At 41.8% G+C, this 60,948-nt stretch overlaps 2 protein-coding genes and 1 long non-coding RNA gene across 7 annotated transcripts in view; all 3 read left to right on the plus strand.

Moving 5' to 3' along the window:
• LOC107131241 (zinc finger protein 75D) overlaps positions 1 to 8,952 on the plus strand; it is a 14,620-nt gene extending 5,668 nt beyond the window's left edge. For both annotated transcript variants that reach the window (XM_015461439.3, XM_024989293.2), the window contains exons 3-6: positions 1,110 to 1,299; positions 1,996 to 2,087; positions 2,417 to 2,543; positions 8,025 to 8,952. In XM_015461439.3, the coding sequence (XP_015316925.2) occupies positions 1,110 to 1,299; positions 1,996 to 2,087; positions 2,417 to 2,543; positions 8,025 to 8,734 (1,119 nt within the window). In that variant the 3' untranslated portion in view covers positions 8,735 to 8,952. The remainder of the gene's footprint in view (positions 1 to 1,109; positions 1,300 to 1,995; positions 2,088 to 2,416; positions 2,544 to 8,024) is intronic.
• Positions 8,953 to 18,855: 9,903 nt separating this feature from the next.
• On the plus strand, positions 18,856 to 24,492 carry LOC112445800 (uncharacterized). The gene is made up of 3 exons (XR_009493774.1): positions 18,856 to 21,498; positions 21,964 to 22,040; positions 24,475 to 24,492. It is a non-coding gene; the product is annotated as an uncharacterized lncRNA (long non-coding RNA).
• Positions 24,493 to 29,577: 5,085 nt separating this feature from the next.
• Positions 29,578 to 53,602, plus strand: ZNF449 (zinc finger protein 449). 4 transcript variants are annotated; one of them, XM_059884521.1, is made up of 6 exons: positions 29,578 to 29,607; positions 32,960 to 33,413; positions 35,028 to 35,232; positions 39,787 to 39,900; positions 40,093 to 40,713; positions 49,623 to 53,602. In XM_059884521.1, exons 2-6 carry the CDS (start codon positions 33,060 to 33,062, stop codon positions 49,670 to 49,672), a joined length of 1,344 nt encoding a protein of 447 aa, XP_059740504.1. In that variant the 5' UTR covers positions 29,578 to 29,607; positions 32,960 to 33,059; the 3' UTR covers positions 49,673 to 53,602. The 4 variants fall into 4 exon arrangements, with proteins under 4 accessions (XP_059740504.1, XP_005227580.1, XP_005227579.1 ...); XM_005227523.5 differs by lacking the exon at positions 49,623 to 53,602 and having other exon boundaries at positions 29,578 to 30,421; positions 40,093 to 43,529; XM_005227522.5 differs by lacking the exon at positions 49,623 to 53,602 and having other exon boundaries at positions 40,093 to 43,529.
• Positions 53,603 to 60,948: the final 7,346 nt, after the last annotated feature.

A 60,948-nucleotide genomic window follows, 5' to 3' on the forward strand; every position in this document is an offset into this window, starting at 1 on the left:
TGAGATGGATTAAGTCACTCTTCTGTTGTTCCTTTAGAATAACTAAGTGCAATCTGAAATCACAGGCTTGCAGTGACAGCTTCCAGGTTGGGGAGTTCCTGAGAGTCTTTTCCTGGCCTTAGAAAAAGAAATGCATTTTGCCCTCTTTAGGGCCAGGGTGAATTGAAGGTGGTGGGCCTGGCCTAGCATGGCCAAGGAGATAGGACCTAGCAGCCAAGAAATAAAAGGCAAGAAAATGCTAGGAAGGGAGAAAAAAACCTCCAAATGCAGGGTTTTAAAGGTCAAAGGCAGGAGAGGGTAGCAGCCAAAGTATAAATCAAACCTTTCTGGGGAGACTGCAAAGAAAGAGAGGAAATGGAAAGAGAAAAGGGAAACAAGGATCAGAAAGAAGAAAAAAGCTAACAGTAAAATGGAGAAAATCTGAATGCTGAGGGGTGGTGCTCTCTGGGCTGGGAACACACATCGCAGGGCCAGGAGAAAAGCGTCTCCGTGGCCTGCCTTCATTGCTTTGCCTTGGCCTTGCTGGTGAGTGGGTAACCAGGTCTGCCCTGGGGCGATGGCAGCCTACTTCTCCTTGAGAGCCCCGCCTTGAGGAGCACAAGTGTCTTATACACCTGAAGTATATGGCAGAAAGTTGAATCCAGCTCTTTCCCCATTTTTTCCTCCGCTGCATCCCCTTTCTCCATGAAATTGTTCCCTGGACGTGGGAGGATTGGAAAATCCACCTGACAGAAAACCCTCTTTTATTCATTTTCTTATTCTTTAGAGGAAACTAGAAAATCAAAGTCCACTAAAGCAAGGATCCAAGTCTAGAAAGCAAGAGATTGGAGGCAGTGAGAGAACAGACAGCCTACCCCTACCCTGCTCTTGGCCTGAGCTGTGACTGTCCAAGGAGGTGTGGAGGCAAGCAAGTCATAGCTTCTCTCATTTTAATCTGATTTTCCCAGATCATGTGTACAGTTCTTTGTGAGAAAATCGTGGCGCAATATCTCTTCATTTTTAAAAATTTCCTTACTGCTCCCCAAACCTGGACTCTACTCTTATTTGTTCTTCCATCACCACCCCAAAACCAAAAGCTCTTTTCTAATGAGGATGGGGGTTATTTTTAGGTCACAACCCATCAACTGGGAAATGACACAGCGCTCTTGGGAGGAACAGCAGTGGCCCCAGGCTTTAAGTGGAAGCCAGCAGAGCCCCAGCCAGTGGGTGTGTTCCAGGAAGCATGTTCGAATATATACCAAGTACTGCAGGATCCGGGCTGGAATACTCACAAAGAAAGCCAGCCTGTGGATGAAGGAGGTGAGGAGTTTCATCATCATTATATTCTCCTGGGAGCTGTGATAGTAATTGGTTCAGGGAGCATTGCATGGGAATTTTCCAGGTGCCCAGTCATGCTTTCAGTTAGGATGTGTTTCTAGTGAGAGTACAGTAGGTCTGTGGTGGGTGAAGGTGAAGGCCATTCTGGGGTACAGAAGCATCCAAACCACAGAACCCTGGTATTCACAATGTGGACCTTTCTCTATAGAAATTTGAGAGGGGAGAAGAAGGTAGAGCAGGGACAAGGCAGGGGGGTCATCTCACCATTAGAAGTTAGAGGAGAAATTGGGATCAGAAATGGGCTGTCAGTGGCAGAATGGGAAGAGAATTGTACACCAGGAAAAAAGTGATAAAAGAAATCTCCCATGTTTCCCACCAAGGTTTTAATTTTCAAACACCTCTAATGCTTGCCTAGCTCAGTGAACATTTTCTTTAATGAGAGGAAAAGCAGTGGATTTCCTTTCATTTAATGAAAACTGGGAACCAGTTCTATGGAGTGGTGGCTTTTTGGTTCTAATTTATGAGAAGGCCACTTGTGGTGCAGATGTGTGAGCTCGCGTGTGCACACACACACGTGAAGGTGAGCTGTCTTTACTGAGGGAGTCCTAAACTGTAGAAGTTGGTTTGGGGTATTCATAAACAGAAAATATATTTTTTTTTCTGGCTCCTTCCCCACAGCTGTGCCTGCTGAAGAGAGTCCAACCTTTTCTGAGGAGAAAAGCACCCCAAGCTGCAAGTTGGCATCTAAGCTCACCTTGCCTATGTCCCAGGTGAGCTGTACTTTACAAGCGTTTTCAGGCAGCCTGAATGTGGCCTTGTCTGCTTTTCTCTGCTGCCCATGATCCTGCCTTACACAGCAGATGCTCTGAGGCACATTAGCCCAGGGTGTTCCCTAGGCAACTAGGATTGGCGCTGTGGGATTGGGCACCTCCCAAGCTGTGTACTGATCTCTTGGGCACCTTTCCTGTCATCTCACTCCTTTTCCCTTGAATCTTCTCTTAACTTTTTTGGTAACTGGCCTCCCATGTAATTCAGAAATGAGTGATAGGACGGCTTCTGTTGTAGCGAGTACTGAACTACAACTTACTCTCTTCTCTAGAGTCCATTGACATTTGAAGATGTGGCCTTGTATTTTTCCGAGGAAGAATGGAAAATAATGACCCCTGATGAGAAGACCCTCTACCTTGATGTAATGCAGGAACTCTATGAGGATGTCGCCTCTGTAGGTAAAGAGTCTTCCTTTCCTTTGTACAGCAATTGAGCAATCTGTTACATCCTCAGTTCATGGAAAATGCACACCTGTGAGAGTGTCCCAGCAGTGGGTTGGTTCTCAGCTTGATGGTGTGAGGGGAGAGGGAAGGCAGATCCAGATCACCTGGAGAGCTTTTTACAAATACACCTCTTTCTCCTAAGTAGACTGCTTGATCTATCATACTCTTGCCCTACCCTGCAAGCCCACTCTTGCCAGATCTTTTCCATGTCAGTAGAAAGCACAGTTTACCCAGTTGTTCAGGCCCCAAAACTCTCAGTTATCCTTTTTTCCAGTCCTTTGGTTATCCCTACCCCCCAGCCAATCAGGGAGCAAGTACTCTTAACTCTGTCTTCAAAATAGCTCCTGAATACAACCATGTCTCAACCTCTTCTGCTCTTACCATCCTGGTCTCCGCCGCCTCATCTCTAACCAGGTCTGCTGGAATACCACAGGACTCCTGTCCCACGACGTTTCCATGTGTCCTTAGGGTTAGTTCCTAGCTTCCTCATTGTACATCCAGCCACAGCCACGGTAGAATATAAAGAAGATACTGAGTTTAAGATTCTGCCCATTTAAATGTTTGGAGTAAATAAAAGTATAGAGAGTTATTCGCTTTTTCTGAAAATAGTCTGGAATTTAGATGGCAGTCCATGACCTCCAAGTTTTATTCTCAGAGCGTTATCATTGCACCCTAAACTTAAAGTGATCTGTTTAGCACAAGGGCAAGAACCACAGACCCAACGTCCCTAAGAGTTCGAGGACATTCTTGGTGAGTCTCTTTGAGGTAAACGTACATATAGGAAGAGGAGAAAATTCCTTAATAGGAGCCTTTATAAAGGCTTAACAATTTTAAGATTTTGTTCCTCTATATTTTTTAAAAATTAACCTCTTTATTGACTGACTTGTAGATTCACATGCATATTTAAAATGTAACACAAAGAACCCGTATACGCTTTACCCATTTTCCTCAGTGATAACTTTTGCAAACGTACATGACGTCACAACCAGGATAATAAAGTGGGTACAGTCCACTGACCTTATTCATACTTTCATTTTCCTTGTATTCATTGGTGGGTGTGTATGTATTTAGTTATATAAGATTTGATCACGTGGAGGTTTGTATATTCACCACCCCAATGCAGATCCATTACCACAAGGATCCTTCCTGTTGCCCTTTTATCAATACAACAACACACCCTTCCCTCCCACACCCTACCTCGTCACCAACCTGTGCCAACCACTGATCTGCTTACAGTTTTTAAAAATTTTGTCCTTTCAAAAATACAGCTTTGGGAGATTAACTTTTCTCCTTCACAATAATTCCCTGGAAATTCATCTAAGTTATTGTGTTTATCAGTAGTTCATTCATTTTTACTGCTGAGAAGTGTTCTGTAATATTGATAAACCATTGAAAGATATTTTTGCTGTCTTCAGTCTGGGGCTATTGTGAATAAAGCTGCCATGAACATTCCTGTACAGAATTTTGTGTAGAGATGGTAAGTTTGCGTTTCTCTGGGATAGAGAGTGAAAGAGTGAAATTGCCGTTTCATATGGTAATCAGATGTTGAATGCTAAACTGGTTTTCAGAGTGGCTGCATCATTTGACCTTCCTAGCCAGCAATGGATGCGATCGTTTCTCCACATTCTTGCCATTGTTTAATAGTATTACCACTTAAATTTTTTTTTGGCTTTCTGTTAAGTATGTAATGTTATCTCATTGTGGCTTGGACTTGCATTTCGCTAATAGCTGATGATGATGTAGTTTTTCATGTGCTTATTTGCCATCTTTATATTATCTTCAGTGAAATGGCCTTTGCCATGGTTTTCATTTGGTTGTTTTTTAACTGTTGAATTTTGAGAGTTCTTGTATAGATTGTAGTGCTTTCTAGCGTATATGGTTTGCAAGTAGTTTCCCCAAGTCTGTATATTTTTCTTTTTATCCTCTTCCCATGGGTTTCCACAGAGTAAGTTTTTTATTTTGATGCCCAGTTTTTCACTTTTCTTTTTACCGATTGTATCTTTGCTATCAGGGCTAGCCATGGATCCCTAAAATTTTCTAAGTTTTTCCTAAAAGTTTTTTAAGTTTGCATTTAAGTCTGTGATTCATATTGAGTAGATTCTATATAAGATACGAAATTTAGATTGAAGCTCATTTGTGTTTTTGCCTTGTGTAGGTCCAGTTGCTTCAGCCTTGTTTATTGAAAAGGCTGGCCTTCCTCCATTGAATTGCTTTTCCACTTTGGTCAAAATCAGTTGGGCATACTTGTGTATCTGTTTTGTCCCATCGAGTTATGTGTGAGTCTTTCTTCCCACTTTATTTTGTCAGGATCAATTTTATTTTAAGCTATGCTAGGGCCTGTCCCTTTCCATGTAAAGTTTAGAATACGCTTATCTATAAGAAACTTTTTTGGAATTTTGCTAGAAATAACATTAAACTATATGTGAGTTTGAGGAGGAATGATCTCTTTACTGTGTTGATTTTTCCAAACAATGAACACAGTATGTTTTGCAAGTTTTTTTGATTTCTTTCATCATTTAAAAAATGTTATCTACTTATCTATTTTGGCTACACTGGGTCTTTACTGTGGTGTGCAGGCTTCCCTAGTTAGAGCTCGTGGGCTCTCTCTAGTTTCAGGGTGCTAGCTTCATTGCCTTGGGGAATGTGGGATTTTAGTTCCCCAACCAGGGATCAGACCTGAGTCCCCTGCATTGGAAGGTGGATTCTTAACCACTGGACCACCAGGGAAGTCCCATCACCAGCTTTTTGATAGAGAAAAAAATTTATTTTATCTATGTTTTTGTTGGAGTATAGTTGTTCATCTACTTTTTATAATTTTCAGTGTGCAGATCCTCTACATGTTTGCCAAGTATATGCAGGAGCATTTAATTTTCATTGGCATAACTGTAAATGGTATTATTTTAAATTTTTGTTAAAACAAATGTTCAGTGTTTTTACATAGGTCTGCCTATAATTTTATGTTTTCTTCTTTTATCCTGTGACCCTACTGAACTTGCTCATGAGTTCTAAGAAGGTTTTTTTTGGTAAATTTCTTGCGGTTTTTATACATAGTCACATGATCTACAGTGCTTTTTTATTTCTTTCTTTATTTGTTGCCTTGTTGCAGTAGGTCCAACTTCTGGTACAATGTTGAATACGAATGGTGAGAGCAAACATCCTGGCCTTCTTCCCAATTTTATCATGGAAACGTTATGTCTTTCACCTTTACATATGATGTTAGTGCAGGGTTTTTATTGATACTTTATCAGGTTGATAATAATTCCTAACTTTCCTAGGGTTTTATTTATTTATTTTTGGCTGTGCTGGGTCTTCATTGCAGCACTCGGGATCTCTTTAGTTGAAGTGTGTGAACACTTAGTTGTGGCATACAAATTCTTCGTTGCGTCCTTTCGGTATCTAGTTCCCTGACCAGGAATTGAACCTGGGCCGCTTGTATTGGGAATGTGGAGTCTTAGCCACTAGTCCACCAGGGAAGTCCCTCTTGAGTTTTTTTATCGTTAATGGATGTAGGGTTTGTCAAATACTTTTCTGTGTCAGTCAATGGGATTATGATCTTTCAAAGCTTGTTGATATATGGTGGGTTATGTTGGTTGATTTCAAATATGGAAATCCTACTTGATCACAGTATATAATGCTTACATACTGTTACATTCAGCTTGCCAATATTTTGTTGAGGATTTTCGTGTTGAAGTTCATGGGAGATGTTAGTCTGTAGTTTTCCTTCTGAGTACTGTCTTTGTGTGATTTTGTTATCAGGGTAATTACTGGCCTTATGAAATGATTTGGGTAATAGTTCTTGTTTTCTGGAAGAGATGATATAAAAGTGGTGTTAATTGTATAGATACTTTGTAGAATGCTCCAGTAACACTATATGAATCTGGAGATGTCTGTTTTGGCAGCTTTTTAATTATGAATTCAAGTTTTAATTTTCAGACTGCTGTTCAGATTATCTATTTCACACTGGTTGAATTCTGGTACTTTGTAGATTTTGAGAAATTTACCCATTTTCCCCTAACTTTTAACATTTGTGAACATAAGTTGCTGATAGTATTCCCTTATTATCTCTTTAATTGCTGCAGAACGTGTAGTGATAGACCCAGTTCCTTCCTGATATGGATGGTTTGCATCTTCTTTCATTTTTGCCTAAGTTAATACAGGTTTATCAGTTCCTTTAATTTTTTGAGGAGCAAGTTTTTTGTTTAATTTCTGCTGTGATCTTTATTATTCCTTCAATTTTTATTTTCCTTTTTTTCTAGTTTCTTGAGGTAGAAACGTAGATTATTTATTTGAGAGCTTTCCTCTTTTCTGTTGTGTGCCTTTAGGGCTATACATTTTCCTCTGAGCATTCCTATAGCTGCATTCCACATATTTTGATTATATTATATAATTTCATTTTCATTTAAGTATGTATTTTTAAATTTCCCTTGAGACTTTCTCTTTGAATCATGGATTATTTAGAAGTATATTTCCATTTGTTCCCATATATTTAAAATTTTTCTGTTGCCTTTCTGGTTTTGATTACCAATCTGATTCCATTTTCGTCAGATTGCCTTTTCACACTCAAGTTGTGTTTTTTTTGTTTTTTTTTTTTTTTTGGTTCTACGTGTGCCGTGTGATTTATTTTTTTGTATCCTGATCATTTTGTCTATTATGTTAGGAGAGTCTGAGTCCTATTTAAATATTTTAATGGGCAGTCACTCTGTTTTAGTTTAGCATGTAAGTTCTTTTCTACTTTGTGGAATATGTGTCTAGTGACAGCTTAATTTTCAGAGCCTTTATGGTATTATTTTGGTCTCCTCGATTTATGTGGTGCTGCTGGGATTCCCATGTGCTCCTGCTCATGCTGCCCGAGAGTGAGGAATGAGGAAAATCTTTACTTAGGCTAGAGTGTCTCTCAGTGGGAATCTCTGACCCGTAGGGATGAAGAGGCTTCCTGGGGCCGGCTGCTAGTGGCTGGTTAGCTAGGTCCATCTTGCTAGTTCTGCATGACAAATCTGATGTCTCCGATTGGAGTTCTGATGTTGTCAGACGGTTTCCCGTTTCCGATTGCGGATGGACTGAGCCTATTCAGGTAGCCTTCTGTTGCTCAGTTGAGATTTGGAAAACACGAGATCTGGGTTGCCTACATTTTTGGATGTGGGGATGTAAGATACCTACTGTGTTACTCTTCTAGTCCTGGAGTCCCAAACCATTTTGCCTTCCTCTTACCACTTTATAGAATTCTCTGTTCATTGTATCTTGCATTCTTGAACGGATTTGTAGTTGTGCCCAGAAAGGAAGACCAGGGAAAAATGGGTCTGTGCCATTTTGTCCAGATTGGACCAAAAATCCCTTGTTCTGTATTTTTAAAAAGCTGTCAGTATTGATTTTTCTTCCATGCCTACAGTTTTCTTGTTCTGGGAAACAGATGGTTGATTCTTCTGTTTATTCCAACAGGGTTAAAGCTCAAAAATGACACTGGAAATGACCCACCTGTATCTCTTCCTACATTAGAGATACAACCATCAGGATGCGAAGTATTAAGAAAGGCCACAATGAAAGATGCTGAGACAACAATGGGCGATGTAAATCATGGTGGTACATGCAGGGTATGGAAACGACCTCGTGCTTTTCCAGGAAGGAAAAGAAAGAAACTTAAAACTTGTAAACAAGAGCTTCCAAAACCTGTTGATGTTCATGGGAAAGGCTGTGAGGGAGAGAAACCTTTTAAATGTCAGGAATGTGGAAAAAGCTTCAGAGTTAGCTCTGACCTTATTAAACATCAGAGGGTTCATACCGAAGAGAGACCCTATAAATGTGAACAATGTGATAAGCAGTTTAGATGGAGTTCAGATCTTAATAAGCACTTAATGGCACACCAAGGAATTAAACCATATAGATGCTCATGGTGTGGAAAAAGCTTTAGTCATAACACAAATCTACACACACACCTAAGAATTCACACTGGAGAGAAGCCCTTTAAATGTTATGAATGTGGGAAAAGATTCATTCAGAACTCCCACCTTATTAAACACCAGAGAACCCACACAGGTGAGCAGCCTTATACCTGTAGCATATGCAACAGAAATTTTAGCAGGCGTTCAAGCCTTCTTAGACACCAGAAACTCCACAAGAGAAGGGAATCATGTCCAGTGTCTCCAGTCTGAGGAAAGTCACCATTTAGAGCTAGATCCTGGATGTGATGAGAGTGCATAATGTTGAGATGGCCAGTAATAGTGTTTTTAGGAGGGGCACATGGGATGTTTCACAAAAAGGAATCTAAACTCTCTGTTTTATGCTTGTATCTTTTAGCTTTGTATTTTCAGTGCCTACCAGCAATACCTGGAAAATTCTTTATAAATAAAAGAGTGGAATCATTCTTTTATATCTGAAGTTACCTGTTTGTATCTGTCTGCTTACTCAGCCTCCCCATCCTCCATGATCTAAATTCTTCAGGTATCAAATACTCAGTAAATATATGATGGTGAGGAATCCTACTCCTATTCTTTCTCATGAGAGATGGATCATAAGAGTATACAGTTTCTCTGAAGGGAGCTCAGAATGAATTACTAAGTTTGAGGCAGTATCTGTGGCTATCACCCTATCTACATGAACTACCTAAGCCCAGGGTTCAGAGAACTGTATCCTGAAACAGGAAGAGAAGTTTCAGTGTTTGCCTTGGGAGAAGTACCCCCATTCTAGTTGCCTCTCCCCTGAGCACCCACTACTGCAGTGTTTTCTGTCAAGGAATTCTAGCATTAAGCAAAGGCCTAGGGGCCTTGGAAGCACTTGGTACCTTTCTTCCTGCTGAGCCTTCGACACTTAGGTATTTAGACTGAAATGATGAAGGAGGCAGCCTGGGCTCTCATCTGAGTACTTATCTCTGTAGAAGGCATAGGGCATGTGAGTGGCCTTTTTTTTTTAAAACTTTCATTATATGGACTAGAAGACTTTCACGTTGATGCCACCCTGCTCCAGGACCTAACAGGAGGCCAACTTGTATGGCTGTTCAGGCATTGCTTCATATGTATGGATGCTTTGCAGGAAGATCTGGAGATTTTGCAAACTGATTTATTCAGAATGGTAAGGAGAGCCCTGTGGCCTCATGGTCTTGTAGACTCAGTGAACATTGGATGCTAGGAGGGAATGTGCAGTCAGAGCAGGGTAAGGCCTGTGACTTAAAAGTGAAAGCCAGGTCAGACAGAAACTGGTTTGTTCATGTTGGGATTTTAGTTCCCGGACCAGGGATCAAACCTGTGCCCCCTGCAGTAGAAGCATGGAGTCCTAACCACTGGACAGCCAGGAGAATCCATGTGTAGCATTTAGAAAGAACAGATGGACTCAAAAATTGAAGGAAGTATTGTGCAGATGGAGCCAGTAGTTATTGCCCATTCACCAAAGTTCCTGAGAACAGGTTGGCAAAGGGGCACTCCATCTTCCCAAAGCTGCTGTCCCCACTCACAACACTTGTAGCTTCAGAGTTCTGCAAGTTCTCATCTATACTGACATTCCCAGGAGAGGTTAAAAACAGGAAACATGGGTCTTCTTTTAGAGATTTTTTTTTTAATTGGAGGAAAATTGCTTTACAATGTTATATTGGTTTCAGCTGTACAACAATGCAAATCAGCCATACGTATACATATTTCACCTCCCTCTTGAGCTTCCATCCCCTCCCCAATCCCTCCCCTCTAGGTCATCACAGAGCACCCGCCTGTGATGCTATACAGCATCACGGATGCTATACAGAACAGCAACTTCTCACCTGCTATAGAGATCGAGTTTTTTTTTTTTTTTTTTAAGGCATAAATGGCAGGAAGACCTTTTAGATGTAAAGAGAAACAGGAAAAGTATTGGGAATGCCTGGTTCCAAGTTCAGATACTCCACTGCTCCGGGAAGAAAGGACATTCTTGTAGTGAAACAGAATGTAGAAGTTGGGTCTCCTGGCTGACTCATTAGTACCTGTTCTTCCCTTTCAACCCTCTGCCATGGCCTCACAGGGCCCCCTTCCCCATGCATCTTGACCACTCATATCAGCCCTCACCATCTCAGAAGTGGGCACTAAGGGAAGAAATGGCAGGATGAAATGAAGGAGAGAGATTCTGCTTCATACTCACTAGCCACCTCCCTGGCATGTGGCTAAAGAGGCAAGAACTCCGATGCTTTTCTGAGGACAATGGAGACATCATACAAAATCCAGGGGACTGGAGATGCAGGCTGGATATTCATTCAGGGGACAAAATGGAGAGGCCACTTAAGATCCCACAGGCAGAGATGGCACTGAAGAGACGAAAGATGACCAGAGCCAGGGGTGAGGGCTGTGGGCTCCTCTCTTCCCACCACTGTGCTCCGACTCACAGCAAGTGAGGGATATCAGGGAAAAGATGGGCTGAGAATGGAGCCAGGAGAGCAGCAGGCAGTGGTCTTTTGCCCTCCAATCTCTGTGATGCCTGAGGTTGGGAGTCAAGGGCTCAGGGAGCAGAGTGCCACTGCCCACTGTGACCAAGGTACCACCACCTGTCCTCACATGCAGGCCAGTTCATGCAAGACATGTCTCTTCAACTTCTGCCCAGAAAACAGTGACGTGGCTGCTACCAAAGAGCCTGTGGGGCGTCCTTTCCAGCCCTTCTCCCATCCCAGCAGCCTCTTCCTCCATCACTGCCTTGCTCCCTTGGCCATGGCCATGCCCGCTTCAGCCACCACCAATTGTGAGTGTAAACTGTCCCTCTGTCCCCAGGGGAATGGGCACAGTGACTGAGAATGGGCAGGGAGAAAAGAAAAATGAAATTATGGTCTTGTCGTTGTCAGATTCAAATGCTCTCTTTGCTACCTCTTCCCTCTAGTTTTTGAAAAACATGAGATGTTAGGTTGTTGGTCATCATCTGTTGGGGTGGGATGGAGGGAAGCTACTCCTAATAGGGAGGGGATTCCCTACAAAATCCTGTCCCAGGCTGAGTGGCCAGACATAGTGGCTGTGAAGGCCGTCCATTCCTGTCACTGTCTTTGCCTTCTTCCCTCCCTCTGTGCCACCTGCTCCTTCCTACCGTCATAGGCCAGGCGAGGGATGTAGCTGTGGACAAAGTGAAGGGGAGGGAGGGCCATCCTACTGAGGATCAACAGTCATGAGCACGTGAGGAGGAGTGGTGGTGAGCACCTGTCACCTCTTGATCTTCCAGACCACCTGGGGGAAGGAGGGAGGGAGAAGGCCAGGCCAGCTCTGGGAAGCAGTTCTGCTCCAGGGTTGGCATTTCAGGTGAAGTAGAGAGAAAGACAAAGAAGGAAATGGCAACCCACTCCAGTGTTCTTGCCTGGAGAATCCCAGGGATGAGGGAGCCTGGTGGGCTGCTGTCTATGGGGTTGCACAGAGTCGGACACGACTGAAGTGACTTAGCAGCAGCAGCAGAGAGAAAGAGCCAGGAAACGCCAAGAGAGGTTTCCCTCATCCATCCTTAGGCTCTGATGTGTGACCGGGGGTGACAGGAAAGAACTGACTCCAACCTCTGGGCTGCAGACACCTCAGAGGAACTTGAGTTTGGTGACAGATCTCATGGCTGAGAGTGTTCTCTTTTCAGGTAGTGCCCATATATCTGCCATCCCCAGGCCTCCCTTGGGGAGGCCCTTAGCTTCCCTAATGGGTGTTATTGTGGGTTTTCTTCTTAACCTTATGCCCCACTCACTGAAGTGTCAGCACCGTATTTTTTGGGCATTCCCCATGCTGGAGCCAGTGCAGGTTCTCACATAAAGTTGAGGTGGTACAGGCACAAGCTGTCTGCTCATTGTGTGTGTGTATGTGAAAAGTAAACCTAAAGGGAAACATCTAATCCCTTAGAAGACTGAAAAATAGCCATCTTAACTCTGTCTATTGTTTGCTTTTAAGAAATAGGGAGTTTGGGATGGACATGTACACACTGCTGTATTTAAAATGGATAACCAACTGTAGAGCACAGGGAACTCTACTCAATGTTGTGTGGCAGCCTGGATGGCAGGGAAGTTTGGGGGAGAATAGATACATGTGTATACATATGGCTGAATCCCTGGGCTATGCACCTGGAACTATACCCCAAAACAAAAGTTAAAAAAAGGCCTTTCTTAAAACAGGTAAGCAGGTATGTGAGCTGAGAGAAATGTAACAGCAGGGGGCAGTCTATGTGGCTCATATTCTGCTTTGTCCAGCCCTTACTCCCACAGATCCTGACAGCGGGTGAAAGCTTTCTGAAAATTCACAAGGGAAAAATTCTCAGGTCTTCAGGCTCGGTGGACACAGGCCTACCCAGGCCCAGGCTCCTAATGGTCCTTGTACAAAGACTCGCCCCTCCCTTGCCAAAGCCTTTCTGCCCATTGTGCTGGCCAGGGCCCCTCTGGGAGCTGGCATCCCCACGGGATAGATCAGCACGAAAACAATATATCTTCCCATCAGTGGTCTTTGACAAGTCTGGGAAGCAAGGCTTCCTTATCTGTGGTCCATGGATGAGTTCAAAGGACTTTCAAAATTCTGAGTATGTGGGCATTTCTCTGAGAAGCTATGTGGTAACTTGTTGGGGTTATTGAAAGTCTTTGTGACCCCTGAGCCTTTAGGCACAATTACTGCTGCAGTTACTTAAAGCTGTGTCCCTGACTCCTCAAGTCTTGTAGTGCATTAGGGCTGACGGGCCCTTGGAAAAGCTAGGGAGACCAATCCCTGGTTTTACAGAATAGGAAACTGGAGCTTAGATGGTTTCCTTTCCAGGGTTTTGAGACAGAGGGGGATTGGAATAGAATCTCCCAAGACCCAAGCCTTGAGACTAAGGTCCCTCTCTCCACACATCACAGTACCTTCACCCTGGCAGTGGCATCTCAGGAAGTGTCATCACTTTCAAAAGGTGATCGCTTGGCTATCTCCCATGGGACTAGGAATTTGTTTTTAGCGATGGTCTGTTTTGTTGTAGCCACCCAGGTGGCTCAGTGGTAAAGAATCTGCCTGCCAATGAAGGAGACATAAGAGACACAGGTTCGATCCCTGGGTCAGGAAGATCCCCTGAAGGGGGGCATGGCAACCCACTCCAGTATTATTGCTTGGGAAATCCCATGGACAAAGGAGCCTGGTGGGATAAAACCCATGGGGTTGCAAAGACTCGGACACAGCTCAGTGACTAAACAGCAACAATATCCTTGCACAGGCAGGTCCAAAATCCTCTGATAAAGGAGAGCACTCTCCAGAAGTTGGGGGTGCTGCAGTTCCCTAGCCCCTGCCAGTCAGCAGAAGCCTGGGTGCTCGAGGCCCAGAGAGGCCTCTTAGAGATGCTTTCTGAGGAGCTACCTCTGATGAGTCCTTTAGTCCAACAGGCTTCAAACCAAGGTTCACTTATGCCTGGGGGGCACCCAAAGACTGCCCAAGGGAGACTGGAGCACAGATAGTTTTAAAGGAATCTATTTCTGGGGCCTCCCTGGTGGTCCAGTGGTCAAGACTCTGCACTCCTAATGCAGGGGGTGAAGATTCGATATCTGAATAGGGAACTAAGAGTTCGCCTATTGCGACCAAAAATAAATATATAAAATAATCTATTTCCAAATCCTTAGTTTCATATCTTTTTCTTCCTAACACTGATCTGGGGAGACCCAAAGGACGGTATTCCGCTCCCACCTTCCCTTCTCCTCAAGCCTGCCACCACCCTCCCCTGCCCTGACCTCACCATGGCACCCCACCCCAGAGTGAAAAGTGTTTGAGGAGCCAAATAAGCCTCTTTATTAGTGCTGTTGGAATCTTGGTGAAGAAATCACCTGCCCCAAGGTCATGAAGATATTTTCCCATGTTTTCATTTACAAGTTCAATTATTTTATTTAATTCAATGGATAATTATCTAGCCAAAAAAAGAATGAAATATTGACACATGTATAATATGCTGCTGCTGCTGCTAAGTCAGTTCAGTTGTGTCCGACTCTGTGCGACCCCAGAGACGGCAGCCCACCAGGCTCCTCCGTCCATGGGATTTTCCAGGCAAGAGTACTAGAGTGGGGTGCCATTGCCTTCTCCGATGTATAATATGAATGAACTTCAAAAACCAATATGCTAAATAAGTCAGGCACCAAAGGTCACATATGATTCCACTTACTTGAAGTACCCAGTAGAGGTAAACCCATAGAGACAGAAAGCAGATAAATTTTCCAGAGGCTGAGGAGGCTGGAGTTTGGGTTGATGAGAGTGTTTTCAAAGTTGACAGATGTCATGGATGGACAGCATAGTGAATGTACTAAGTGCTACTAAACTGTAGCATTTTTTGAGGTCCACTTTTTGAGGTCCATCAGTGTTGTAGCATGTGTCAGTTCTTCATTTCTTTTTATAGCTGGATTAGATTCCATTGAATAGATAGGCATAGTTTGTATCCATTCTTTCACTGAAGGGCATTAGGGGTATTTTGATCTTTTGGCTATTGGGAATAGTACCATATGAAGATTCATGTACACGTATTTGTTTGGATGCCTCTTTTCAAAATAGGGATTCCCTAGTGGCTCAGATGGTAAAGAATCAGGTTGCAATGAAGGAGACCCGGGTTTGATCCCTGGGTCTGGAAAACCCCCTCGAGAAAGGAATGGCTACCCACTCCAATATTCTTGCCTGGAGAATCCCACAGACAGAGGAGGCTGGCAGGCTCCTCAAAATAATTGAAAATACCAATTCTTTTAGGTATATACCTAAGAATAGAATTTCTTGGCCACATGGTAGTTGTATGTTTAACTTTCTGAGCAAACTCCAAATAGTTTTCCACAGCATATGCACCATTTTATATTCTCACCATCCAAGTACAAGGGTTCCAATTTCTCCACATCTTCACCAAGTCTTGTTAATGTCCATTTACTTTTCATTATAGCCATTCTTGTGGATGTGAGGTTGTACATATCATTGTGGTTTTGATTAGATTTCCCAATGACTAATAATTGAGCATCTTTTCATGTGCTTGTTGGCCATATGTATATATTCTTTGAAGAAATGTCTGTTTAAGCCCTTTGCCAATTTTTAATTGAGTTGTTTGTCTTTTTGCAGTTTGTTATTTATACATTCTGTTTATTATTTATATATTCTGTTATCTATTATTATATGTAATAGTTACTTTTATATATTCTATATATAATAAATAATAGTTATTTATATATTCTGGATGCTTGAACCTTATCCTATATGTCATTTGCAAATATTTTCTCCCATTCTGGGGAAATGCATCACTTTCTTGCACAAAAGTTTTTACTTTCATGAAGTCCTATTTTTTTCTTTAATTGCTTATAATTTTGGTGCTATATCTAAAAACCATTGTCAAAACACAAGGTCATGAAGATTTGACTTATGTTTTCCTCAGAACTTTTATGTTTTAGCTCTAGCATTTAGGTCTTTGATCCATTTCGAGTTAATTTTTGGTTGTATTGTAAGGTAGGGGTCCAACTTCAGACTTTTTCATGTGGATATACAATTGTCCCAACACTATTTTTTGAAGAGCCTACTTTTCCTCATCGAATGATTCTGACACCCTGTCAAGAATCATTTGACAGTAGATGTATGGGCTTGTTTCTGAACTCTCAATTTTATTTCATTTGTCTATATGTCTGTCTTTATGCCAGTACCATACTGATTTGATTACTATAGCTTTATGACAAATTTGAAAAAATCAGAAAGTGGGGGTCCTCCAATATTGTTCCTCCTTTTCCATGTTGCTTTGATTATCGGCATGTCTTGCAATTCCATAGGAATTTAGGGTGGCTTTTCTGTTTCTGCAAAAAGGGCTGTTGAAATTTTGATAGAGATCATATTGAGTTTATAGATTGCTTTGTGTAGTATTGTCATTCTATCAATAAATCTTTCAATCCATGAACACAAATAGTTTGCATAATCAAAGAAGGAATTACTTTGATGATTAAGGTCTGTTAAAAAATGCAGATTTTAAGTAGATAAATATCAGGTAGATCGGGGTGGGCCATATTCCAGGCTTGTGAAATCCACTATAAGACCAATTGTAAAGAAGGCAGAGAAGAAAAAGGTAATAGGTAAGAAACTTCTAATTGCATGTTAATTAATTGATCATATGTAATATTTACTATGCCTGGAAAGCATCTCCAAAAGGTATATCCTCTAATGACTGAACGGTACTGATTTCGGTTAGTGCTTTCCTTTGCAACAACATCTCTCCAATATGAAATAAGCTTGTTCTAAAATTTTAAGTTATAACTAATATTTTAAGAAATATTAGACTCGATTATACTTACCAAAGGAACACTAATATTTTCCTTTGTGTTAAATATGCATTTAGACTTTTACTTAAAAAGAAATTAATGTGATCAAACTGATTAATTCCAGTCATCATTGTTGGGTCACACCTAGTACCACAGTCTCTGAAACTTTTGCTTCTGTCTTCCCTTTCATTGCACGGTTGCTAGTCAATGTACTCAGTTGAATTTGGGGGCAGACCATTAGGAGGCTTCACAAAAGCTGTAAAAGTTTCCTTTCCTCAGGTGGCCCTGGCATTCTAGGAGCTCTGGGTCTGCATAATGGCTCATTCTGATAACTGTGGTGAGGATGATCCCAGGGCAAGGTACACTTATGTCCTTGTACATTTAACTTATAATTTGCACATGACTGTACACAACTGGCAGGAAATTACAGACACAGAGGGTCAGGCATTTCCACATATTTTGGTGAGGCGGGGGCGGAAATTCAATCCACAACACCCTGTTTTAATTCGTATTGGACTGTATTAACTATTTTATGTGGGATTGAAAGATTCAGGTTCTTCCATTTCATAGAGCCAATTGTGTCAAAGACTTTATTTTTTCATTAAATCAGAGCATATTTTAGGGTAATGGGCTATGGGGAATTTATGCAAGGCAACAGTTTCTGATGGTTACAGTGGGCATAGTTTTTGTCCTCTATTTTTGTGTTTGGTAACTCTCTCCTAAGAGTATAATAGGTTCCCTTTTAAAATTTAGTGAAGACTCCCAGATATGACTGGTTTCCTAAGCCTGGTGCTGATTAAGGCTATGAAGCTTTGCCAATTGGTGCATATGAACAGATCCTAAAGTTAATTTTAGAACCCTATATTGTAAGGGTACAAAGCCAATTCAGTTCAGTTCAGTCACTCAGGTCATGTCAGCACGCCAGGCCTCCCTGTCCATCACCAACTCCCAGAGTTCACTCAAACTCATGTCCATCGAGTCGGTCATGCCATCCAGCCATCTTATCCTCTGTCGTCCCCTTCTCCTGCCCCCAATCCCTCCCAGCATCAGACTCTTTTCCAATAAGTCAACTCTTTGCATGAGGTGGCCAAAGTATTGGAGTTTCAGCTTTAGCATCAGTCCTTACAATGAACACCCAGGACTGATCTCCTTTAGGATGGACTGGTTGGACCTCCTTGCAGTCCAAGGGACTCTCAAGAGTCTTCTCCAACACCACAGTTCAAAAGCATCAATTCTTCAGCGCTCAGCTTTCTTCACAGTCCAACTCTCACATCCATACATGACCACTGGAAAAACCATAGCCTTGACTAGACAAACCTTTGTTGGCAAAGTAATGTCTCTGCTTTTGAATATGCTATCTAGTTTGGTCATAATTTTCCTTCCAAGGAGTAAGCGTCTTTTAATTTCATGGCTGGAATCACCATCTGCAGTGATTTTGGAGGCCCCAAAAATAAAGTCTGACTCTGTTTCCACTGTTTCCCCATCTATTTCCCATGAAGTGATGGGACCAGATGCCATAATCTTCGTTTTCTGAATGTTGATCTTTAAGCCAACTTTTTCACTCTCCTGTTTCACTTTCATCAAGAGGCTCTTTAGTTCCTTCGTTTTCTGCCATAAGGGTGGTATCATCTGCATATCTGAGGTTATTGATATTTCTCCCAGCAATCTTGATTCCAACTTGTGCTTCTTCCAGCCCAGCGTTTCTCGTGAACAAAAACCAATTAGTATAATTTAATCTTTCGTTGAATAAAAATTCTTTTAGTAAATTTTAGATTTCAAATTGGATAAAACTATGGACCTCTATTTTAATTTTTTGTCCTCCTCACCATCCAATATTTTGTTTTTTGAATAGTTACTAGATACTTCCAGGGTCCACTCTATCCTGATCAACCCCAAATTTGGTTTAGATATCAAGACTGATGATGCCACATATGCATTAAAGCACTAGTGAGGCAATGGCACCCCACTCCAGTACTCTTGCCTGGCAAATCCCACGGACAGAAGAGCTTGGAAGGCTGCAGTCCATGGCGTCGCTGAGGGTCAGACATGACTGAGCGACTTCACTTTCACTTTTCACTTGCATGCATTGGAGAAGGAAATGGCAACCCACTCCAGTGTTCTTGCCTGGAGAATCCCAGGGACGGGGGAGCCTGGTGGGCTGCCGTCTATGGGGTTGCACAGAGTCGAACACGACTGAAGCGACTTAGCAGCAGCAGCAACAACAGGATTACTACTCATGTATTGAGGCTTTCTCAAGAGAACGGGGCAGCCTCCGTAGGCAGATCTGAAAATGGCTTGAGTGAACATGGAAAGAAAATTGACTTTGGGGCTTTATTGGGCCTAGGAGATGGAGCTGGAGTGAGGGATTTTGCTACCACTGGATGAGGCTGGCATGGTTTGAGCTTCTGGCTTGCATCAAAGGAGGGAATATGTGTCCCAAATCTTCTTTAAGATGATATGGTCCATATATACAATGGAATACTACTCAGCAATAAAAAATAATGAAATAATGCCATTTACAGCAATATGGATGGACCTAGAGATTGTCATACTGAGTGAAGTAAGTCAGAAAGAGAAAGACAAATATTGTATATTGCTTGTATGCAGAATATTAAAAAAATGATACAAAGGAACTTATTTACAAAACAGAAACAGACTCACAGACTTAAAGAATGAATTTATGCTTACAAAGGGGGAAGGATAGGGGAGAGATAGACTAAAAGTTTTGGATGGACATGTAAACACTGCTATATTTAAAATAGATAACCAACAAGGACCTACTGTATAGCACAGGAAACTGTTCAATGTTATGTTACAACCTAAATGGGGAAAGAATTTGAAAAAGAATTGATATGTATTTAAAAAAGTTGTAATAAGAGGGAGGAATTGGGAAATATATTCCACAATGAATGCATAATCCATGTACACAAAATGCTAAATAATAACTAATAAAAAATAGACATAAAAAAGGAGGGAATACTCAGGTGCTCTTATCAGCTTGCCCACACATGTAGGAAGAAGGGGAAGGAGTAGTAGCAGGGCTTGAAATCTGTCAGCAAACATTAACACTGAAGTGATATCCTTTACTATCAACATTTTCTTGACGAACTCTGGGATGGGAGCAATTATGACCTTCACTTTACAGATGAAGAAATGTGGCTTAAATTGAATCCTCAATGTGAAGGGATTTGAACATACATTTATTTTATATCAATCAGTGCTTTTGTCTTTGATACAAGGTAAAGTGGGGGAGCATTTGCACTAACAAGTTGATTTCCAAAGCAAGTGAGCAGAGTGTTATTATGTCTGGATTCCTGTAAATTAATGAAAAATGTTGTACTAATTATTTACAGTATACAATTACCCTTTAAATTTCAGGATGTTACTGCTGGTATATGAATCCTTATTCCATTTGGACACAAAGCTCACCTTTACATCAGTGCCTTGCACTACATTAATGAAAATGTCCTGGCCTGAGGGCACATGTTCCTCTCTGCCACCAGCAACGCTGTAGACATAGACCATAGTTGGTGTGTCTGTAGGCTACGGAACTTCATGGTCTTGTGCCTGACTTGGGGCAATGACTCCTTAATCAGGGATTAATGAGCACCATTAGTAACACCAGCAGCAGTGCTTCTGGTCTAGATGCCCAGACTGGCTCGTGTCTAGGTCACAGACAGACCTCAGGATCCTCAGCCCCAGTGAGAACTGGAATTGAGCTCATGCATGGCTGTAAGAGTAGTTGTCCTAGCTCTCTGGGACTATGGCCCATGCTGAGTTATTCCAGCAATGCTTCTCAAAGATGCTAGCAGAACTTTCAGGAATACAAATGGAATGTTGTCTTTTGAGAGAATACAAGTAACTGCATAACCAAGGACTTGACCATCAGCATGACACTGAGACCAGCTTGAGACTCAGGAGCCCTGCCCCTTCTGATACTGTGAGGAGCATGAACTTTGCCTTGCGCCAAGACCTCTTCTTTGGAAATGCGATAAAGAGGAGGGGAACAGTGTCACTGGGGAGGTGAACTTTGAAGGGACTCAATATACAGTATATCCAACTAAGGCTGCATCAGATCATTGTGGCTGAGATGACCACGAAGATGAATGCTAAGGTCATCCGAGCACTCCCTGTGTGCTAGACACTGTTCTGAGCACTTCAGCAGTATCATCTCATTCAATCCTCACAACTCTAAAGGAAGTGTTGTTGTCCTCTTACCTTTACAGGGGGGGAACGTATGGATCAGAGAGTTTAAAGGACGTGTCCAAGGTCCCACAGAACTGGCACTGGAAATTAAACAGCCTGCCTCCTGAGCTTGTACTCTTAACACTACGATGCAGCAACATTTTCCTAATGTGGGCAAATGGTAGTCACTTAACTTTTATCCAGCAGGGCTGGGGTTCATCAAGCCAATTCATTTTGTGATGGCAGCTAAAGATGCTACATTAGCTAAATGTATCTGAATGTTTTACCACGGAGGTTATACTGAGAGGCCACATTTTTCACAGGAGTAACCATTGGTCTGGAAGGGAGAGCAAAAAAGGGGAAGAAAATGACTTTTCCCCTTCTTCCACTACCTTTCTCTAAGTCGCAGGGCCTGATTGGTTAGGCACCAAGAGGAGTCATGGTGACTCACAATGGCTCAGAACACTCTGGTCACGTGCAATGGTAAGATCTGACCATGGCTGCCACCACCTGAGTTTCTCTGTGTTCAGGCCTGAATACACTGAGTTAGAGGTGCTGGAAGACAGGGCAGACCATCACCTATGTTTGAGTACCTTCTGTGTATCTGTTCCCTGGACATTCAGTTCTCTTGTCTTAGGCTCTTTCTTTTTATTTATTTTTTTAAATATTTATGTGGTTGTGTCTGGCCTTAGTTAAAGCAGGCGGGCTCTTCATTGCAGCTCACAGGCTTCTCTAGCTGTGGTGGGTGGGCTTCTCTCTAGTTGTAGCCTGTGGGTTCCAGAGTGCGTTTGCTCAGTAGTTGCGGCATGTGGGTTTAGTTACCCCGCAGTATGTAGGATCTTAATTCCATGACCAGGGATCAAATCCCTGTCCCCTACATTGAAAGGCAGATTCTTAACCACTGGACGGCCAGGGAAGTCCTGGCTCTTCCTTGACTTGAGCAAAATCTCTCTGTTAAAACTTCTCCCATGGGAGGATACAAAAAGTATCCTAACTATGTTCATTGCATTTCAACAGGTCTGCTGGGTAATGTCAGCAATTGTGGTATCAAGATCCAATCATCCAGTGAAAGCTTCAAGGCAATTCAATTCAAGGTAGGATTCTCTACACTTCCTTGATCTCATTGCCAGCCTTGGCAATGAATCTCAAATTGCTGCTTTTTGTTAAATACCAATTCACATAAATGGGATGTTCAATTGTAGAAATATAGTTGTGAGTGGTCAGACTTCTCACGCCATATTACCTTGTGAGTCTCTGATATAGAAAAACTATATAGTTAATGTTAAAAGTATGTGACCCATGGGGATATCGTCTCAAAGTAGGACATAGATTTCTACAGGATGTTTTTATTAACAGTGAAGACTGGGCTTTGTGTTTTTTACAGTGCTACTGTTTAAGGAACTAAAATGACTATTATGAGGAAATGTGACTTGGCCCCACACTGGCTGCCCTGCTCAGTCTCACATGACAACTGAGAAAACCGAGATATGGATGCCTGGACGAGGGACCCAGGCCATGTGCCCCCTTCCTTGAGTGGCAGGGAAGGCTCGGCCATCCGGGTTTCCTCTCGCTCATGTAGGACCATGTAAAGGCACTAGGATACTGTTTTCAATGTTCAGAACAAATAGAGGGATGGGAATTGTTTCCTCGTCTTCCACAAGGATCAAGAGAAGGCAAACTGAACGGGTAGAAGGCTGGGGCCCTTATGCCAAACAAATTGGGTTCACTTCCTGGTTCTGCCACATACCAGCTGTATGACCTTGGGCCAATTACATGCTTTTCCTGTACCTCAGTGCCCTCTTCTGGGTAAGTGGGCATGACAATGGACCCACCAAAGCTGTTATGACATTACATGAGCCAGAGTATGTTAAGCCCTTTGGAGAAGTGCCTAGCAGACAGACACCCTGAGCAGAGGTCTGCTGCTGCTGTTCTTATCAGGAATGTATTCCTCATAAAATGGAAGCCTGAGACTGGAGAATGCATATCATCACCTTCTCTTTCTCTCCTGAATGAGAACCTCTTAAAGCCACAGACTGGTAGAGAGTCTTCCCTGGCAAAGTCTGTGCCCTTGCCTTGAACTCTAGTTACAGGCTGGTTCACTGTTTGTTTGGGGTTTTGATATCTTTCTTCTGAGCCCCAGTGCTCTTTTCTTGGAGAAAAGAGGCTGAATCTGGGTCAACCTGCCTTGAGGTTTGCACCTCTCTGTGTCTCAAATGTATGCTTCTAGGAATCTTTTTCTATTTAAATAGTTTTATAGAATTGACTCACGTTTTTAGACTCTTGTTGTAGAAAATACAAGAATTACATCTACAGAGATCAACTAATAATCCATCTCTCCACCCCTTTTCTGTATTCCCCCATCTTACACTCCTACCCCAGAAGAACCGCCATTTGCTTGCTGTAAACATTTCTGATTTTATTCTTTGCATTTACTTTTATCAATAGAGATGACTCTGAAGAAATACAAATGTGATACTAAGACACATATTGTTTTTCAAGTTTCTTTCTTCAACTATCATTTCTTGGATATTATTTCCAGGTCAATACATAGAGGACCCCTTCACCATTTTCAATAGCTGCATTTTATATCATATTATTGATATACTATAATTTATTTACATAAGGAAATTAGAAAAATTGCCTTTGTCTTAAGTGGGTGTCTCTTTGGAATAACAAGTCATTCACCCAGATATTTTATAAAAACTATTGGATATAAGTTAAATACATAAAAGAAGATATGTGCTCCAACAATAAAATATGAAATAGCAGAAATGATGTGTCCATTTCACATTGACTACAAAACGCACATGAATATCATTTTTAAAACTAGAGAGAAATGTGCTTGAAGATTTTTGTTTTCTGTTTTAAGACTAAAAAGACCATTTCTTGCATGACAGGAAAATTAATTACTGCCATCCTATCAGTTCTTCCCAAAATACATCTTTGAATTCAGTGCAAGCACAGTCATGAACCTCAACAGGATTTTGCCATGAAATGAACAGATTGTTCAATCAAATAAAAGAGCATCAATGTGAAAGCTTCCTAGGTGTCTCAGTGGTAAAGAATCCTCTTGCACATTTGATCCCTGAGTCAGGAAGATCCCCTGGAGGAGGAAATGGCAACCCACCCCAGTATTCTTGCCTGGAGAATCCCATGGACAGAGGAGCCTGGCGGACTACAGTCCATGGGGTCACAAAGAGTTAACATAACTGAGCAACTAAACAACATGTGGAAACAGCCATGATTGTGAGCTGTTTCAAGATGTGAAAATCTATACTATAGATTTAGCGACTAAAACAAGAATCAAAAATATGTCAATGGAACAGAACAGAGATTCTCAACACAGACTCATGTATATGACAGCATGAAGGAAATGATAAGGTTGACATTTCAAATTATACTATGCCCCAAAGCAATATCTTATGACCACTTGCTGAAAGCAAGTGTGTGTGGTGGGGAGGTGGCAGGGGTGTGGGGCAAGAAGTCCCTCAGTCCACTGGATTAAGTGGGTTTCCTCATCTTTTTCAGGCCCTCTCAGCTGTGCTCTCTTCTGAAAGCTGTCTGTGGAATCAACCAGTCATGGATAAAAGAACCTCTAAAGTCAGTCCTAACACACCCATACCAATCATCAGAAGGCTGGCAGATAAATACCTAAAACCCACCCTGGCTTCCAAAAACATAATGAGTTTTGTACTTGGTAGGCAACTGGGGAGGCACAGAAATTATCTGGATTTGTCCAAATGGCTGTGGATGCCGACACAAGCTGCACCAGGGTGGAGTTGGCCATTGCCAAAAAGTCATATAACCTACCTGCTTATGCCTGTCCATAATCTTGGAAAATGCAAAAAAAAAGTAAAATAACAAAATCCTCCCTTGTTTCACTGGCTAAAATGAAAGATGCCTGTCAGTCCTTCTAGTTTGATATGTTTTTATGTTGATATAATTTTCCTGAGTTACACTGGAGAGGAAATTCTATTCATTATAACAGTCTTTGCAGGGGCTCTCAGACACAGTGGAGATGGTGAGATCACACTTCCTATCAGATTTCTTTCAGCTTTAATCTGAAAAAAAATCAAGGGAATAGTTGGATAGTTCTAGGTCACTCAGGGACCCAAGACTCCTGTCCCCTAGGAAAGACATTCACTGCCATTCACTGCCAAGGAAGAGCACTGCTTCTCAGCTGGGCCTGAAACTGCCCTCCCCACTCCCCCAAGACCCACTCTGCTGCTGGGAGGCACCAGCAAAAGGAATCAGGCCACGAAGAGCCCAGGCCCAGGAAATACTCCCCAGCCCCACTGGTCCGTGCCTCTTGCCTCCAGAAGCTCCCCACATAGCAAGCATTCCTGTCTCTGGAGGCAGCAGGGGGAATCCTTTCCCTTACCTAGAATCCCAAGGTGGCCTGGCCTGGGAAAACTGCTTCCATTTCCCAGGCAGCATCCCCAGGAACTCAAGGAAGCCCCAGTAGCCTGCAATAAACCAAGCAAGGCAAAGGCCCCATGAAGGCTCAGAAAATCACGCTGTCCACACAACCACAGCCCAGGACCTGCTCTCCAAACCCAAACAGGGAGACTACCTACTACACTACCAAGCTTCCACAGAATCCAGTGTCTCCTAACATGACACCAAAAGTCCAAGACACAATGGAAAATTACCCTTCATACAAAGAAGCAGGAGATTCACAACTTGAATGACAAAAGACAACCAAGTGACACTAACTCCAAAATGAATTAGGTATCAGAATCATCTGACTGTGATTTTAAGCAACAACCATAAAAATAATTTAACAAACAATTAAATGTTCATACCAGCTTATTTGGGGCTTCCCAGGTGGTGCTAGTGGTAAAGAACCTGTCTGCCAATGCAGGAGACATAAAAGACGAGGGTTTGATCCCTGGGTTGGGAAGATCCCCTGGAGAAGGGCATAACAACCCACTCTAGTATTCTTGCCTGGAGAATCCCCATGGACAGAGGAGCTTGGTGGGCTACAGTCCATGGGGTCACAGAGTTGGACACGAATGAAGTAACTTAGCACACACACACGTACCAGCTTGTTTGTAATAGCCAAAAGCTGGAAATCACCCCCAGGTCCTTCAGTGGGTGAGTGGTTCAACAAACTGTGATACATACATATCATAGCATGCTACTCAGCAATAAAAAGGAACAGATATTGTTACACAGAAGGATTTAGATAAATCTCTGGAGAATTACGGTGAATGGGGAAAAAGCCATCTCAAAAGGTTACAAACTATGATTCAATTTATAAAACATTCTTAAAATGACAAACTTCTAGAAAAGAGTGGTTGCCAGAGGTGAGGGGTTTGGGAGTGGGTAGGAGACGGGTGGATGGGAAGGACAAGATGAGGGTGAGTCTATGAAAGAAAAGCAGGAGGGCCCTTGCAGTGATGAACTAATTGTTCTGTATCCCGACTGTATTCATGTCAATATTCTGGGTGTACCTTGCACTGCAGTTTTGCAAGGTATTACCACTAGGGCTTCCAGGTGGCTCAGATGGTAAAGAATCTGCCTGCAATGTGGGAGACCTGGGTTCAATCCCTGGGTTGGGAATATCCCCTGGAGGAGGAAATGGCTACCCACTCCAGTAGTCTTGCCTGGAGAATCCCATGGACAGAGGAGGCTGGCAGGTTACAGTCCACTAGGCTGCAAAGAGTTTGACATGACTGAGTGATTTTCACTTCACACCACTAGGGAAATGAGGGAAAGGGGAAAGAGACACCTCTATTTCTTTCAACTGCCTGTCAATCTACAGTAACATCAAAATGAAAAGTTTAATTTAAAAGAGGGACTCGAAGACATGCTCCTCCCTTCCAGAAAGACCCCAAACCACCATTTCTGAGGTCTTTCACTCCACACTCACTCCACCTTGACTTCAGAAACTCTCTCTTGTTAGCAGCCATGCTCCATCCTGCCCGTCAGTGAGGCCATTCCCCAGCCCTGACTGCTGACCTTAATACAACACCTAACAACTTCCTTTGTTTGTTTGTTGGGGGGAGGGCGGGGTCTCGAGATGTTGCCCAGGCTGGAGGGCAGTGGCTACTCACAGGCACAGTGTGGTACTGATCAGCAGGGCAATTTTGACCTGCTCCATTTCAGACCCGGGCTGCTTCACCCTTCCATAGGCCACCTGGTGGTCCCCTGCTGCTGGGATGTTCCTTGTGGACGATCACAGAGTGCCCTGGATCCCAGAAGTCCTGAGCTCAAGAGGATCTCCTGTGTCAGCCTCAGGAGCAGCAGGGTGTGCCATAAGCAGAAATCGCACCAGGCCTGCTCAGTTTTAAGCATCAACTATGTGATCCAAATGTACACGCTGCTGCTGCTGCTAAGTCACTTCAGTCGTGTCCGACTCTGTGAGACCCCAGAGATGGCAGCCCACCAGGCTCCCCCGTCCCTGGGATTCTCCAGGCAAGAACACTGGAGTGGGTTGCCATTTCCTTCTCCAATGTACACACTGGTCTCCCTTAAATCCTCAAAATCCCAGATGCCATTTTACCAAAAGGGAATTGAGGCCCAAAGAGGAAAGTGATTTGCCCCAAGTCACGTTGCCACTGAGCAACAGGCAGAGCCAGGATCCAAACCCCTCTGATCCAAGATGACACTGACTATTTGCAGCAGTGACCTGCCTCCCTGTGAAGACAGGCACTCTACACTGTTCCTCTGTGTGCTTGGGTTGGGGGTGGAATCTGGAGGATGAAAGTTCCAGACTACACTACAAAGTCACTTGCCCATGTCGTTCTACTCAGGAGACTGTTGAGGGGAAGTAAGACATTGTGATGTCCCAGTCAGGGCTACCGAAGCCCACATAAAACATCTCTTTCTTGGTCACCTCTTCCCTCATTCTCGAAAGCTCTGTCTGCATGCATTTTAAAAGAGTCACAGCTTCTTGGCAAGTTTATCAGATGGTGCAGAAGCTGCATGTACACCCTGCTGTGGGTCTCCTGGGACAGGATGGTCAGGAACTGCTCCATCACCAGCAGCTTCAGGACTTGCTCCATGCTCTTCTCCAGCCAAAGGCACACATCCATGGCAAAGCTCAAGGAGCTGCCTGAGTGATTCCAGGGACCAGCAGCAGAATCCACAGAAGCGCAGATGAGAGGCCCTGGAGCTGGGCCTCCTTTGGCTCTAGCTGCAGAAACTACTCTGGTTTCACAATGAGGTTTCAGCACAAAGTGGTTTCACCACTTTTTGCTCTTGGGAGTTGGGGTCAAACGCAGACTATCTTGGCCTGCAAACCATCCAAAACAGCTGGTGAAGGCACCTGGCGCCCCATGCAACAATACACAAAATCTGCAGGAGTCAGCGTATCCCTGGTGCCAAGTCCCAGTCCATGAGCCCAACTCCAGCTCAGACAGAGCTGTTTGAAGTGCTTTGGCCTCTGTGGGTTCGGGATGGTGGGGTGCCTGCCTCGTCTAGCTTCCACCAGCGCCTCTGGGAGGCACAGTTGCTGGCAGCTCTTTCCTCTCTGTCTTGGACCAACACCAAAGTTTGGCGTCCAAAGATACACACACACACACACACACACACACACACACATACACACACATCCCTAGCCCAGGTCAAATGTGAGGACACACACACAAACTTGCTCGGGCCAAATGTGAGGACTACATCTTCCGGATGACATCATTGCCTCTGGCCTGGCCAAAACACCGCTGACCACCCAGAAGTGAAAATTTGATTCCGGAGGCGGGAACAGCGAATGACCAATTGGAAGACAAGAGGAGGGGCCATGTTGGCGACCTAAAGATCCAAGAGCTCTCTGGTGGCGGCCGAAATCAGAGAGGCGTATCAGTCCTGAATATTCATTGGAAAGACTGATGCTGAAGTTGAAACTCCAATACTTTGGCCACCTGATGCGAAGAACTGACTCATTTGAAAAGACTGGGAAAGATTGAAGGCGGGAGGAAAAGGGGACGACAGAGGATGAGATGGTTGGATGGCATCACCGACTCAATGCACATGAGTTTGAGTAAACTCCGGCAGTTGGTGATGGACAGGGAGGCCTGGCGTGCTACAGTCCATGGGGTCGCAGAGTCGGACACGACTGAGCGACTGAACAGAACTGAATTGAGCTTCGTCAAATCCTAGTTCTTTAAGAGGACAATACAAAGATAGCTCAAGGGCACTATGATGCGGAAGGGAAAGATCAGGGTCATTATCCCCAGGAAAGCTTATTAAAATGCGAATCCTCCAGCTCACGCGAGATCCAATGCGTACGGGTGTCGGGGGAGAGCCCAGAAAGCTGAATTTTTAACAGGTCCTCACAAGAAATTCTTCCTAAAAAGAGGTTTGAAAAACATTGATCCAGTCATAACAGATTTCAGGAAGTCCCCAGCCGCTCCAGTTACTCTAGGGCTGATGGGAGAGAAGCCAGCGCTAGGATCTAGAACAGCGGCATGCCCCACCCAATCCCCAGGAATTTACAGGCGTTTAAGACCGGAAATGGGATCGCTTCCAAAAGCGGCCTCAGGACCGAGGGAGGCCAAGGAAAATCCCAGCCTCTCCCGCGTCAGCATCCTTAGAGACTGAGATCGCTGGGCGAGTGTTGTGGAGCCTGCCGGGAGTTGTAGTCCGCAGCGCGGCCGCGCGCCTGCGCCATAGGCAGCTGGACCCGGTGAGCCTGGGAGAGCCGCGGGCGCTGAGGCGGTGAGTCCCGGAGCGGCCAGAGGGCGTGGCCGTCCCTGGGGCGCGGGCGCGGGGAGCCGGGCTCCCATCTCGCTCGGTCTGAGCTAACCCGCCGTCTCCAGTCCCGATCGGGCGGCGGGCGTGGGAAGGAGCGACAGGCGGAGGGCCCATGTCCGGCCCGCGTCCCCGCCGCCGTCCCCTGCGACCCGCCGGGCCTTCGCGGGCTTCTCCCGGGCGGGGAGCGCAACATCCTCCCCGGGGAGCACGCTGCGGCCGCGCCGCACCGCGGGTACCCGATTTTCAACCTGCATTTTAGCTTGTCCCCCGATCCTTTTCCCGAGTGCCCTCTCTTTACACCCTTATTCATCCATGGGCCTTGTGGGCCCGGGTTCGCTCTGGCGGGTTTGGGGAGGAGCCATCCGCCCCGGGATGGAGTGAAGTTTTTCTCCGGAGGGGCCGACGCGGGGGAAACCCGGAGGGTCAGTTCCCTGGTCGACGTGGTGTAAGGTTTGGGACCGTCGAGGGAGGGCTGCCCGGTTGCGAGGCTGGAGCACGTTCAAGGCACGTCCCTGGATGCTCCCCAGAGACATTTAGGTGCCTTGGCAGGGTGGAGGTTAAACAGAAGCTTCCTAGGAAATGACCTTTCCTGAGCACTTCCTCTGTGCCACGGATGCTGCTGTTCCCTGCAGTGGGCTCTGCCGAGGGAACTTCTAGGAAAGAGGTGCTGTGATTATCTCATGTTAACGACAGAAGCCCTGGGTGTCAGCATCACACGGCTAGCAGGTTATCACTAGATGGGTCTGACACCAAAACCCAGACTACCATCAAGATAAAGGTGAGATGGGGACTGTGTCCATTTGGGATGATTGGCTGGAATCATGAGTATTTTTTCCTTGTCCCACTCCAAGAAGGAGGACAGGTACATGAGGTGTCCCCAAAAATACAGGCAAAGAAGAGCCACAGTGCCCGGGTGGGTACTAGGGTTGACATCTGTGGAGACATGGATGTGAGGGCCTCTGTGACCTCAGAGATTTCACTGAGAACGTTTGGATGTTTTTAGACTTTAGCATTCGGAGAAGGCAATGGCAACCCACTCCAGTACTCTTGCCTGGCAAATCCCATGGACAGAGGAGCCTGGTAGGCTGTAGTCCATGGGGTCGCTGAGGGTTGGACATTACTGAGTGACTTCACTTTCACTTTTCACTTTCATGCATTGGAGAATGAAATGGCAACCCACTCCAGTGTTCTTGCCTGGAGAATCCCAGGGACGGGGGAGTCTGGTGGGCTGCCGTCTCGGGTCGCACAGAGTCGGACACGACTGAAGCGACTTAGCAGCAGCAGCAGCAGACTTTAGCATTGCAGTAGCAGGTCGATTCCAAACTCCTCGCCACTCCCCTCTGGCATTTACCATGTGACTTGGAGCAAGTTATTCAGTCCTCCTCATCCTTACCTCAGTCTCTCACCTGTGTTCAGGACACGGTACTAGAGCCCACTTCCTGATGTTGAGTAAGGGCTAAATGAACCAATATAGGTGGGAGGCGTAGAACAGTTCCTGGCACAAGGCGTGAGAAATGTCCTTGGTTATTAATGCAGACCTGATTCCTGCTGGCCTGCCCTGTTGCCATCTATTTTTCTCATGAGAAAGTCACTTAGAATGCTGTTTCAGGGTGAGGGTCATGGTGATGTTGGCTGAACTACAGGTGACCCCTAGCGGGGAGGAATAAGGGATTGGTGGTTTACTGTCTTTGCAAGGCATAAGTCTAGCTAAGATCCCCATGGTTGAAGATGACTAAAGGCTCCTCAAAGGTAGATAAACTTTTAGGGTTCTTCACCATTGTAAATATTGCTTGCCATTTCTTCTGTGGCCTAGCTGTATTCAAAATCACAAGACAGTGGGACTTAGGTTGGAAGTGGGTTCAGAAGCCACTAAATCTGTAGGGGTTCGTTTAAGGGAAGGGTTTCTTTGCTTTAGGTCCATGGAATCCTAGAGCAGAGCTGTCCAATAGAACTTTCTGCAGAGATGTCTCTCCTTTTCTAAAAAAATTTTATTGGGGTATAGTTGATTTACATTGTTGTGTTAGTTTCAGGTGTACAGCAAAATGGATCAGTTCTACATATATTCACTCTTTTTTAGAGTCTTTCCCCATATAGGCCATTACAGAGTATTGAGTAGAGTTCCCTATACAGTAGGTACTTATTAGTTATCTGTTCTGTATATAGTGTGTGTATGTCAATCTCAATGTTCCAATTTATCCCTCCCCCCTTACCCCCTCATAACCATAAGTTTACTTTCTACATCTGTAACTTTTTGTTTTGTTGATAAGTCATTTGTATCATTTTTTAAGATTCTGCACATTTGATATCATATGATATTTGTCTTTCTGTGTCTGACTTACTTCACTCAGTATGACAATCTGCAAATCCATACATATTGCTGCAAATGGCAATATTTCATCCTTTTTATGGCTAAGTAATATTCCATTGCATATATGTACCACACAGAGATGTCACTTGAGCACTTGAAATGTGGCTAGTATGAATGAGAAATTGAATTTTTAGTGTAATTAATTTAAACATCCATGTAGGCCTGCTTTTTTCTATTGAAAGTGAAAGTGTGAAAGTCACTCAGTCGTGTCCAGCTGTTTGCAACCCCATGGATTATACAGTCCATGGAATTCTCCAGGAAAGAATACTGGAGTGGGTAACCTTTCCCTTCTCCAGGGGATCTTCTCAACCCAGGGATAGAACCCAGATCTCCCACATTGCAGGCAGATTCTTTACCAGCTGAGCCACAAGGGAAGCCCAAGAATACTGGAGTGGGTAGCCTATCCTTTCTCCATTGGATCTTCCTGACACAGGAATTGAACCGGGGTCTCCTGCATTGCAAGCAGATTCTTTACCAACTGAGCTATCAGGGAAGCCCACTTTTTCTGTTGAGGTGTGGTTAATTTACAATGTTGTGTTATAGGATATTACAAGATATTGAGTATAGTTCCCTGTGCTATACAGTAAGTCCTTGTTGTTTACCTACTTTATATATAGTAATGTATATATGTTAATCCCAGACTCCTAATTTATCTCTCCCCCCAACTCACATGGGACTATTGAATACCAGATTGGAGAGTATATTTCTAGAGAATCCATAGATGGTCTTGAAGATTTTATAGCCTTATTGAAATTAAATGCAGAATTTCACGTGATGTGTATTTTTCTAGAAGAGAGTTTATGGCTTTCATCAGATTCTCAATCCCTTCCCGCCCAAGATTGATTTGCTTCCTTAGGGCTTTGGAGAAAAGTAAGCAAGTTAAGGGAGGTAAATCTGCCCCCTGGTAACCACTTCTGTTTCTCTTTTCTCATTTTGTCCCGACCTCAGCGTATACATAGGTGGCTCCACCCGGAGGATAACAGAAGTAAAGAAATTTGAATCTGCCACTTCAAGTTCCATATAAATTGCACATTTCTGGAAGAGGGCAATGGCTGTGGCCCTGGGTTGTGCAATCCAGGCCTCCTTGAATCAGGGCTCGGTGTTTCAAGAGTATGATACTGACTGTGAGGTCTTCCGCCAGCGCTTCCGGCAGTTCCAGTACAAAGAAGCAGCTGGGCCTCATGAAGCTTTCAACAAACTCTGGGAGCTCTGCTGTCAATGGCTGAAGCCAAAGATGCGTTCTAAGGAGCAAATCTTGGAGCTGCTGGTATTGGAGCAATTCCTAACGATTCTCCCCACAGAGATAGAGACTTGGGTGAGGGAACATTGCCCAGAGAACAGAGAAAGAGTTGTGTCACTGATAGAAGACTTACAGAGAGAACTTGAGATACCAGAGCAGCAGGTGAGAAAAGAGGTTGGGATCTTGGTAATTAGACCCAAAGAAGTAACAAGGCAGCTGGGACTGGATCAGACCTTCTGACTGGTACCACAGGATTTCCCTGCTGGAGCTTTCCAATTTTTCCTTCTACTGGAATCAGCATAGGTTCCAGACAGTCTCAACTATTAAACCCAACTCCACTTCTATAACAAATATTTGGTAATGTCCCCTTTACTATCCTAAAATGAAATTTATGAATAATATAAATTACATATACAAAATTAGGGAAAAAATCAATATAATAAGTGCCCTGTGGGCCAAATATTACACAAAGCCTATTTTTATACAACCCACGAAATAGTCATAGTTATTACCTTTTTGAAGGATGGTTAAAAAAAGAAGAGACAACAAACCAGTACTGCAGTACTACCCACAAAGCCTAAAATATTTACTGTCTCTTGACAAGTAAATATTGCCAACCCTGAGTTGAGTAGTCTAGAAGGAATATAAAGGAAAAGGATTGTGATTTCTTATGAACTAATAAGCATTTCATTGTGCATGTATTTGGGCTTGACTGTACCAAAACTTTATGGAATTGTCATTTGCTTGAATCTATGCATAGATACACTGGGGATATGACAGCCAGAACTTCTGAGTGATATGGTACACTCAGATATTACGAGTGGTGTTGCTGCTGGTCATATGATTTCTCAAAGTGACAAACAACTCTTGGTCAATTGGAACAATAAGTAGTATAGTCTTTCTTTGATTGCCAAAGTAATGCTTTTCTAGAAAATCTAAGTCATGCTAAAATATGCAAAAATATTTTGTGTTTATATAACCAACAGGGTGAGATCCTTGACAGGTTCTTTTTACCCACGTGAGTGTTTGAGGGAACGTTGCTAAATGGTTTGGGAAGTGGAACAATTCTTCCTTGTGAATTATATAGAATCCCATCTCTGGCTTAGAACATTCTGATAGCCATCACCTACCATCCTAGGCAAAATGCCCCATAGAGGTGGTGGCATTAGTCTCTGTTCAGAACCATCGAGTGAAACCCATAGCTGAGCAGAGGCAGAATCTTTGGGAGAAGGCAGGAAGTACTTGTGGGTGGGCATTAGGGGCACTCCAGCAGGGGATGTCGATGGGGCTCTGTAGTTAGCCTGCCTGAGCAGGAGTCATCCAAGGTTCCCTGGTCCCTAGGATAGGATGAATTTATGGTTTCCCTTTCTCTGTCTTTCTGGTTTAGCTTAGCATATAGGATTTTATCTTTGTATGGTCTAATCATGCACCACCCAGCACAGTACCCAGCACAGTGGCTCTTAAGCACTTGTAATGTGGCTGTTCCAAAGTGAAATATGCTGTAAGTGTAACATACACAGCACATTCTGAAAACTTAATATGAAACAAGAGTAGGTGAAATATCTCACTAACAATTGTTTATACTGATTACATTCTGAAATTATGATAATTTAGATACATTGGGTTAAATACTGTATGTTGTTAAGATTAATTTTATTTCCTTTTTTGTTTCATATGGCCTCTGGTAAATTTAAAAGGACATGGGTAGCTTGCATTATATTGCTACTGGGCAGGGCTGCTCTGGACTTTTAGTGATGGTTCTGGCATTTCCTCCAGCTCGATAGGCAAGAAATGCTCTTGGAAGAACTGGCACCAGTGGGAATGGCACACATACCACCAAACATCCACCTGGAGTCACCCCCACTCCAAGTAATGGGACCTGCCCCAGAAGTCCCAGTGGCAGAGGCATGGATCCCACAAGCCGGGCCACAGGAGCTGAGCTTCAGTGCTGCTGGGGAAGGCCAGCCCTTTCTCGACCCTGGTAAGGCAAGGGTTTGCTTTCCTTTCTTTGGTTTCTGTTTGAGAGCTCAAGAGCTCTCTAGGGTTGGGGAATGCCTGATGGAAATGGGCCACTCTGATCAAGAGTAGAAGGAGGAAATATCTCTCTGGGAATAGCTGGTCACAAAGCACCTTAGATCGAGTGGGATTGAAAATCCCTTAAGCTAATGACCCTGCTCAGGAAGCCTATTTTTCTCTTTTCAATTTTGTTTTTATCATGATAAAATACAACCTAAGATTTACAACCTCAACCATTTTTATGTGTACAGGTCAGAGGTATTAATACATTTGTAATTTGTGGAGCTATTCCAACATCCATCTCCGTAACTTTTTTATCTTGTAAAATTGAAACTCTATACCCATTTATACAACTTCTCATTTCTACATTCCACACCCTGCCCCCACCCCATCACCAGCTCCTGGTTACCACCATTCAACTTTCTGTTTTAATGAATTTGACTACTCTGTGTACCTCAATGTAAAATAATGCAGTGCTTGTCTTTTCGTGACTGGCTTATTTCACTTAGCACAATGTGCTCAGGGTTCATTCATGTTGTAGCATATATCAGAATTTCCATCCCTTTAAAGGCTGAATAATAATCCCTTGTATGTATATATCACATTTAGCGTATCCATTTTCCATAAATGTGTACTTGGGTTGCTTTCTATATTTTCAGTTCAGTTCAGTCGCTCAGTCGTGTCTGACTCTTTGCGACTTCATGGACTGCAGCACACCAGGCTTCCTGTCCTTCACCATCTTTCAGAACTTGCTCAAACTCATGTCCATTGAGTCAGTGATGCCATCCAACCATCTCATTCTCTTTTGCTCCTTTCTTCTCCTGCCTTCAATCTTTTCCAGTATCAGGGTTTTTCTAATGAGTCAGCTCTTCACATCAGGTGGCCAAAGTATTGGAGCATCAGCTTCAGCATCAGTCTTTCCAATGAATAGTCAGGATTGATTTCCTTTAGGAGTGACTGGTTTGATCTCTTTGCAGTCCAAGGGACTCTCAAGAGTCTTCTACACCACAGTTCAAAATCATCAGTTCTTTGGTGCTCAGCTTTCTTTATGGTCCAACTCTCACATCCATACATGACTCCTGAAAAAACCATAGCTCTGACTATATGGGCCTTTGTTGGCAAAGTAATGTCTGCTTTTTAAGATGCTGTCTAGGTTTGTCATAGCTTTTCTTCCAAGGAGCACGTGTCTTTTAATTTCATGGCTGTAGTCACTAGACAATGGGAACTCAGGTCAGAAGGGTGGGGGACAGGTCAAGGGGAATGGTTAGTGCCTCCACTGACATGGGCTTTGAGCATAGGTTGGGGAATACAAACTGGTGATAGTGTCAGAAGCAGGGCTCTGAGAGTCCAGGAGGAGGAGACTGACTGCACCAGAGGCATAAGGATCTGTGTGTTATGCAAAGATAATGGAGGTGGGTAGGGGTGGAGTTGCTATATAATTAAAAATTGCATGAAGTTAACATTCAGGAAGAAGCTCAAGTTTGAGCGCACATTTCCTGTCTGCATCCAGGGTATGGTGTAAGGTGTAAAGTTAGGTTATTGAGATTTTTCTTCCTTTTTAATATAGGCATTCAAAGCTATAAATTTCCCTCTAACTAAGCACTGGTTTTACCTCCCAAAGTTTTCATTTTCATTTACCTCAGAGTATTTCTAATTTCCCTTTTGATTTCTTCTTTGACTGATGGGTTACTTAGGAATGTGTTGTTCAATTTCTTTATATTTGTGACATTCCCAATTTTCTTTCTGTTACTTATTTATAATGTCATTTTAGTGGGGGAATGTACTTTGTAATTGTGATCCTTTAACATTTTTGAACATTTGTTTTATGGTATAGCATCTCGACTGTCCTGTAGAATTTTCTCTGAACCTAAGAAGCATGTATATTCTGGTGTTGTTCGCTGTGGAGTGTTATCTGTAAATGTCTGTGATGTTTAGCTGGTCTCTGGTATTTTTAAGTCTTTTATTGTTGATATTCTGCCTAAAATTTTCTATCTAGTAGTGCAAAGAGGTGTTGAAGTCCACAACTATTGTTATCAATTGTCTATTTCTTTTTACATTTTTTTCTTCATATATTTTTCACTGTGTTATTTAAGTGCACATATGTTTATAATTGTTACATCTTCCTAGTGGATTGATCCTGTTATCATTATGAAGTGATTCTCTTGTTCTACTATCTATTTTGTCTGATATTAATATAGTCATTCTGGCTGTCTTATGGTTGCTTGCTGCTTGCATGACATATCTTCTTCTGTTCGTTTACATTCAGTCTGTTTGTATCTTTGAATCTGAAGTGTGTTTCCTTGGACAGCATATAGTTGGATTTTTAAAATCCAGTCTGATGATCTCTGCCTTTTGATTGAGTTGTTTAATTCATACCATTTAATCTTATCTTTGATATGGTTGGATTTATATCTGCTATTTTAGTTTTCATTTTTGGATAGGTCTCATATCTTTTTTGTCCCTCTATCTGTCATCTACTGCTTTCTTTGACACCAAGTAAATATTTTAAATGTAACATTTTACTGACTTTAATGAATTTTCACAATTTTTAAAGTTATTTCCTTAGTGGTTACTCTAGAGTTAACATGTACATCTTGACTTATAATCAGCTTCAGATTTATATTGACTTAATGTCAGTGAGATGTAGAAATATTTCTCGTATGTAACTCTATTCCATTTTACCCCTTCTGGGGGTATTAAAAATAGATGTTTCTTAATTTTCTAGACTTTAAATGTTTCTTGTGTTATTTTTAAGAATTTTCACCAGTTAAACTGGGAAATAGGTCTAAGAGCTCCTCATGGTATCATACTAGAAGTCTGTCTCCCTTCCTACATTTAGGTTATACGTCAGTATTTCACATGTAGGCCTTTGCTACTCTCTCTGCTTATTTCAAGTTTCAGTTTGCTTCCATTTTTAATACATAATGGCAGCTTTCCTTTGACCTGTGACCTCCAGTGTATTTGATCTTGGTCTCATTGCCCTGTCATCCTATTCTTAGCTTTGAAACCCAAACAAAAACAATATAGTGAATTTAAACAGAATTTTATATGAAGCACATATTTGTTTCTTAATCTTAAAAGATCTTTTTTTCCCATGAAAATATAAAATAAGATATTTTAGTCCACTTCCTATGTTTTGATATAATGGTTAAAATTCATCAAATTAACCTGCTAATATTATGTTAATGGTGCTAATATTTAAACATCATGCTGCATTTCTGTCTAAAATGAGCTACTTCCAACCCACACTTGATGATGGACCAGTTAACTTGGGCAGAGCAGAGAAGGCAAGGAAGGGATATGGAGAGAGACTGTGAGCCAGAGAGGCTCTCAGTAAGGAGAAGGTAATAGGGCACAGTGAGGGGGGCACTGAATGGAGAAATTTCTTTGGTTGTTCTTAGCCTGACAGTGTGGAGAAGGCAATGGCAGTCCATTCCAGTACTCTTGCCTGGAGAATCCCATGGACGGAGGAGCCTGGTAGGCTGCAGTCCATGGGGTTGCTAAGAGTCAGACATGACTGAGCAACTTCACTTTCACTTTTCACTTTCCTGCATTGGAGAAGGAAATGGCAACCCACGCTGGCAACCCACTCCAGGCAAGAACACTCAGTGTTCTTGCCTGGAGAATCCCAGGGACGGGGGAGCCTGGTGGGCTGCCGTCTCTGGGGTCGCACAGAGTCGGACATGACTGAAGCGACTTAGCAGCAGCAGCCTGACCGTGAGAAACACTCTTTAATGGTTACTTGGGGTAATTTCAGGAGAATCAGTCCACTTCCAGATTTCAGCTGAAGCAAACAGAAACTGCTTTTCTGGTTGTCAGCCCAGTCAATTTCCATTATAATTTGGAAATCTCAATTGAAATTATTCCAATAAGCAGTTGCATAACTTCTGGCTTTACCTCTCTTCATGTAGTACTCAATATCAGCATCTCTCAGTTTCAATGCCAACTTTATGAAGATTTATTTCATATTTTGGCTCTAACCTAGGGTCTTCCCTGGTGGCTCAGTTGGTAAAGAGTCTGCCCACAGTGTGGGAGACCTAGGTTCAATCCCTGGGTTGAGAAGATCTCCTGGAGAAGGAAATGGCAACCCACTTCAGTATTCTTGCCTGGAGAAGTCCATGGACAGAAGAGCCTGTTGGGCTACTGTCCATGGGGTCACAAAGGGTCAGACACAACTGAGTGACTAACACTTTCACTTCACTTTCTTGGCTCTAACCTAAATAAATCTATTATGAAAATAGATAAAGTAGCAATTTAGTGTATTGATTTCAGCGCAGAATTGATTCACTCCCTTCCATAGGTTAGAGGAAGAGTGCCTTAAGTTGAACACAAAGGTTGTTCTCTCATTTTTTGCTCTTATCTTTTAAAAAAAAGACTCTTGCAAGAGATTCCAGGTGATGTAATAGTAATTGAGGAGGAAGTGAATATTAAGCAGCCACATGTCCAAGATATCAGGCTGAACTCTGTAAAAACCTTTGATGACCCAAATTATTATGCTTCTCATCTTTCTTCTGGCAAGGATACCCAATACCAAAACTTGACGTGAGCTTTCCATTGGAGCATAGAGAAGAGGCATGGGTGAAGGAACTGCAAGATTCCAAAGAAATTAAGCAATTACTTGATTCCAAGTTAGGTAAGTAATTGTTCATTGATACCACACAAGAAAGAAAAGAAAAAAATCAACCTTGATCAGGGTAAAGAGTTTTGGATTCTACTAAGGAACATCTCTTATTTCTATGAATGGTTTAATATAAACTCTTCATTTTCCCTCATGTTCTTTTCCATGTGGGACATGGTGAGATCTGTATTCTGTTTCTTCTCTCAGGTTTTGAGATTGGAATAGAAAATGAAGAAGATACTTCAGAAAAACAGAAAAAACTGGAGAATATGTATCCATTTATTGTTACTTTAGAGGGGAATGCTCTTCATGGCCCCATTTTGCAAAAAGACTATGTACAGCTAGAAAATCAATGGGAAACCCCTCCAGAGGATTTACAGGGAGATTTAACAAAACTTGTAGAGCATCAGAACCCCTCAGCAGGAGAGAAACCTGAGAGCTCCAACTTGGAAGAACCTCTCAACCCAAGACCCCATAAGAAGAAGAGTCCGGGTGACAAACCTCACCGATGTTCTCAGTGTGGGAAATGTTTTGCTCGAAAGTCACAACTTACAGGGCACCAGAGAATTCATTCAGGAGAGGAACCTCATAAGTGCCCTGAATGTGGAAAGAGATTCCTCCGTAGTTCAGACCTTTACAGACACCAACGACTTCACACAGGGGAGAGACCCTATGAATGCACTGTGTGTAAAAAGCGATTCACTCGGCGGTCACACCTTATAGGGCACCAGAGAACCCATTCCGAAGAAGAAACATATAAATGTCTTGAGTGTGGGAAAAGCTTTTGTCATGGATCAAGTCTTAAAAGACATCTGAAAACTCATTCGGGTGAGAAACCTCATAGATGTCATAATTGTGGGAAGAGTTTTAGTAGGCTGACAGCTCTTACTTTGCACCAGAGAACACACACTGAAGAGAGACCTTTTAAATGTAATTATTGTGGGAAAAGCTTTAGACAGAGACCAAGCCTTGTTATTCATTTAAGAATTCATACAGGGGAGAAGCCATACAAGTGTAGTCATTGTTCTAAAAGCTTCAGACAGAGAGCAGGCCTTATTATGCACCAAGTCACTCACTTTAGAGGACTTCTTTAAGGATTGTTAAAGGAAATGAATCCTATAGAGATTGATAACTAACCCCAAAACAAAATCTTAAACATGCAGCAGCCTGTTTGTCTTGGAAGAATTCTTTTGTTTGAGCTTGTAAGAAAAGAAAAGCTTTTTTTTCTACTTTAAAAACCCATCTTCCAAGTTATATGAATTCTAGAGTATCTACCTACTCTTGCAGTTTTCATAGATTTGATTTATTCTGTCTCTGCAACTCATTTTTTATTACATTGACAAATTTTGTGAACCAAGCCAACCGTATCGTAAATGTCAGCATAAAAATAATGGCAATCCTTTTCAGGGTAGGGTCAACATAATGGATTATCATATTTATCTGGCATATCTATTACAGTATTACCATAATTATTCTGCTGTCATTATTAAAGGTGATTATATTAGTTTAAAACTTTATATGTGTCCCAGGTGGCAACAAAGGGGACAGTGTATTTTACGAAATAATAAAAATATGTTAGGAACACGTGGATGAAGAGGATTTCGTTTGCCTGCTATGAACTGGGTTCTTTCCATTGAAAATTTTGTTTTTGAAGAAATTAGAATTTTAATCTTTACTTTTGAATTTTGCAAAGTTGACTAATCTGCTTAGTTGGCAGTCTGGGGTGATGCTGCTCAGAGCTGAGTATTGGTTTGATGATTTATTTTGTTCCCAGGATAAGTCAACTCTTTGTGGAAGAACCCATTTGCCAGTTGAAGTCATACAAGTAGACTCTAATTTAATTTACACTGACTGAGGAACCAGTATCCATTGCTTTTCACTCTCCTTTGCTATTCAACTGTGTGTCTCTCAGTGCTTTCAAATTTTATCCATTCTTTAATTCAGTGTCTCCCTAAGTGTGTGTCATAGAACACCTATTTCTGTAAGATAGTTTGCAAATAAGTTTGGGAATCCCTTCCTGCTGTTTCTGCTTTGTAGATTCACAGTGCACTTCAGCCTATGAGGATTCTGAGAGGTCCTCTCATGAAGGTGGAAAAAGTACCTCTTTTGGCTCACTGTTTTGCAATCCTGTTTGACCCCAGAACCCGTTTCCATGTATACCCAATAATAACCCACAGAGCTCTTATTCTGCAAATAGTCTTGGAACACACTGCCTTTAACACATGTTTCTATAGCTATCTGTATAGCCTGATTGTTCTCAAGCCTAGCTATTTCCAGTTGCTTCAAGCGTGTTATGAAAGTCTTTACACTTATTTTTTTTTTTATGTAACATACACACATCATTTAAGGAGGATCAGTAATTCAGATATTTATGCATTGCTCAGTGATTTGTAACCTCTTTGAATTTTACTTATAATCACGCACACATTGCTACTTATATAAATGTTCTCATATACTAGTGGTTATGACTCAAGTTCCTATAGCAAAGGAAGAACTCTCTTTGTCAGTTAAAGCTGTTAATACATGAAAATATTCGTTCAGCCTAGTTCCTTGTTAAAAAATACAAGCAATAGGACATTCAAGTATTTTCCTTTGTGAGGATACCAGTCATCCTTTCCTTAAACTAGAATTAGGGAAAGTATATTTTTTTCTATTCCATTAAAGTTCTTGCAACTGATATTTAATACAAGCATTGTGGGGGTATGTACTATGTGCCTAACTAGTCCTGTTCTAGGCTTAATGGAAACTATTAAAAATTAATTCATAAAGAGTTTATAATATCTTTAGTTAAACAAGAGTTGGGAAACAAATGGCGAGCAGTGCAAGAGAGTTTGTAGTTAAGTGTCAGTTCATACCAAGTACTAGAGCCAGGATGTGTCCTTCATTGTTGTCATCCAGGTCCCAGTATGATGCTGCTATAAGTTTGTGGATAAAATTGAGATCCCAGTAGCAATAAACATGGAATAGGGGAGGAGTCTGAATGTAGAGGTAAATAATACTGAATGTAATGCCTTCTCTTTTCTCTCTTGTGGAATTGCATTCAAACCAGGACAGTGCCTTAGAATGGATGAGCCCAACTGCTCTGTATCTATGCAATATTTTAATAAAGTGAAAACGTATGTGCTCTTCCTGCTTTGATCACATTAACTAATTGTTTGAACTTAGAGATGCTTCCCTGAGCAGTGGCAACAAGCACCACAATGGACTCCTGCCCCGACTTCAGTTGGAATCTTTATTCTCTGCAACCATGGGTTTATGTATCCATTTTAGCATTTAATGCAATCAATTTTAGCTAGTAGAGTTAGTTGTGGTCATAAAAGGAGCTTTATCATCTACATCATGAACACACATGGCTGGATTTTATAGGGTAGAGAACATCTATTCTTTATCTCTTTGTCATAGTATTCTGTGTATAATAAGCACTAATAAATATTTGTGGCATCGGATCAAGGATTATATGAAGTAGTTCTTAGAAACATGTCATAGTTAGAACATGGTATGGATGTGCCTAATTATACTTCTGAGCATTTCAAATAGGGCAAAACATAGTACCCACCTCGTAAGTACTATGAAGATGAAATATATTTTGTTCAGGCCCTGCACAGTGTACACTTGCAATAAATATCCAGCATATTGTATCTTAAGTATTTGTTGTTTAATGATAAAAGCATTTTAAGGCTATGAATTTTCCTTTAAATATGACTTTGGTCACATTCCATACATTTTATATATAATGCTTGTATTAGCCAGGATTCTCCAGAGAAATAGGGAGGATGGATAGATGGAAATGTATGCATAAAATTTGTATATGCATAATATATATTTTTATATATAATTAGATTGATTATAGAAATTCACCCATATAGTTACGAAGCTTAAGTCCCATAATCTGCTGTCTGCAAGCAGATGAAAAAGGAAAGCTGGTGGTGTAATCCAGTCCAGGTATGAAGATGTAAGAACCAAGGGAGCCAATGGTTTATCTCTCAGTCCAAAGCCAAAAGCCTGAGAATGGAGATGCAGGGGAGGCAAGGCAAGGGGAGCTGCAGGTGTAGGTCCCTGAGTCTGAAAGCCAGAAAAGCAGGAGCTCCAGTGTTCAAGGGCAGGAAAAGATGGACATTCCAGCTGAAGAGGGAATTTGCCCTTCCTCTGCCTTTTTGTTCTATTCAGCCCCTCAACAGATTGGATGATGCCTACACATATCAATGAAGGTGGAACTCAGTTCACTGAATGAGTGCAAATCTTTTCTGAAAATACTCACAGACATGCCCAGGAATCATGTTGTACCAGCAATCTGGGCATCCTTTAGTTCAGCCAAATTGCACATAAAATTAACCATCACCATGTTATTATTGATGATTTCAAAGTTATCACAGTTTTCATTATAATTTCTCTTTGACCCAAGAACTGTACAGCATTGCCATTTTCCTCTTAATTTTTGGTTTTCCTGCACTGTGATTAGAAAATGAGGTTCACTTTATTTCTACTTTTAAAGTTCATTTAGGTTTTTTTAAAGGCACATTTAATAAAATTTGCAAAGTGTCCTTAGACCCTAGAGAATCCGGATTCTCCTCATTCTTTTCTAGTCTTCTGTAACAAATATGGAACAGATGAGAAGACAACTCGTCTCCTAGTCTTTCCTCAGGATTAATAATCAGTTTACTGAATCCCCTAATTCTGGAATTTTAACTACTGGTATCGAGGAGTGATGTATAAGTTAGTCTCTATCTAGCCTTTTCCAGATTGCATTGTCAGACAGGACTTCTCAGAGGTCTAGCATGACCTAAGTTCACATTTTTTAAGGATTAACAGGTATTAAAGTATTACATATCCTTCGTCTGAGTGAGTGAAATCCATTACAATCCCCAACATGATACAAAAACAATATTTTATCTCCAAGGAGTACCTGGAAACCTGATTTATATATTAGAGAACCACTTTACATTCAAAAGATATATAACTCCTGAGTCACTGAAGAATTCCCTTAGAAGTTGATTACAAATAAACAATGTTAGTAGTCTGCGTGGATTGTATGCAACAACTTCCTGCTGCACTGAGAGTTTTCTTTCAACATGATGATGATGAGTCTGTCCATGGTCTTCTCTCTCTTGCATACTCCTACTGCTATCGTCACCTTTCAATGTGGCCTTCATTTTGAAGTGCTTAGTACTAAAAGGAGTGTTATCAAACTCAGGTTTGGCTGCTCATCGCTCAAAAAGTCAATATTTGAGAGACAAGTGTTGGTTGGAAAGGAAAAGTTGCTTTCATCAGGAAACCAGCTACCCAGAGTGAGGGTGGATTCATACTCCAAAATCAACTCCAGATTCAGCTTGGACATGAAAACTTTTAAAGGGATAAAGGGGAAACAATCTCGGTTAATCATCAGGGTAGGGGGACTGGATTCTGTCTTTTTTCTGTTGTGTGCGGATCTGCTGATTCATGCTCTTCCTTTGAATGCTATCTTGCCCACATGGTCCATCTGCAAATTTGCGAAGGGGGATACTAGGGGTAGAAAGTCAGTCATTCCTCAACTATTTAATTCTTCATTCTTACTCCTTATAATCCGGGAAGGGACTCACCAAATTAGGGAAGGCATTGTGTACATTCAGTAGAGCATAAGTCAGGAGTTAGGTTAAATGTTACCCAGTGATCTCATTTTTCTAATTAAGTTCTGCGGGGTGACAGAAAAGGGGCAAAAGAGCTGCTTACAAGAAGACTGTGCAGGATGGATAATATTCTGTACTTCACACCACACTTTATAGCCCTTAAACTTCTTGCTTCTTCACACTCCCTTTGAAAATAGCATTGTAAATTATCTATGCTTCAATTAAAAAAAAAGGAAGCATGAAGATGACCACTGGATTAAGCTTACATTTTAGCATATATATGGCCACAAGATGATGAATGCTGATAGAAGGCAATTATTCATTTCTCTGACTCCTACATAAACTGACCCAGAATGGATGCTTCTAGAGACTTCAAAAGCATGAAATAGAGAAACTACACCACCCTTCTTCATGCAACTTCAAGCTTATCCTTCAATTCCAGCTACAGAAGAACTAAATAAGTTAAACTCTTTGTGTCGTGTCTGCAGCATGAATATGACAACTTCAAAGGAGTATACTGCAGTATGAGACTAGATTCCCACTGCAATAAGGTCAAGTTTCAGTGTAAGACAACCAGCATGATGCTGCCAGCTGGAAAATGTAAGTTCAGTGTCCTAAACAACAGGCTAACAAGAAGAGTGATGGCTCCTGGAATACAGTCACTGGTCAATGTGGACAGTAAACATGACGTTGACCACTTGTGTAAGGATAATGTTCAGTGTGAGACAAAAAGCATGCTGAAATAAGGTTACTGAAATAAGGTTAAGATTCAATGTGAAATAACCAACATGACAGTGAAAACTAGGATCAGGTGAAGGTTCAGTGTAATGTAATGAGCATGAAGATGGCTACTGGAATGATTTCTAGGTTCATTGTGGGGCTATGAACAAGAGGGTGACTGCTGGAGAAGTGTAAGATTCAGTGTGTGACAAGCAGGCAAATGTCAGCAATAAGCTGTGACTTCAAATATGATCACGAATGCTGGAATAATCAATCCATCTATAGAGATGGAGATAGAAGTATTAATAGTACTTATAGGATGTTTGAGAAGATTAAATGAGATAGATGAAAAAAGCTGAGCACAGATCTTGGTCCTAGTAAGCTTTAAGTCATCATTTTCTTAGGATCATCACCTCCACCCCCACCAATAGCACCATCACAGTGGTTAGTGCCAGCAAACTGGTGCCTCTTTCAAAATGACTGTTGCCGCCTGTGTTCCTCTATTGGCTGGATTTAACAAGAACCCTTCTTTTAGGAAAGTAGACACACAGTTACATTGTTTTCAGTGGCTAATGACTCCCATCTGTGGACAGAATTTAGGCTCCAGAGAAACAACACAGTCCCTGGGAGGACTGAAGATGGCATTCAGGTTGGGAAGGAGAGGCATGAAGTTTCCAACGGGGTGAGAGTAGGGTAAGGTACATTTTCCCTATCTGTAATTTTTTTTTCCAATTAAGGCCTCTCCCTCCACCTGCAATGCAGGAGACCCCAGTTCGATTCCTGGGTTTGGAAGATCCCCTGGAGAAGGGAAAGGCTACCCACTCCAGTATTCTTGGGCTTCCCTGGTGACTCAGGTGGTAAAGAATCTACTTGTAACGTGGGAGACCTGGGTTCGATCCCTGGGTAGGGAAGATCCCTGGAAACGGGAACGGCTACCCACTCCAGTATTCTGGCCTGGATAGACTAGGACTAATAGTCATGGACTATTCCATGGGGTCGCAAAGAGTCAGATACAACTCAGTGACTTTCACTTTCACTTTCTGTTGTTCACACATACACAAATCCTGACTTTACAAGGATCCTGAGAGAGGCAGACACTCAGCAGCCAACAGTTAAAACGATAAATTGGGTCTGTTGTGTACACAGTACATTTAGACAAGGAAAAAAGCTACGGTCTGAGTGGGAGGCTGCACAGAGTCCTTTGTGCAGTATGAATAGTCCTGCTTCTCTCACTACTCCTTTCCCACCGTGCTTCCAGCTGACATGTCTTACCTGTCTCCTTTAGTGAAGTTGTTGCCCAGACATCAGTCACTGTCATCAGATGGAGAAGAATACAAGCCAGGTTGGACTGGAAGGAAAGCTCCAGCAGAAGCTCACAGCTCTGCTCTTTGGAAATCTAGCAGTTCCCAGGCTAGTCTGTGCCACTTTATACAATAGTACAGCAGAGACAACTAGACCTTCTTCTTTGTCTAGTCAGGGAGTTAGGAAAACCTAACAAGAAATACACTAAAATGCTAACAGTGGGTGTAATTCTAGGTGGATGGATTTTTTGGTGATTTGAAATGTCATTAATACACTTCCGAAATCTCTAGACCTTTCACATAAGCACATATTTCATCTATAGTTAGACAAGTGGTTTCAAAAAGAATAAAAATTGAACACATCCAGCCTTTTTGTATGTTCTGCTTTTTCAAGTACTAGCAAAATTGCATTCTACATAGATAATCCATAGAGTTGAAGTCAATGGCTTTGCCCCAAATTGGCAAAAATCTTCACCTGATCTTCAACTAATTAATCACTGCCTGGAAAAGAAGTAACTTTTATATAGAAAGAGAAAGAGTAGAGACCTTTCTGGCACTGCCAGGTAACAGGCACCCTCTGGCCTGCACAGAGTTCACACCCGACGTGACTCACAGGTGCAGATGTGAAGCCATGTCAGCCTCTACATGAGGTATCTGAGTGGACCAGAGCAGAATGTTGCTCCCAGCAAGGAACAGCCTGGAGTCCTGGGCTGCCTCTTGCTTCACAGCAGGACTAAAGACATGTGATTTCCAAAGAGAAGCCCATGTAATCTCTGAGGAAATTTGCTGTTCTGGGAAAGAAAAACAATGAAAGGAAATGACAAATAAGTCCAGAAAGCTTGGAAGGAAGTGGGGAGAGGGATGAGGGATGGGAAGACAATCAGGGAGGAAGAAATGCTAAAACAAGCCCCAGAATGTTCTGCTCCAAAATAAGCATATGGTGTACTAATCCCTTGAGCATCTCCTGTGTGCTGAGCACTTTACAAAGATAATCACACTTGATCCTCAGGACATCAGTGATGGCAAAGTATGGTTCCCATCTTGTGGCTGAGGAAACTCAGGCTTGAAGATTAGATTTAGTGAGAGTGAGCCAAAGGTCCTTCTATTACCAAAACTTGGGGGGTCTGGCTGCTCGCTGCTCAAAAACCAATAAAAAGGACAGGTGGGTAGAAAGGGAAGTTTGCTTTACTTTGGATGCTATCAATGGGAGGTGGGAGGTGGGGAGATAGGCGAGTGGGGGAGGTGGGAGTGGGGGGAGGGTGGATATCTGTCTGTCCAAAGGCCGACTTTCCCCTACTGACAACCACTGGGCAAGAGCTTTTATAGATGGATAGAGGGAGCTACATGCAGAAACAGCACAGTCAGCTCTGATGATCATCTTGAAATTGGCCGTGCAGTGGTCTGACCAGCATCATCTTGATTGTTTTAAGTATAATTAATCTTTAGTTCCATGCTTCCCAGGTGACTCTAGTGGTGAAGAACCCACCTGACAATGCAGGAGATGTAAAAGATGCTGGTTCGATCCCTGGGTGGGGAAGATCCCCTGGAGAAGGGAATGAGTTCTCACTCCAGTATTCTTGCCTGGAGAATCCCATGGACAGAGGAGCCTGGTGGGCTACAGTCCATAGTGTCACAAAGAGTTGGACACGACTGAAATGACTTAGCACACAATCTTCAGTTCCCGGGTCGATTTGTTCCCATTTCCTTGAGGCCAGTTCTCAGACCTGTGGCAGCTTGTTATGAACCCATGGAGGAGGGTGCGGCAAACCACTCCAGTATTCTTGCCTGGAGAATCCCATGGACAGAGGAGCCTGGCGGGCTACAGTCCATAGTGTCGCAAAGAGTCGGACATGACTGAAGGGACTTTGCACGCACATGCTGTGGCTACAGTATGGTCATCATGTAGTTAATTTCTTCCACCTCCTGGGAGTTCCAGTAGCTACAAGACAGTTCACAGGATATGGCTCAGAATATTATCTATAGCCCTTGAGAAGGAACTAAAAATCCTTGACTTTGCTTACTGACAAACTGCTATTGCTCTGTCCTGTTTGACTGTTTTTCTTTGCTTCTGTATTTTCTCACCTCTCTGATTAAACTTATTCTTTGGCTAAAGTTGTTTCACAGACAAAAGGCAGGTGGAATACATGGGGAGAAGGACCATAGGGTACTGCTCTGTTTCATTTCCGACTCAGATAATGGAGACTCATGGATGGACATGGTTTGTGATCTCAACAATGTCTGCAAAGCAAGAATGGACAACAGTGTATCAGAGGTAAAGATGTAGAGTAATACTGATGTATATATTACTTTGATTGTTGGTCTGTGCCTTCAGGACTCCAACCACATGCCTACCACACCATTGCAGGGGGAGACTTGCAGAGCACGGTCCCCACTCCCCACTAGGTGCATGGTTCCCATCTTCCCCCTTTTCTATGGATAGCACTGATTTTAAATAACATTTAGGCAGGTCTCTGGTGATCCAGTGGTTAAGACTTTGCCTTCCAATGCAGGAGATGTGGATTCGATCCCCAGTCAGAGAGCTAAGATTTCACATGCCTTGCAGCCAAAAATCCCAAACATAAAACAGAAGCAATATTGTAACAAATTCAAAAAAGTCTTTAAAAATTAAAAAAAGACTATGGTCCACATCAAAAAATTCTTTTTTTGTTAATCGATTAATTTAATTGGATTTTAAATTTAATTAATTTTAATTGCTTTACAATATGGTGGTTTTTGCATACATCGACATGAATCAGTCACATGTACAGATGTGTACCCCCATCCTGAACCCCCTTCCCTCCTCCCTTCCCATCCCATCCCTCTGGGCCATCCCACAGCACTGGCTTGGAGTGCCCGGCTTCATGCAGTGAACTTGCACTGGTCATCCATTTTACATATGGTAATATACATTTTTCAATGCTATGCTCTCAAAGCATCTCACCCTTGCCTTCTTCCATAGTCCAAAAGTCTGTTCTTTACATCTGTGTCCCTCTCGAAGCTGCCCTGCATATGGGATCATCGTTACCGTCTTTCTAAATTCCAATTATGCATCAATATATTGTATTAGTGTTTCTCTCTCTGACTTCTCTCTTTATAATAGGCTCCAGTTTGATCCACCTCATTAGAACTGACTCAAATGCATTCTTTTTTTATAGCTGAGTAATATTCCGTTGTGTATATGGACCAAAATTTTCTTATCCATTCATCTGCCAATGGACATCTAAATTGCTCCCATGTCCGAGCTATTGTAAACAGTGCTGCAATGAACATTGGGGAACATGTGTCTCTTTCAATTCTGGTTTCCTTGGTGTGTATGCCCAGCAGTGGGATTGCTGGGTCATATGGCAGTCCTATTTCCAGTTTTTAAAGGAATCTCCACACTGTTCTCCATAGTGGCTGTACCAGTTTGCATTCCCACCAACAGTGTAAGAGGGTTACACTTTCTCCACACCCTCTCCAGCATTTATTGTTTGTAAATTTTTTGATGGCAGCCATTCTGACCAGTGTGATATGGTACCTCAGTGTGGTTTTGATTTGCATTTCTCTGATAATGAGTGAGGTAGAGCATCTTTTTTCATGTGTTTATTAGCCATCTGTATGTCTTCTTTGGAGAAATGTCTGTTTAGTTCTTTGGCCCACTTTTTGATTGGGATGTTCGTTTTTCTGGTATTGAGCTGCATGAGCTGCTTGTATATTTTGGAGATTAATTCTTTGTCAGTTGTTTCATTTGCTATTATTTTCTCCCATTCTGAAGGTTGCCTTTTCATCTTTCTTATAGTTTCCTTCATTGTGCAAAAGCTTTTAAGTTTGATTAGATCCCATTGGTTTATTTTTGTTTTTATTTCCATTACTCTGGGAGGTGGACCATAGAGGATTATGCTGTGATTTATGTCAGAAAGTGTCCTGCCTATGTTTTCCTCTAAGAGTTTTATAGTTTCTGGTCTTACATTTAGATATTTAATCCATTTTGAGTTTATTTATTTATTTAATTTTTTTTTTAAAGTTAGTGCTTTTTTATTGTCGTAAAAAGCACACAATATATGAAACCATCCTCTTAACAAAACTTTTTTCTTTGTTTTTTAATTTATTTATTTTTAAAATTTCTTTATTTTTTAATTGAAAGATAATTGCTTTATAGAATTTTGTTTTCTGTCATACCTCAACATGAATCAGCCATAGGTATATATATACGCCCTCCGTTTTGAACCTCCCTCCCATCTCCCTCCCCATCCCACCCCTCTAGGTTTATACAGAGTCCCTGTTTCAGTTTCCTGAGCCATACAGCAAATTCCCATTGGGTATCTATTTTACATATGGTAATGTAAGTTTCCACGTTACTCTCTCCATACACATCACCTTCTCCTCTCCTCTCCCCATGTCCATAAGTCTATTACACATGTATCCCATTGTTCATTGCAGCACTATTTGCAATAGCCAGAACATAGAAGCAATGTAGATGTCCATCGACAGATGAATAGATAAAGAAGTTGTGGTACATATACACAGTGGAATATTACTCAGCCATAAAAAGGAACACATTTGAGTCAGTTCTGATAAGGTGGATGAACCTAGAACCTATTATACAGGGTGAAGTGATTCAGAAAGAGAAAGATAAATATTGTATTCTAACACACATATATGGAATCTAGAAAAATGGTTCTGAAGAATTTATTTACGGGGCTGCAGTGGAAAAACAGACATAGAGAATAGACTTATGGACGTGGGGGGAGGGGAGGAGAGGGTGAGATGAATGGAAAGAGTAACATGGAAACTTACCTTACCATGTGTAAAATAGATAGTCAACGGGAATTTGCTGTATGGCTCAGGAAACTCAAACAGGGGCTCTGTATCAACCTAGAGGGATGGAATGGGGACGGAGATGGGAGGGAGGTTCAAAATGGATGAGATATATGTATACCTATGGCTGATTCATGTTGAGGTTTGACAGAAAACAACAAAATTTTTAAAAAATGCATTTTAGTCAGTTCTAATGAGGTGGATGAACCTAGAGCCTATTATACAGAGTGAAGTAAGTCAGTAAGAGAAATATAAATATCATATACTAATGCATATATGCAGAATATAGAAAAATGATACTTAAGAATTTATTTGCAGGGCAGCAATGGAGAAACAGACATTTTGAGTTTATTTTTGTGTATGGTGTTAGAAAGTGTTTTAGTTTCATTCTTTTACACTTGATTGACCAGTTCTCCCAGTATCACTTATTAAAGAGATTATCTTTCTCCATTGTATATTTTTGCCTCCTTTGTCAAAGATAAGGTGTCCATAGATATGTGGATTTATCTCTGTGCTTTCTATTTTGTTCCATTGATCTATATTTCTGACTTTGTCCCAGTACCATACTGTCTTGATGACTGTGGCTTTCTGGCATAGTCTGAAGTGAGGAAGGTTGATTTATCCAGTTCCATTCTTCTTTCTCAAGATTGCTTTGGTTATTCGAGGTTTTATCTGTTACCATACAAATTGTGAAATTATTTGTTCCAGTTCTGTAAAAAATATCATTGGTAGCTTGATAGGGATTGTGTTGAATCTATAGATTCCTTTGGGGGTACTCATTTTCACTATATGGATTATTCCAATCCACAAACATAGTATGTTTGTCCATCTATTTGTGTCATCTTTGATTTTTTCACCAGTGTTTTATAATTTTCTATATATAGGTCTTTTGTTTCTTTACGTAAATTTATTCCTAAGTATTTTATTCTTTTTGTTGCACTGGTGAATGGGATTATTTCCTTAATTTCTCTTTCTGTTTTTTCCTTTGCTAGTGTATAGGAATGCAAGGAATTTCTGTGTATTAATTTTATATCCTGCAACTTTACTATATTCATTGATTAGCTCCAGTAATTTTCTGATGGTGTCTTTAGAGTTTTCAATGTAGAGGATCATGTCATCTGCAAGCGGTGAGAGTTTTACTTCTTCTTTTCCAATCTGGATTCCTTTTATTTCTTTTTTTAAATTTTATTTTATTTTTAAACTTTACAATATTGTATTAGTTTTGCCAAATATCGAAATGAATCCGCCACAGGTATACCTGTGTTCCCCATCCTGAACCCTCCTCCCTCCTCCCTCCCCATACCCTCCCTCTGGGTTGTCCCAGTGCACCAGCCCCAAGCATCCAGTATCGTGCATCGAACCTGGACTGGCGACTCGTTTCATACATGATATTATACATGTTTCAATGCCAGTCTCCCAAATCTCCTTTTATTTCTTTTTCTTCTCTGATTGCTGTGGCTAGGACTTCTAAAACTATGTTGAATAGTAGTGGTGAGAGTGGGTACCCTTGTCTTATTCCTGATTTTAGAGGAAATGCTTTCAATCTTTCACCATTGAGGATAATGTTTGCTGTGGGTTTGTCATATATGGCTTTTATTATGTTGAGTTATGTTCCTTCTATGCCTGCTTTCTGGAGAGTTTTTATCATAAATGGGTGTTAAATTTTGTCAAAGGCTTTCTTGGCAACTATTGAGATAATCATATGGTTTTCTCTTTCAATTTGTTAATATGGTGTATCACATTGATTGATTTGTAAATATTGAAGAACACTTGCATTCCTGGGATAAAACCCGCTTGGTCATGATGTATGATCTTTTTATTATGTTGTTGGATTCTGTTTGCTAGAATTTTGTTGAGAATTTTTGCATCTATGTTCATCAGTGATATTGTCCTGTGGTTTTATTTTCTGTGGCATCTTTGTCTGGTTTTGGTATTAGGGTGATGGTGGCCTCATAGAATGAGTTTGGCAGTTTACCTTCCTCTGCAATTTTCTGGAAGAGTTTGAGTAGGATAGGTGTTAGCGCTTCTCTAAATTTTTGATAGAATTCACCTGTGAAGCTGTCTGTTCCTGGGCTTTTGTTTGTTGAAGATTTTTATTACAGTTCTGATTTCTGTGCTCGTGATGGGTCTGTTAAGATTTTCTATTTCTTCCTGATTCAGTTTTTAAAGGTTATACTTTCCTAAGAATTCCATTTTTTCCAAGTTGTCCATTTTACTGGCATATAATTGTTAATGGTAGTCTCTTATGATCTTTTGTATTTCTCTGTTGTCTGTTGTGATTTCTCCATTTTCATTTCTAATTTTATTGATTTGATTCTTCTCCCTTTTTTTCTTGATGAGTCTGTTTGTCTATTTTATCTATCTTCTTAAATAACCAGCTTTTAGTTTTGTTGATTTTTGCTATAGTCTCCTTCATTTCTTTTTCATTTATTTCTGCTCTTATTTATGATTTCTTTCCGTTTACTAGCTTTGGGGTCTTTCTTTTCTTCTTTTTCTAGTTGCTTTACATGTAAAGTTAGGTTGTTTATTCGATGTTTCTCTTCATTCTTGAGGTAGGTGTGTATTGCTATGAACCTCCCTCTTAGCACTGCTTTTACTGAATCCCATAGGTTTTGGATTGTTGAGTTTTCATTTTCATTTGTTTCTGTGTATATTTTGATTTCCTTTTTGATTTCTTCTGTGATCTGTTGGTTATTCTGAAGTGTGTTGTTTAGCCTCCATATGTTTGTATTTTTAATAGTTTTTTTTTCCCCTGTAGTTGACATCTAATCTTACTGCACTGTGATCAGAAAAGATGCTTGAAATGATTTCAATTTTTTAAAATTTACCAAAGCTAGATTTGTGGCCCAATATGTAATCTATCCTGGAGAATGTTCCGTGTGCACTTGAGAAAAAGGTGAAATCCATTGTTTTGGGGTTAAGTGCCCTGTAGATATCAATTAGGTCTAACTGGTCCATTGAATCATTTAAAGCTAATGTTTCCTGGCTAATTTTCTGTTTGGTTGATCTATCCATAGGTGTGAGGGGGGTATTAAAATCTCTTACTGTTATTGTGTTACTGTTAATTTCCCCTTTCATACTTATTACCATTTGTCTTACATGTTGAGGTACTCCTATGTTGGCTGCATATGTGTTTATAATTGTTATATCTAATTCTTGGATTGATCCCTTGATCATTATGTTATGTCCCTCTTTGTCTCTTATCATGGTCTTTATTTCAAAGTCTGTGTTATCTGATATGAGTATTGCTACTCCTGCTTTCTTTTGGTCTCCATTTGCATGAAATATCCTTTTCCAGCTCCTCACTTTCAGCATGTATGTGTCCCTAGGTTTGAGGTGGGTCTCTTGTAGACAGCATATATAGGGGTCTTGTTTTTGTATCCTTTCGGCCAGTCTTTGTCTTTTGGTTGGTGCATTTAACCATTTACATTTAAGGTAATTATTGAAAAATATGATCCAATTACCATTTACTTTGTTGTTTTGGGTTCGATCTTGTAAACCTTTTCTGTGTTTCCTGTCTAGAGAAGATCCTTTAGCATTTGTTGAAGAGCTGGTTTGTTGGTACTAAATTCTCAGGTTTTGCTTGTCTGTAAAGCCTTTGATGAAAAAGCAATAATACACAGAAGAACTGTACAAAAAAGATCTTCATGACCGAGATAATCATGATGGTGTGATCACTCACCTAGAGCCAGACATCCTGGAATGTGAAGTCAAGTGGGCCTTAGAAAGCATCACTACAAACAAAGCTAGTGGAGGTGATGGAATTCCAGTTGAGCTATTTCAAATCCTGAAAGATGATGCTGTGAAAGTGCTGGCACTCAATATGCCAGCAAATTTGGAAAACTCAGCAGTGGCCACAGGACTGGAAAAGGTCAGTTTTCATTCCAATCCCAAAGAAAGGCAATGCCAAAGAATGCTCAAACTACCGCACAATTGCACTCATCTCACATGCTAGTAAAGTAATGCTCAAAATTCTCCAAGCCAGGTTTCAGCAATACGTGAACCGTGAACTTCCAGATGTTCAAGCTGGTTTTAGAAAAGGCAGAGGAACCAGAGATCAAATTGCCAACATCCACTGGATCATGGAAAAAGCAAGAGAGTTCCAGAAAAACATCTATTTCTGCTTTATTGACTATGCCAAAGCCTTTTACTGTGTGGATCACAATAAACTGTGGAAAAATTCTGAAAGAGATGAGAATACCAGAGCACCTAACCTGCCTCTTGAGAAATCTGTATGGAGGTCAGGAAGCAACAGTTAGAACTGGACATGGAACAACAGACTGGTTCCAAATAGGAAAAGGAGTACGTCAGGGCTATACATTGTCACCATGCTTATTTAACTTCTATGCAGAGTACATCATGAGAAATATTGGGCTGGATGAAGCACAAGCTGGAAACAAGATTGCTGGCAGAAATATCAATAACTTCAGATATGCAGATGACACCACCCTTATGGCAGAAAGTGAAGAGGAACTAAAGAGCTTCTTGATGAAAGTGAAAGTGGAGAGTGAAAAAGTTGGCTTAAAGCTCAACATTCAGAAAATGAAGATCATGGCATCTGGTCCCATCACTTCATGGGAAATAGATGGAGAAACAGTGGAAACAGTGTCAGACTTTATTTTTTGGGGCTCCAAAATCACTGCAGATGATGACTGCAGCAATGAAATAAAGACACTTACTCCTTGGAAGGAAGGTTATGACCAACCTAGATAGCATATTAAAAAGCAGAGACATTACTTTGCCAACAAAGTTCCATCTAGTTAAGGCTATGGGTTTTCCAGTAGTCATGTATGGATGTGAGAGTTGGACTGTAAAGAAAGCTGAGCACTGAAGAATTGATGCTTTTGAACTGTGGTGTTGGAGAAGACTCTTGAGAGTCCCTTGAATTGTAAGAAGATCCAACCAGTCCGTCCTAAAGGAAATCAGTCCTGAATGTTTATTGGAAGGATAGATGTTGAAGCTGAGACTCCAATCCTTTGGCCACCTGATGTGAAGAGCTGACTCGTTTGAAAAGACCCTGAAGCTGGGAAAGATTGAAGGTGAGAGAAGAAGGGGATGACAGAGGATGAGATGGTTGGATGGCATCACGAAGTCAATGGACATGAGTTTGAGTAAACTCCGGGAGTTGGTGATGGACAGGGAGGCCTGACGTGCTGCAGTCCATGGGGTCACAAAGAGTCAGACATGACTGAGCAACTGAACTGAACTGAAAGCTTTTGATTTATCCTTCATATCTGAACAAGACCCTTGCTGGGTAGAGTAATCTTGGTTGTAGGTTTTTCTCCTTCATCGCTTTATGTCCTGCTGTTCCCTTCTGGCCTGAAGTGTTTCTATTGAAAGATCAACTATTATACTTATAGGGATTCCCTCATGTGTTATTTTTTGCTTTTACCTTGCTGCTTTTAATATTTGCTCTTTGTGTTTGATCTTTGTTAGTGTGATTAATATGTGATGTGTCTTGTGGTATTTTGCCTTGGGTTTCTCCTGTTTGGGACTCTCTGGGTTTCTGGACTTGGGTGGCTATTTCCTTCACCATTTTAGGAAAGTTTTCAACTATTATCTCCTCAAGTATTTCTCATGCCCTTTCTTTTTTTCTTCTTCTTCTGGGACACCTATGATTCAAAAATTGGGGTATTTAACGTTGTCCCAGAGGCCTCTGAGGTTGTCTTCATTTTTTTTCATTCCTTTTTCTTTTTTCCTCTCTTTTTCATTTCTTTCCACCATTCTATTTCCACCTCACTTACCCTCTCTTCTGCCTCAGTTATTCTACTGTTGGTTCCCTACAGAGTGTTATTAATCTCAGTTATTGCATTGTTCATTATTGAATGGCTCTTCTTTATTTTTTCTAGGTCCTTGTTAAACATTTATTGCATTGTCTCAATCCTTGTCTCTAGTCTATTTATCTGTAACTCCATTTTGTTTTCAAGATTTTGGACAATCTGTACTATCATTATTCTGAATTCTTTTTCAGGTAGATTCCATATCTCCTCCTCGTTTGTTTGGTTTGGTGGGTTTTTATCATGTTATTTCACTTGCTGAATATTTCTCTGCCTTTTCATTTTGTTTAGATTGCTGTGTTTGGGGTGCCCTTTTTGCAGGCTGGAAGTTCGTGGTCCCTCTTAATTGTGGAGTCTGCTCCCTGTGGGTAGGGTTGGACCAGTGGCTTTTCAAGGTTTCCTGGTTGGGGGAACTTCTGTCTGTGTTCTGGTGAGTGGAGTTGGATCTCTTCTCTCTGGAATGCAATGAAGTGTCCAGTAGTGAGTTTGGGGGTGTCTATGGGTTTGGTATGTTTTGGGTCATGTTCCTGTTCTGCTGGAGAATTAACCTGGTGTGTCTTGCACTGGAACTTGTTTGGCTCTTGAGTGGGGCTTCGTTGCAGTGTAGGTATGGAGACTTTTCGGTGAGCTCTGTTTATTAATGTTCCCTGGAGTCAGTTCTCTGACATTCTAAAGTTCTGGAGTTGGGCCTCCTGCCTCTGGGTTTTTGGTCCTCCTCTTACAGTGGCCTCCAGACTTCTCTATCCATACAGCACAGAAGATAAAACCCCTAGGTTAATGGTGAAACAACTCTCCACAGCCAGGAATACCCAGAGAGATTCACAGAGTTATATAGAGAAGAGAAGAGGGAGGAGGGAGATAGAAGTGATCATGAGGAGAAAGGGAGAATCAAAAGTGGAGAGAGCAATCAAGCCAGTAATCATATCCCTAAGTGAAAATGGATACTGAAGATTAGATTCTTTTTTTTTTTTAACTTACATTATTGTATTAGTTTTACCAAATATCGAAATGAATCCGCCACAGGTATACCTGTGTTCCCCATCATGAACCCTCCCTCCCTCCTCCCTCCCCATACCCTCCCTCTGGGTCGTCCCAGTGCACCAGCCCCAAGCATCCAGTATCGTGCATCGAACCTGGACTGGCGACTCGTTTCATACATGATATTATACATGTTTCAATGCCATTCTCCAAATCTCCCCACCCTCTCCCTCTCCCACAGAGTCCATAAGACTGATCTATACATCAGTGTCTCTTTTGCTGTCTCGTACACAGGGTTATTGTTACCCTCTTTCTAAATTCCATATATATGCGTTAGTATACTGTATTGGTGTTTTTCTTTCTGGCTTACTTCACTCTGTATAATAGGTTTCCAGTTTCATCCATCTCATTAGAACTGATTCAAATGTATTCTTTTAATGGTGAGTAATACTCCATTGTGTATATGTACCACAGCTTTCTTATCCATTCATCTGCTGATGGGCATCTAGATAAGATTAGATTCTTAAAGGTACAAAATTGATAACAAATATCAAAAAGCAAAGTTTAAAAACCTTAGAATAGAAGTTAGACTCTCAAAAACACAATATAAAAAATACAAAACAAAATCAATCACAAAAAATGAAAATACATATGGAATTGATTTTAAAAAATAGGTTTTTTTTAAAAAAGAAGGGAGACATACAGATGGCTAACAAACACATGAAAAGATGCTCAACATCACTCATTATCAGAGAAATTCAAATCAAAACCACTATGAGGTACCATTTCACACCAGTCAAAATGGCTGCGATCCAAAAGTCTACAAATAATAAACGATGGAGAGGGTGTGGAGAAAAGGGAACCCTCTTACACTGTTGGTGGGAATGCAAACTAGTACAGCCACTGTGGACAACAGTGTGGAGATTCCTTAAAAAACTGGAAATAGAACTGCCTTATGATCCAGCAATCCCACTGCTGGGCATACACACTGAGGAAACCAGAAGGGCAAGAGACATGTGTACCCCAATGCTCATTGCAGCACTGTTTATAATAGCCAGGACATGGAAGCAACCTAGATGTCCATCAGCAGATGAATGGATAAGACAGCTGTGGTACATATACACAATGGAGTATTACTCAGCCATTAAAAAGAATACATTTGAATCAGTTCTAATGAGGTGGATGAAACTGGAGCCTATTATACAGAGTGAAGTAAGCCAGAAGGAAAAACACCAATACAGTATACTAACACATATATATGGAATTTAGAAAGAGGGTAACAATAATCCTGTGTACGAGACAGCAAAAGAGACACTGATGTATAGAACAGTCTTATGGACTCTGTGGGAGAGGGAGAGGGTGGGAAGATTTGGGAGAATGGCATTGAAACATGTAAAATATCATGTATGAAACGAGATGCCAGTCCAGGTTCGATGCACGATACTGGATGCTTGGGGCTAGTGCACTGGGATGACCCAGAGGGATGGTATGGGGAGGGAGGAGGGAGGAGGGTTCAAGATGGGGAACACATGTATACCTGTTGTTGATTCATTTTGATATTTGGCAAAACTAATACAATTATGTAAAGTTTAAAATAAAATAAAATTTGAAAAAAGTTAAAAGAGTAATAACCAAAATTTTTTAAAAAACAAAAAATGATCATAGTAAAAATACATCTAGGCATTTCTCTGGACCTTTTGTGGGCAGTGTGGCGTCAGTTCAGTGTCAGTTCAGTTCAGTTCAGTCGCTCAGTCATGTCTGACTCTTTGCGACCCCATGAATCGCAGCACGCCAGGCCTCCCTGTCCATCACCAACTCCCGGAGTTCACTCAGACTCACATCCATCGAGTCAGTGATGCCATCCAGCCATCTCATCCTCTGTCGTCC

The sequence above is a fragment of the Bos taurus genome, unplaced genomic scaffold (genome assembly GCF_002263795.3).
Source record: "Bos taurus isolate L1 Dominette 01449 registration number 42190680 breed Hereford unplaced genomic scaffold, ARS-UCD2.0 ScbfJmS_848_142, whole genome shotgun sequence".
NCBI classification, from domain to species: Eukaryota; Metazoa; Chordata; class Mammalia; order Artiodactyla; family Bovidae; genus Bos; species Bos taurus.

Excerpts from the sequence above, each read along its gene's own strand:
- ZNF449 (XM_005227523.5), top strand. The coding sequence starts at position 33,060 with ATGGCTGTGGCCCTGGGTTGTGCAATCCAGGCCTCCTTGAATCAGGGC. Across the intron at positions 33,414-35,027 it reads TTGAGATACCAGAGCAGCAG|CTCGATAGGCAAGAAATGCT; the intron begins GTGAGAAAAGAG and ends CATTTCCTCCAG. Across the intron at positions 39,901-40,092 it reads ATTACTTGATTCCAAGTTAG|GTTTTGAGATTGGAATAGAA; the intron begins GTAAGTAATTGT and ends TTCTTCTCTCAG.